We start from the raw sequence: 68392 nt of genomic DNA, 5'->3' as shown, positions 1-68392 counted from the left end.
CTATTGGGCTGAGGCTGGAGCGGAGGGTGGTAGAGGTGAACCCTATTACAACCTGGGCCTGCCGTCTCCCAAAACCTCCAGAGTTGCACTACTGGCAACCAACCACCGTTGGCTGATTCAAACGAACCGCTCAAAGAACCGCTCCTCAGGTCACCACTCCTACGATGCAGACTCTGCCTGACCACAGGTCTGGATCCCTTAATAGAGCGAGGAGCACCGCCCTAAATATCGGTCTGAAAGCGATCCAACACAAGCAAAGCCAAACATCTGTGCCCTGCCCTTCCTCAGGTGGCCCGCAAGCTGGTGATCCTGGAGGGGGAGCTGGAGAGGGCAGAGGAGCGGGCTGAAGTCTCAGAACTGTAAGTGCTTCTTTTTCTCCTCCTCCCCCCCCTCCCATCCCTCCTTGTCCTTCTCTGTGTCTGGTACACACCATCACTACGGGGTTCCTCATGGACCACGTTTCTAAGAAGGGCAGAAGTTTAAGGTACACTGGAGTTTCATTCAACAGCCAAGAGTTTCATTCAAAAGCTTTCGCCATGTCTTGGTGTGTCTTCAGCTATAAGTCCAGCCAAGGGGTTGCGCAACTACCTGAGGTAAAAGCTAAGCGCTAAGCAATGCTGTCTTCCCCCCCCCCCACCTTCTCTGCAGGAAATGCAGTGACCTGGAGGAGGAGCTGAAGAATGTGACCAACAACCTAAAATCCCTGGAAGCTTCGTCTGAGAAGGTGTGTGTGTGTGTGTGTGAGCGTGGGGCTTTCCGGCAGCCTCTGTTTGCGTGTGAACAGTAAGAGTGTCCAAGCGCCTTTGTTTGCCGTCCTCGTCGTGTTGCGATTCGGTGCCACGACCCAAGGAGGGTATGAAGAAATACCTCTCCGTCTGTTGGCTAACTGCCCAGCTGGGGGTTTAGTTCCAGGAGTGACTGTGGTAGTAAAAAAATGTAATAGTTCTACCAGCACGGGCATGTCTCTCGTTTTATTTCTCTCATCTCTCTTTCACTCTCTGTATCTATCTCTACCCTCTTTTCTTGTCCCATGCACACACTACACACACACACACACACTCATTCTTGCCCATCAGTTCCCGACGCCAGTCTGTCAACGTGACACCACGCTCTCTGTCACTGTCTCCTGCCCCGATTCAATCGTGCCCCTCTCATGGTTGGCATCGCAGTAGCGTGCTGCTGCATGCCGGTCCCACTCGGATAGTCCAGGTAAAGGCTGCCATTTACCAGCGAGGAAGGCGGACAAGAAGGAGATTTACCACTTACCTACTTCCTGTCGTTTGTCATTGTAGTTGTCCGTATGTGTATTGGGGGCCAATGTGTGTGCTTTCCTGACATTGTTTGTCCTGGGTTTCTTTCAGTACTCAGAAAAAGAGGATAAGTATGAGGAGGAGATCAAGGTTCTCAGTGACAAGCTGAAGGAGGTGAGCGTCCTCCAATCTCCTCAGTCCGAATCTTCACTGGCTCCTGCCCTGTAACTTGGGGCCCAGTATGGTTTCCTGTTCTGTAATGCTCTGCCCTGACCTCCCTATCCCTCTCCCTGCCTGGACTTTATCACTGCCAGACCTGCCCTCTCTCTCTCTCTCTCTTTCTCTGTTTGTCTATATCTATATCTCCCCCCCTCTCTCTGCCCCATACTGTTTCCCCCTCTCTTCTTTTGTCTCCCATTTATTCTCTCTCAATCTCTCCTTTCTCGGTTGCAGGCGGAAACTCGTGCTGAGTTTGCAGAGAGGACTGTGGCCAAACTGGAGAAGTCCATCGACGACCTGGAAGGTATGAGAAAAGGGTGTCACACAATGCTCTGTGGAATATCACAAGCTGTCAGGGAAAGGCCGGAGGCACACACATACTATTTTCCGTGCAGAGAAAGAAAGTTGCAACGTTTTAGTGTATATAGAGACACGGAGCATTCAGGGGCGTCGTGTTTCAAGCGGCTGGAAATACTTTCTGTGGCCACACTGCCAAACGCATGGAAACTTCGGAGACAAGCTAATAAAATAATATACTGTCCGGGGTCCCGAGAGTAAAGAAATATGCTAGCTCCGGTCCGTGTGAGGAACCAACGTCCATGCCTGCTGAGGACACCTTTATGGTGACTACAGAACTGAGAACAGAGTGTGCTTCAATCCTAGCAGGTCAGCATGTTAGTGGTGCCGCCACACACGGCTTTGTAGAGGAAATTCAAAGTACAACGTTTCTCACAGAAGAACAGATATTTGACCCTAGGTGCTTCTCTGCTCTTTATGTTCTTTGGCTGTCGTCTCGGTTTTGTTGTCTCTTTCAAAAAGCTGGACTCGAGCTGCATATCTCTCACTGTTGGCTATATCTTCCTCCTGTATCAACACAGCTGACCTGTCTTCTCTCTTCCCTTCCCTCTCCCCGGCCTCTCGCCCGTCTTCCTCCTCCTCCTCTCCCTCCTGCTGCTGCTGCTTCGCTTGCCCCCCCCCCCCCCACCCTCCTGCCTTCTCTTCCTGGCGACCTTTGACCCTCAGATGAACTGTACGCTCAGAAGCTCAAGTACAAGGCCATCAGCGAGGAGCTGGACCATGCCCTTAACGACATGACCTCCCTGTAGACGCACGCCTCCTCTGTTCGCTCCTTTCCCCCCTCTACCCACTGTACGTCTCGCCCTCTCTCTCTCTCTCTCTCTCACCTGCTCTCTCTCTCTCTTTCATCTGCTCTCTCTCTCTTTCTCTCTCTCTTACCTTTTTACCTCTGTCTGATATTCTCTGTGCCTTTTCATCCGTTTCCCCTTTGCAAAAAAATTATAAAAAATGACAGAACACATTAAAAGTTCTTCCTTTCATATCCACATTGCAGCTCTTTTTTTCCCTCCTTGCGTTTAAGCGATGGTTATTTGCCAAATCTCTTGTGCTTTTGTATAATGCATCCTCATTGGATGGAATGAACCACATATAAGGTGAGAAGTTTGGCCTGGATTTGTGCAGGGTTAACCACTTGTTTTGAAATAACATCACCCAATGACTTACCTCTTGTGCTTGTGGGTTTGTGTTCCATCATGATGTCATATGACAGCTCATAGGATTGCACATATGGAGCTGTTTGTCTTTGGGACTGTTTAACAAAGGACTTTGAATTAGACAAATGTATTTCACACGTGTGATTGAAACGAATGTAACCGTCACCAGTTTATGCATGAAAATACTTTTGTTTTGGCCTTGGAATGGTTGTGTGGTTGGGGTTTGCATATGGAACAACTTATGTTCAATTGAGAAATTGTGCAAAACAGTTGGAGCATCAATTGCCTTGCATTCATTTCTGCAAGATCTATTGTTTAACCAAACACTAGCCCGTAAAAGGATTGTTTACTATCCTTAGTGCATGGTTTTCATCCATTTGACCAATTGAGTTACTATAACCAAGTAATTCTGTCCTTTCATTTTCTAGAAAAATTATCAAGTGCCAAGGAAGAGAACCTGGGAATGCACCAAGTCCTGGACCAGACACTGCAGGAGCTGAACAGCTTATAAAGAACACCAATGACACACAGGGGGAAGAACGTCTCTCAACATTCCATAAATATTCAATTTCATTCCACGTTCTGAGCTGTAAAAGCCTAATTCCACGCGAATGGCAATTAACTTAATACTTTTACCTATATGTATTTTTTTCTTTTAAGGCACCTCTTTTCTCTCTCTTTCCTCTTACGAGAACATGGCACGTGGTTCCTCCACCTCTCTCGGATCTCTTTTATATGCTTACGTATGTTTACAGCATGTTCCTAGCATGTTCCTGTCTGGAACGTTCCGTTGCCTTCAGAACATCTTTAGGGAGAATGGACTGTGCCCAAGTTTACATACTGTACACCTCTCTGAGCCATTAGTCTGTGTTTTATGTGTCGTCAAACTTGTAGCGTGGCTCCTGAGCACCACCTTGTGGTTGGCAGGTGAACAGTTCATGGGAAGTAAAAACCAGGTGAACCGTCACTTAAAGTCTGTTAAAGCCCCAAAGTGAGTCAGGCCTGCTTGTGTGTGTGTGTGTGTGTAAACATGGTCACCAAGACAACCTATGCCCCTAAATGTCAAACATGTCAACATGCTAATAGCAATATTCAAATATAAACCCAGATAAGAACCACTGGAGACTCAGTCAAGTTTGTGACAAACCATGGATACTTATTGTATATAGTAGAATGTTAGTTATGGTTGAAGATAAGCTGTGTTGCCCTAGTCTTACACCACTTTACAGGAGGACACTCCAAAAGCCAAGAATACACACACACTCACACACCAAAATGTCATGCCTTTACGTGAAGGTGACCAACGCTAATTGTTTTTTACTGACGGAAGTCAAAGTCTAGCATTCGAGTCAGTTCCATTGTTTTATTCCAGCTTTATTTCCAGCTTTCAATCTAATAAATTTTTACAAAATACAATTACAGAACAGTCTTTTGTGTGCAACGTTACTGATTTGTGACTGCTTCTTAAAAGAACACATTATATGAAAAGTGTGTAGAAGCGTTTTAAGATGTTGCACATGCCGATTAAAACCAGACTCTTTTCAATCTCAAGTTCAATTCTATTGATCTTGTTTGGTACTTATATTGGCTAAACAACCCTTATAGCTGGAACCCATCCAAGCTGCAGGAGAGAAACTCTGAAGCAGAGTTTCTCCCTGACATCACCTAAATGAGGGAAAGGTTAGATTCCTGGCCCTGAATCACCAGGCCGGCCCATCAATCTCCGGTCCTCACCGAGAACGTCTGAAGCTACTACCAGCTCTGGCGCATCAACGGGGCTTCTTCCTGAAGGAACAACCTGAGGAGAAAGTCAAGAAAAAACGAGAACACATTTATTTAGCATTCAGAGAACACACCGGAGAGCATGTAGCATTCATTTAGCATGTCGAAGAGCGAGGGCGTGGAGGTATCAATGACAAAAAGGAAAAGGACCAGCTGGCGCTGTGATAACACAGTTTACAGTTTATACCAGGGTGTGGTACTCACCCTCGGTGAGGCGGCATTTCCCCCCGCTGGGTTGGCACAGGACGATAGAGCACCCCCCGCAGGGCACAACACTCTGGGCATGGCTGAACACGGTGGTGATCTTGTAGCAGCCTGGGAAGCATGGAGGACGGTGTAGAACGGGAAGGGGGGGGGGGCAGAAAGAGGGCGCAGGACGATCACAATTAAGAGAAATCAGTTCTCATCGTGTTCTTTCATACTAGCGTCTTAGCGTGGCTCCTTTAAATGGTGACGGCTGGACAATAGAATGTTAAATGATACTATGTCTGCATATAACCGTCTACCCTCAACTACACCACAGGGGTCCACGCGCATCTGGACTTCACCTGAGTATATTTCTCACCAGTAAATATTGACAGGGAGATGGTAAATGATGCTCTGTATCAATATATCCATACAAGATTTGTCGTGGGTTAGTTGGTTTGCATTCTCACCTGGGCATTTGACATCCATGAAGAAGGAGTTGGGACTCTGAACCAACCTCTTCTTCTTGTGCCTTCGCCTCTCAGTCCCCAAATCAGGATGAATTAGGTCCTTAGCCAGCTACAGCGGGGGTCAATAATTCATTGGATCAAAACAAGTCTCTAATAGCACATTCTATCGGACCTAGTCCATTTGATGTGTGCTGTTTGATTTTTACTACATAATTTTATATATGGATCAATGATTCCCTCTACTGTCTGATAAGGGAACAGCAAAAGGCTGGGATAAGGGGCATGCCCGGACAAGTATCCGACGAACGATTATCAGCCTATATCCAAACGTTGTTCTTGTTGTATTTAATGAAGCAACCTGCAAAAACTCTCCGTGCCAGTGTGTGTTAGAGCATGAGTGTTTGTGTGTGTTGTTCAAAGTTGTCAAATAAAATATTTTAAAACAAATAACCAGAATCAACTTATAACTGTAATTTAGATAGCTGTAATAGCCTACATGTAAACTGTAATTTGTAATTAAATAAAGATAATAAATATATCTTATTATTACTTTTTAAATATCATTACCACTTACCGGCATTGTTTGTCTCCCAAAAATACGGTATTTGGCGATAAACTTCACTGTGTAAAGTAACTGCTCGTTAACTTTCACTTCCAGTTGCGGGTTCTGTCTCGGCGACTGCGTGCAAAGGGGCGAATGGAAGTAGAACATCAGCTGGGGTTGTTTTTTGTTGTTGATTGACAGCCGCCTAGACCAGCGTCAGTGCTGAGCTTCCGTTGTCACGACGACGGCAAAAGTTGACATTTTGCACATCCAATCACCGGTCCCACAAACTGACACCCGGTAACGCAGTGCTCTGCGGCTGCCGGGCGGGATATCCCATAGGGATATCCGCATAAGCTATTAGGTGCATTCGACTTCATGCACGACATGCAGCGCCGGCGCCGCCTACAGTCGGTTGCAGCTGGCTGACTTGAAGCAGTGAAGAAAAGGACAATGGCTGTGAAGAGAAAAGAGCTGGCGTTCGTAGTTCCAGGCTTAATACAAAGGTTTCCAGCCGTGAGGCTACAAACATGCGCGAAGATGACAAGACCCCATCAAACATATTCCAAGCACAAAGAGATCTTTGGGATGCTGACAAAGTTGGCGTCTCATCTAATGGTGATCCTGCTTTCTACTGTTGCTTCGCTTCAGCGCATAGACAACCCAGCAATGTGCATCAAAAGAGAACATCGTACAGTAGCATCATTTTCCAGCCGTGACAATGGGCCTGCTTACAATCTGTCATTTAGATGCTGGGAAAGTCAAAGATGTGGGTGATGTTGAGGTTGGAGTGGACACGATCAGTGGGTGTGTGAGAAAAAGATCAAATGTAAGAGTGTGTACAATCTCTCTCTCACACACACACACAGCAACCAAAACAAACAGTGTTAGCAACCACTTTTGATGAGCTTTTCTCGAACTTCAAGGCTCATTAAGGGTTCAGATTCTAGCAGTCCAACATCTTCTGGTAGACTGCATTCTCTAAAGAGGTTTTGTGTTTTCTTCCTATAACCTATGCTGGGTCAATTGAGTAGCGTGAAACTCCGGTCATGATCATTGAAATGAGCACGAGTTTCATTGCCTGGTGAATCTATTTGCATAGATACATTAGTTTTTCCGAATCGCTAAAACTCTAAACCCCATTTTCTGAATCAAATGTTTGGTGGCCTAAACCCATTTGTCGACACTTTTGGCAGATACAAAGGTAAATCTCCTGTATGCGGAGTGTTTTCAAGGCTGGATCCAGCACACCAGAGGGTTTTATCCTGTTCTTTGTTCTTTGTTCTTTGTTGACAGTACTACTGTGAGTTGTGATGGTTACGGTAATATTTTCTTTATTGCTAAATGCATTTACTGTGTATACATACATACATTTGTCTTACATTACATTTACATGTCATCTATGAAAATGTATCAAATGCTGAACTTTGTGAGGTAGGCTCTATAAGCGCTTGCGCACACACACACAAGCAATTTGATGTGACATGTTTAACAATGGGTGGGACACCTTTTGATCTGTTTTTTTTTCACACAGTCAACACTTAGGTCCTGCCTCTCTTCTGCTCTGGCTGAGGGTTAGGTTTTGTCATAGACACAGTCCTCTCTCCTCAAGGCTGAACGTTTGAGCTCACTGCTGGCAGAGATCAGACTGTGGACACTGACTTGCCAGCAGAAGTGGGTGGGCAGCTGGTGGAACTCGTGCTCCATCTGCTGAAGTTCTGACTGCGCTGCCTCATGGCATCCGTCTACCCTTACAGACCCACCTAGCGCCACACTGTCAAGAGGCTTCTGGGTCGCTGGATGGGTCTGACTGCCAAAAAACATACAAATAAAATGCAATGTATAAAAACAAAGTGTGGAATGATTAAAAATATATATATATATATATAAATATTAGTGCTGTCAAATGATTAAAATATTTAATCGCGATTAATCGCATTAATGTCATAGTTAACTCGCGATTAATCACAATTAATCGCACATTTTTATCTATTCTAAATGTCCCTGATTTCTTTTTGTCCCAATCTTTTTTCAAATTTTAATGCTCTTATCAACATAGAAAAGTGGTTCGGATTGCTTTGTGCAAAATTTTTATTTATTTAAAACAACATTGCAATCGCCTGGCTTTGACGAGGGGGCAGAGAATTCGCATCAGCTGTGTGCTTGGCCATCAAGTGGTATTTCAGACTGGACGTGCTGCGATGATAGCTCAGTTTACAACGACAAAACACACAGATCACTGGTCTTGTCAATAGAACCATTTGGCAACTTCTTAAAAGCAAACTTTCCATTCAGAATCTTATTGGCATCCATTTCGGCATCTCGCGCTCGTCATCCACTCAAAACGTAACGTTAGCCTACTACCAGAGAATGTCTAATATCCGTAAACGGGCTCTGCTACTACTCTTTAGCCAGCTCGCAAGCCAAACGAGTGTTTGGCGTGCCTGTTGTTTTGTTTCCGGTCTAGCTAGATCCGGTGTGGTGTTGTAGTTTTTCTAACGTCGGTAGTTGTTGCAACAGCACGTGAAAAAAACTACAAAGTTTGCTAGGCCAAAAAGAGCGTTAATCACGCGATAAAATAATTGACGCCGTTAATTTGGGTTTGCGTTAACGCCGTTAATAACGCGTTAAACTGACAGCACTAATAAATATAAATAATCCATTCAATATTTGACTTGAAAACTATTCAAGTTGGGTGCTGCTGATTATAAAATGTGCTGATTGTTCTGCAATATACATTTGTGAATCATATCCAATCAAATACAGTGCTGGTGACTTATGGCTCATAATGTTTGTCATGAGTCTCATTTGATATTGCACAATTTGACAAACTGTGAAAACATAATTTAGATATGTTACAGTATTAAAAAATCACATTACCTGACGGCTGTGAGTGAGGTCAGAGAACTGCTTCAAACCGATACACCTCATACTATTCCACCAGTGTTCAACTGTATAGAAATAGGATTTCCCAGAGGAATTCCCACATCCATTCCTAATTGGAAAGCAGGTCTTCTTGGCATTTCATTAAAGAAGGCAGGTTAGTATGCAATCGAGCTAAGCTGGCTCAGGCTCCAGCCCCCACATAAAAGTCAAGGGTAGCAAAGAGCTACGAGGCAAATCATTTTCTGCTCCCACTGTGGAGTCAGGCTTTGGGTCTCTTACTCTCATGTGTGCTCTCTCGTTTTTTCTCCCTCCCTTTCTTTCAGACGTGTAAACAGGGATGCCACCGACACCGACACCGACAGATCAGTGCCATTGATACACAACTGATGTACAACTGTGTCCCGTCTCCTGAACGATTTACAATCTGGAGGTCTTGATGATGGTGGGTTGGGGATCCGTGGTGTGTTTGGGATACAAATCAGGCGCGTGGCAACAAGACACCGTGTGAGAGTGTGTTCAACATGGCGGGGATATCCCAAGGTGCACTACAATGACAGACAGTGGCCGCTTTCTGGGCAAAATGTTGGTTCATGAGTGGCTAATCCAAGCACAACAGTGGCCTGTCGGTGTGTGAGCGCAACCCTCTCCTGACCCGGAGATGTTGTGTTTACCAGATAGGCCCCACTAACACCTCCAGCCTCAGAACACAGTCATCATGACGTATACTCCCCCAGGTTGAAAGCCTATTGGCTCGTCGGTTTAACCTTGTTTAGAGTTGGAACGGGGATGAATATTGTTATGTTTCCACACTTAACAAATGAATAAATCATGCAGGAGAATATAGTTTATGAACTCTTTACTGATACTTTTGTTATAGACAGGATCACTCACAAGCATCACTGAAAACGGTATAGCGGCTCCCGGACGCCCGCAAATGCTATACAATCTCCCGTAATTCAGGGATTTTGTATTTAGAGTGACGGCGGTGGACAGCTCCCACAAACAGCTTCTTAAGAAGCTTCTTTGGCGGGATCTTAAGAAGGCAGTTAAGAACGCGGCTGGAACACCCCTATCCTAACTCTATGCCCCTATCTTAGCGCTCCTTCTTAGCCGAACCCTTCTTAAGAGCCTTCTTAAGTCCTTAAGAACGATCGAATCTGGGAAACGCGGCCAATGTATGTTTTGTATAGCAAAACAGAGAGTGCGGCTGGTTTGTTATGTGTGGAAACTGCAAGTGCAGCTCGGATCTAAGACGGATTCGAGACCGCAGATAGGGTGCGGCTTGTCTGGGTTGTTATAGCCTATGTGTGGAAACTGCAAGTGCAGCTCGGATTTAAGACAGATTCTAGAGACCGCAGATAAAGTGCGGCTTGTCTGGGTTGTCATGCATTGAAAGCACATCAATTCCAGTTATCTGGCATCAGTGTTGGCTACAGATCTAAGAAGAGCTGATTTGTTGATATCCAAAGAAGTTCCAACACTTCTTTGCTCAACGTTATGCAGACTCGAGGTCAGTGTGGATACCTCCACACAAAAACATGAATTATGTATTTATTATCAGCCTTTATGTTTATGACTGTGGAGTTTTTCGCCTTGCTGTCAGCCTTGCTGTCAGCTTCGTAACTCTCAGCTCCTCCTCCTGTTTTCTATTGGTCCACACATGGACACAGGAAGGAATTGGAACAAGAAACTAGCATTTGCACGAAAACGAAAGTAAAAATTGATGCCAGTCTACGTCGAATCGAATAGCATACATAAAAAGTAAAATAGAAAAAATAAAAATAATCCATATGGGAAGTTCAGTATAAAATGAAGAATCAGAGGTGAGTAGTTCTACATTAGTTCTGACTGTTCCTGAGTCCAGGAATAGTCAGTCGCAAATTAATTGTTCTGTAGCTTATGTGTGTTAAGTAAACAGTGTTCAATTGTTTGTGTAACGATTGTCAAAGTCCTTAAAGTAATCTTGGACTCATGATGTTTGTTCATAGATCGGTACTGTCTCTGGAATGAGTTTCTCTGGAGAGAGAAAGGACAACACTGCCTCTGAAATGAGTCTATCTGGACCAAGAGAAAAGAGAGGCACTGCCTCAAAAAAACGTTTATCTGGGGAAACTGAGAACACAGCCAAAAGGTACAGAAAAATGATCAAGTTAATGTGTGTGGGTGTTTATCCATCTGGATACTTGTCAATATGATCTTATCAGTTGCATTTTTATGCAACCCCGGGTATGTTTGTGTAAAGTTTGTCATGGAGTAGGAATCATTGATTGATTGGGAAATACACCTGTCGCTCATAAACGTAAAAATATTTACAATGTTTCTATAATCAGCAGTCCCTTTATTGATCACCACATGAATTTCCCCTTGTGTGATAATAAAGTTGACCTTGGCTTTCATTGCATAATATTAATATTTAAATTAGGCCTACTTAGTTATGTTTTTACAGTGATATATTGGGAGGATTGGGGGGGTCTTTGTTGGTATGTATAGTGGTTAGTATATCGATATTAGGACATCAATAACTTTAAATATAGGGCATAATAATCATGTATGTTCCATCTGCAATTTCTAAAATAATGGCCTGTTATAGTGTGAAAACAAGAAAGGGATTACATGTTTTGTCTTCTGTTTTCCTATTTTCATCCATTCAGGCTGGATGACTGTAACCTCTCAGAACGGTGCTGTGAAGCGCTAGCCTCAATGCTCCCCTTCTCAGATCTTAGAGAAATGGACTTGAGTAACAAAAACTTGGGGGATTCAGGCATGAAGCTGCTGTGTGCTGGATTGGGGAGTCCACACTGCAAACTGGAGACACTGAGGTCTGTAAACACAGCATATACTAACTCACATAAAAGGTACGCAGTCCTACTTTTAACACTATTGAGTGGTCATTGTATGTTAGCAGAATCATTGTATGTTGGAATCTGAAGAGGGAATTAATTGCAAAAAACTGGAACATGCACTTGCATTCTCTACTCTTAGGTGGAGTCAGTCTGTTTAACATCATCATTACCTCCACTCAGGGTAGGCAGTCATTCTTCAATAATACTACCAGAGGTTTTGTAAATCTTCTTGAACTCGTCATCGTTACAGGCTGTCAGGCTGTCTGGTCACAGAGGAAGGCTGTGGTTCTCTGGCCTCACCTCTGGGATCATATCACTCCGCCCTGAGGGAACTGGACCTGAGTAACAACAAACTGGGGGATTATGGCATGCTGCTGCTCTCTGCTGGACTGGGGAGTCCTCACTGCAAACTGGAGACACTGAGGTCTGTAAACACACCACATATTAAGTCACATAAAAGGTACCCAGTCCTACTTTTAACTAGGGATGCACCAAATCCAGATTTTTGGGGTTCGGCCGAATACCGAATCCACTGGTTAAGATTCGGCCGAAACTGAATACCGAATCCTACTCCCATCCTCAGTCCATGAACACAGTAAACATATTAATGAAGGAAACAACGTCCACGGCAGTGTTTTTTTGTTGTCTTTTTTTTTTCTGTAAAAATGAATAGGCAACATTATGCCAGGAAGACAAGTGGGGAAAACGATTTTGACAATTACCATATGCCTATATTTACCCTATCTTAAGATCCAATCAATATCCAAAATATTAACCTTTTCGATTTCTTGAATTTCTTTTGGATGTTTTTTACGCAAATGTTTTAACAGCGGAGATGTTGTGGATTGTTTAGGGTCCTTGCCACCACGAGACAAATCGGTATTGCATATTGAACATGTAGCTTGACTTGAATCGCCTTCTTTTTACTGAAAGTACTGTCAAACAACAATTTTCCGGTTCACAAGTTCCATTTTCACTTTATCTCAGCTTACTGCATTGAACGGTCCACCTACGTAAACACCTTCCCGTAATCAATGGCGGCATCATTATGTCGATCAGCGTAGCGCGCGTAGTGCAAGCGTAGGGTTCGGGTTCAGTAGAAAACAATTCTAAGGTTCGGCCGAAACTGAACCCCGTCAATAAGCCCAATATTCGGCCGAATCCGAAACCGAATCCTGGATTTGGTGCATCCCTACTTTTAACACTATTGAGTGGTCATTGTATTTTAGCAGAATCTGAAGAGGGAATTAATTGCAAAGAACTGGAACATGCACTTGCATTCTCTACTCTTAGGTGGAGTCAGTCTGTTTAACATCATCATTACTTCCACTCAGGGTAGGCAGTCATTCTTCAATAAAACTACCAGAGGTTTTGTCAATCTTCTTGAATTTGTCATTGTTACAGGCTGTCAGGCTGTCTGGTCACAGAGGAAGGCTGTGGTTCTCTGGCCTCACCTTTGAGATCATATCCCTCCCCCCTAAGAGAACTGGACCTGAGTAACAACAACCTGGGGGATTTAGGCATGCTGTTGCTGTCTGGTGGACTGGGGAGTCCTCACTGCAAACTGGAGACACTGAGGTCTGTAAACACACCATATACTAACTCACATAAAAGGTACACGGTCCTACTTTTAACTAGGGATGCACCAAATCCAGATTTTTGGGGTTCGGCCGAATACAGAATCCACTGGTTAAGATTCGGCCGAAATTGAATACCGAATCCTACTCCCATCCTCAGTCCATGAACACAGTAAACATATTAATGAAGGAAACAACGTCCACAGCAGTGTTTTTGTTTTGCTTTTACTGTAAAAAGAGAATAGGCAACATTATGCCAGAAGACAAGTGGGGAAAACGATTTTGACAATTACCATATGCCTATGTTTACCCTATCTCAAGATCCAATCAATATCCAAAATATTAACCTTTTTGATTTCTTGAATTTCTTTCGGAGGTTTCATACGCAAATGTTTTAACAGCGGAGGTGTTGTGTATTGTTACGGGTCCTTGCCACCACGAGACAAATCGGTATTGCATATTGAACATTTAGCTCGACTTGAATTGCTTTCTTTTGACTGAAAGTACTGCCAAACCAAACTTTTTCTGCTCACGAGTTCCATTTTCACTTTATCTCAGCCTACTGCATTGAACGGTCGACCTACGTAAACACCTTCCCGTAATCAATGGCGGCATCATTATGTCGACCAGCGTAGGGTTTGGGTTCGGTGGAAAACAATTTGAAGGTTAGGCCGAAACCGAAACCTGTCAAAAAGCCCAATATTCGTCCGAATCCGAAACCAAATCCTTGATTCGGTACATCCCTACTTTTAACACTATTGAGTGGTCATTGTATTTTAGCCGAATCTGAAGAGGAAATTAATTGCAAATAACTGGAACATGCACTTGCATTCTCTACTCTTAGGTGGAGTCAGTCTGTTTAACATCATCATTACCTCCACTCAGGGTAGCCAGTCATTCTTCAATAAAACTACCAGAGGTTTTGTAAATCTTCTTGAATTTGTCATTGTTACAGGCTGTCAGGCTGTCTGGTCACAGAGGAAGGCTGTGGTTCTCTGGCCTCACCTCTGAGATCTTATCACTCCCCGCTGAGAGAACTGGACCTGAGTAACAACAACCTGGGGGATTATGGCATGAATCTGCTGACTGCTGGATTTGGGAGTCCTCACTGCAAACTGAAGACACTGAGGTCTGTAAACACAACATATGCGAACTCACATAAAAGAAACACAGTTCTACTTTTAACACTCTTAAGTGGTCATTGTATGTTAGCAGAATCTGAAGAGGAAATTAATTGCAAAGAACTGGAACATGCACTTGCATTCTCTACTCTTACATGGAGTCAGTCTGTTTAACATCATCATTACTTCCACTCAGGGTAGGCAGTCATTCTTCAATCATACTACCAGAGGTTTTGTAAATCCTCTTGAATTTGTCATTGTTACAGGCTGTCAGGCTGTCTGGTCACAGAGGAAGGCTGTGCTTCTCTGGCCTCAGCTCTGAGATCCAACCCTTCCCTCCTGAGGAAACTGGACCTGAGCTCCAATCATCCAGGTAACTCAGGTGTGAAGCTGCTCTCTGCTGGACTGGAGGATCCACACTGCAGTCTGGAGACACTCACGTAAGGGGAGATCACGTCAAAAACATGTTGCAATGACTAATGCCTTAATGATGGCGTGTTTATTACAGTCCTATGATGCCCATAGATTAAATGATTTCATTTTACTGTAAAATCTTCAGATTTATTGATTACTATAAGGATGTGAAGTTTATTTCAGATAATATGTCAAAAAGTGCTTGAGAACATTACCAACCCTGTCTTTAAATCTAAACACATTACAGCAACTGATGTGCTGGATGCCTGTGTGGTATTAGATCCGTTCCATTGTTCCTCTGCTTATCTCTACAGTTTAGATCCCAATGGAGAGTGCTGGATCAGACCTGGGCTTCAGAAATGTGAGTACTAACTTAGAAGAATAAAGCTTTTACTTCTCTTATGCTGTCCTGGATGGAAATATACTGTATGTTGAATGAAAGAACACCTTTAGAGACATGACTTTTAACACCAGATTTATTTCCTTCCAAGGAGAAGGGTGAGAGAGAGGGAGAGAGGGAAGTCGTGGAGAGAGGAGTGATGTGTGAGAGAGAGTAGGTGTTGGAGAATAGATGAGTGAGACGTCTTTTAAGTGGCAAGAAGAGGTTGGGAGAGATGATGAAATTGAGAGAATTGAAAAAGGGAAACATTCTGTTGTGAATGATGATTATTAATTCACTCTTGTTCTCTCCCATCAGATGTATGTGAGCTCACTTTGAACCTGAAGACTATACATAGAGCCCTCATCTGTCTGAGGACAACAGGACTGTGACATTTGGGAGTAGGAAGCGGAAGGTTTCTTTTTTCCCTGAAAGATTTGACTACTGGACACAGGTGCTTTGTAGCGAGAGTCTGCATGGGCGCCATTACTGGGAGGCAGAGTGGACAGGAGGATCGGTCTGCATAGCAGTTGCATATGACGAAATCAGCAGGAAAGGAAATCATAACGGCTCTCGGCTTGGATACAATGAAAAGTCTTGGTGTTTGGTCTGTGATTATTCTGAATACGAAGCCCGGCACAATAAGAGCTGTACCACAATTAATTCCCCCAACTCCAACAGAGTTAGAGTGTATCTGGACTGGCCAGCCGGCACTTTGTCCTTCTACAGTGTCTCTGATAAAACACTGACACACCTGCACACGTTCCACACCACGTTCACTGAGCCCCTCTATCCAGGGTTCCATGTTTGGAAGTATGACTCCTCAGTGTCCCTGTGTCACGTAGAATAGCCTACGTGACAGCTCCAGCAAGGTCACCTGGTAGCCTGCCAGAGTCACCTCTGAGACACAAGGAGAGGCCATCTCTGCCTCAGAGAAAGCAGCAGAGGCTGTCACCTCTGCCTCAGAGACAGCAGCAGAGACTGTCACCTCTGCCTCAGAGACAGCAGCAGAGGCTGTCACCTCTGCCTCAGAGACAGCAGCAGAGACTGTCACCTCTGCCTCAGAGACAGCAGCAGAGGCTGTCACCTCTGCCTCAAAGACAGCAGCAGAGGCTGTCACCTCTTATTTTTTTACTGTATATGTTTGCCTTCCACCATACAGCTCTTTTCTCAACCCAATTGAAGAACTTTTCTCTGTGTGGCAGTGAAAGGTCTATGACCGAAACCCACATACCAGGGTAAATCTCCTACAGTCAATGGAATTGGACTGTGGTGACATAGGTGTGGAGGGTTTTCAAGGCTGCATCCAGCACACCAGAGGGTTTTAGCCCGTTTTTCTTTGTTCTTTATTGACAGTAGTAAGTTGTGATGGTTACTGTAATATTTTCAAATCAAATCGAATGTACAATATTTGTATAGCACCTTTTTATTAAAAGCAATGTCACAGAGGGCTTCACATACGCTGATAGAACTGCCCCTCAGCCCCCAAGGAAGACGGAAAAACTCCCAGAAATACTCTAGAGGAAAAAAAATTGATGAAACCTTGGGAGGAGCAATCCAGTGAGTGACGGTTGGCAAAAGAGAAGTGCAGAACACTGCACTTCTGGCTGAACATAGTCATACATCAGGAAAGTGTCAATGGGTGTTGAAACACCAAAATCCAGTGTTTCAAAATCCAAAATCCATTATTGCTAGGTAAATGCATTTACAATGTATACATAAACAAATTTGTCTTTACATGTAACTACATGGCCTGGATGCTGTGTTCTCCATTTTTTTGTGTTGTGTCTAATGATTGCTCCATGTTTTATTGATTCGCGGTGTTTATGATCTGAACGCATTGTTTGATTTTGAGCACAAGTCCAAAAGTTTAGGGGCGAGTGTTTGATTTTGCCAGAAGAGTCAGAGGTTTTGGAAATTGAGTTTGAATATTTGGTTTTGTGTTTACAGTTTTGAGAAAATGGTTGACTGTTTGAAATGTGTTTTAGCAATCGTGAAAAACTGTAATGAAGCAAAGTGCAAAAAATCTCCGTGCCAGTGTGTACTAGAGCATGAGTGTTTGTGTGTGTTGTTCAAAGTTGTCAAATAAAATATTTAAAACAAATGACCAGAATCAACTGTAATTTAGATAGCTGTAATAGAGGGTTTTCACGGACGTCACATTCTGGGCAGTAACCTGGATGCCCGGCCATCTTGGAGGCAATCGATGTAAACATCTCAACGGAGTACAACGAAAAAAACGTAAATTCTTACTCTTTGGTACAACTGTAGCCATGTCTAACGACCGAAAAGGTCACCAAAACGTGTCCAAGATAATAACATGTAGGCTTATCTTATGAAACTAACTCAGATAGTGTACAGTGTACATAGCAAACTGGGGATCTTTGAAATGAAAAGAAAAACACGATTGAGTGTCACTTGGCTACACCTTGAGTATTGCAATGATATCATACAGGACTTGGTACTGCATCTCCCTCACCCATCCACACACCATCTGATTGTAGGCCTCCAAACCTTTGTAAGCTTTAAGGTCTTCCGCTGTATATGGGCTCGGCGAGAAAACCAGGTAGTTCACAATATCTGGATATCCGACTGAAGGCAGGGTCGTCACAGATCCAAGAAGAGGGAGCTAACTCACTGGTAGGGATCTGCACCGCCAATAAATCCAATTTTCTCAACATATCGACAGTTTTCTTGCGACCTTTTCGGTCGTTTACACATGGCTACAGTTGTACCAAAGAGTGTAGAATTTACGTTATTTTCGTTGTACTCCGTTGAGTTGTTTACATCGAGTGCCTCCAAGATGGCAGCGCATCCGGGTTACTGCCCAGAATGTGACGTCCGTGAAAACCCTCTATGAGGCTAGATGTAAACTGTAATTTGTAATAAAATAAATAAAATAAAGACATCTTAGTATTACGTTTTAAATATCATTACCACTTACCGGAATTGTTTGTCTCCCAAAAATGCGGGATTTGGCTATAAACTTGACTGTACACTGTAGCCTACAGTATCTGCTCGTTCGCTTTCAGTTCCAGTTGTGTTGTCTGTCTCGACTACGGCGTGCAAAGGGGCGGATGGAAGTAGAACATCAGCTGGGGTTTTTTTGTTGATTGACAGCTGCCTAGACAAGCGTCAGTACTGAACTTCCGTTGTCACGACGACGGTGAAAGTTGACATTTTGAACATCCAATCACCGGTCCCATAAACTGACACGTGGTGACGCTCTTTGGTGCTTTGCGGCTGCCGGGCGGGATATCCGCATTAGCTAATAACATGGCGAAGACTTACGACTACTTGTTTAAACTACTCCTGATCGGAGATTCAGGCGTCGGGAAGACATGTGTCTTATTCAGATTTTCAGAAGATGCCTTCAATTCAACGTTTATCTCTACTATAGGTATGTTGTGTGTGAATTGTGTATGTTGTTCGGGCTACAAAGTATGCCTTAGTATAATGGGTAGCTAGCTAGGTCGCTAGCAATTCGCAGTGCATCGCCCATCCTGTCATGCTAGTCAGTTAGCTTCCAGCCACCCAGCCTTAGTTTGGTTAGCATTCTGATCTGTCTGGCTCCAGACTTGAAGCAGCCTAACCGGCTTTTCTCCCTGCATCACACACGGTGTGAAGTTTTCGAGAACTTCACAGACTATAAAAACATCCAGAGCATCGGCAGCTAGCCGGATGTTGGTGTAATCTGTGTAGCTAGCCAACTTGTCCAATTACAACTTAACGTTGGTAATTGGACACGGTGTGACATACTTAGTCTCTCAACTAAAAAAGTGTTCTTGTTTCACAGGAATCGACTTCAAAATTAGAACGATAGAGCTAGATGGAAAGAAGATCAAGCTACAGATATGGTAAGGAAGCCTACCACTGTTGATCCATCCATCCACGCATCCGTTCATCAACTTTTTTCCCCCCTATCAATCATAATTAGTTGTGAATGAGCATGACAGACTGTCACTAAGATTAATGATGTTGTTTCTATGCAGGGACACAGCTGGTCAGGAGCGGTTCCGAACAATAACAACAGCCTACTATAGGGGAGCCATGGTCAGTCGCACACTATTTCCTTCATTTACACAGACTTGACAATTAGGAACTAAACTTTATGTACAATGATGGCCGTACGGGAAAAGGTCAACCGCCACTGTGTTGACATGTGAACGGGGTCCCTACCCACATTAATCTTGAATGACTCAGCCAAGCCTCTGTAACACCTTCATAAGGCCCTTTGTCTCCTACCAGATGGTGTTCAGATGTCTTGCTGTGGGCGGGTCGGAGCGTAATACATGAGAGATTTGTTAGGCATTCAAGTCATTATTTGTTTGAATTGAGTTTGTGAGAACTGGGCATCAGTGCATCCTTAAACGAGGCCGTTAACCCCAACATACCTCCATAGTCCTAACCCTTCCCTGTATTGTTGTAATGAGGGCAACAATGGAGGCCAAGTAATGTGTCAAGGAATGCACAGAGGCTGAACAGCCCTGTGTTAGATTACCAGGGCATCTTTGTTTGTTTAGCAGGCAAGGGTCACAGTTTTTTTTCCTGCTGTTAAAGTTGTTCCATGTTCAAAATGTAACCACGTACTCTGGGAATGATAAAACACTGTCCTTACAGCAGCCACTGTTGACGTCCCCTGAAAACTATGACAAGAACCACTAAGTTTTCTGGTTGGTGTGTGTGTGTGTGTGGCGAGCGTGCGTGTTTTCACATTCCTTGATATACCTGCGTTGGTCAGTATGATATGTTACGAGCCTGATCTGTGGATCTGGAGGTTCCCCTTGCCAGCATACTGTTAGATAAGTTCACCACCAGCACAGCTCCACCATTAGACCTTTACGATTCCTACCAGACACGGTTCTCGGCAACATCCTTTATCTTCGATGATGGTGTCTCGTGATTGGTCACTTCTGTGTCGTTGTTTCCCCCCCCCCCCCGCCTCCCCAGGGCATCATGTTAGTGTACGACATCACCAACGAGAAGTCGTTCGACAACATCAAGAACTGGATCAGGAACATCGAGGAGGTGGGTGACGGGGAAGCACGCGCACGCCGTACGTGCGCGCGCGTCCCTCACAGCGTCTACGGCGTTATGTACCGCAGCATCGGGGCCGTTGTGTGGGTTTTGAGCCGTGTGTCCCTCTGTGCAGCACGCCTCGGCCGACGTGGAGAAGATGGTGCTGGGCAACAAGTGCGACGTCAACGACAAACGCCAGGTGTCCAAAGACAGGGGCGAGAAGGTGGGCCGCCGTTTCCGTCGTTCGCGCCGGTTGTGGAACCGCTAGCGACCTGGCTGCCCTTGCCGAGGCACACTTTGTAGCGCCGAACGACTTCACACACAACATATGTATATACTAGGGAAAAACATGGACATCTGAAAATCGGAGTAAGACACAGGTCTTCGCGGGTTTCAGTACTGTGATACAGTTGAATTGCTTCCTGTTTGGCCGTGTTCTTATCACTTTCTTATCTCCGGCTGTCAGCTGGCGTTGGAGTACGGCATCAAATTCATGGAGACCAGTGCAAAGGCCAACATCAACGTGGAGAATGTGAGTTAGCTATCCCTTTTATACCAGGCCACTGTTGTTCCCGATACCTGTTTGACAGAGGGAGGGGACGTCTGACCCTAATCTGAGCTGGGCTCAGGTACAACAGCGGGAGGCTGGTTTGCCAGGTTGACTCTTGAAACAAGGCAAAGTAGAATCGCCAGTAATTCCGTGATAGGAAAAGTTCCGGAACCCAGTAATCACAATGTAGACTTCACTTTGGCTCTCTCAGAAAATATGACTTCTTGTCACGCACAGGCCTTCTTGACGCTTGCCAGAGACATCAAAGCCAAAATGGACAAGAAACTGGTGAGCACGATGAGCTACGCCTATAACTATAAAATCATTTTGTGTGTGTTACTATAAAAGGACTAGGGATTACACAAAATGAATTCCGAATGTATTGTGTTACATACTTATTTTGTCTGTGTCTCTCTCTCTCCCCCTAACAGGAGGGGAACAGCCCCCAGGGCAGTAGTCAGGGGGTGAAGATCACAGAACAGCCCAAGAAGAGCAGTTTCTTCCGCTGCTCCCTGCTGTGAGGTCTGCTCCTCCCCCTCCGCCTTAACTTGTCCCTTATTGGACAGAACTGGACTGGGCGTGCTCAGAGCTCTCCTCCTTTCTCCCCTCCCTCCCTCCTCCCTCTTTCACCCTGCCTTAGTTGATCCCACTCTCCCATGCCTTAGGAGGCAGGCGGTTGGTTCCTGTGCCTCACCATGGTGCCAAGGTCATGAGGGTGTTGGTGCTCTAATTGGTTTATTATCAGGTTAACAATCATCGGAATCAGTCAGGTGATTAAGTGGTCTAAGGAGGACCTGGTACATCCTGTTTCATCACGTTGTCCAGACCTCAGACCAGGTTGAACCCTGAAGGTCCCACCAAGGCGGTCCTCCTCCCACTGTCCCCCCCCCCTCTCACTCTGTCTTTCTGTCTGTCTCTCCTTCTCTCTCTCTCTGTCTCTCTCTCTATGTCTCTCGCCTTAGTTTGTTTTGTTATTGGTACTCAACTGCTTGTCAGTTCGGAGTCGCACTCATGCCAAGTGAACTTCTACTGTGAAGTCTGTACCTTCCGGCATTTTCCCCCTCCCACGCCAGGTTGAGTTCCAATTGTTCAGAGTTCCACTTATGTTCAATTGAAAATGTGTTTCCTTGGTGAACATCCTTACTTCAACATCTTGGATTAAAGCAGTTTTTCAAGAAACGGTTGCCAGTACGGGTTGAAGTTTTCCAAATCAAAGCCACTTTACACCTCCCTTGTTTGATGTTCTCGTTGCTGTGTCTTTTGAGATTGTGTGATGCAGTTCAGCGAGGCTAACCCCTGTTGTTGTTTAGAATATAAATATGGATGGCCAGCGTTATTACATATTTCCTCATGGGTTTTCCGTTTCATCTGATACAAAAACATTTTTGGGGGAGGGTTTCAATACACAGTGACATTCCATTTTGATAGTTTCATCTTTTATCCTTGTATGTGTTGCATTGTAGCTCTGAGGTCTGTAGGTTTTACACACCAGTATTATTGTCTTCAATAGGCCTTATTACCAACAGCATTCTACTGTTGTGCACTTGATTAAGCTGGTCAGGGTTTTGAGCTGTAAGTTACAATACAAGCACCAGGGGGCAACCGCATATGTCCAAGACCGGGAAGACGATTTTGAATAGGAGATCAGCTTACCAGATATAAGTATTACTTACATACAATTTGGTCGTGGCGCTAGAGTATTAATAATAATAGACAGCGCATCATACTGTTATACTTTGGTGTGGACCAAAAAACTTGCAACAGATCTACAGTAAAAAGCAATGAGTGAAATAGGTGTCTGGTTTAAAGATGCTCTTTTGTGGTCTTCGTTATGCACTTTCCTGTAGCCCTCTTTATTCCAGAACTAGTTGAGGGTGAACTTGATGCTATATTCCACATTACTCCAGACCAGACCACAATATTGAGATTTTCCTCATGCTGGTCTTCCTATTTGTATTTCCTGGTGGAGAATGATTCATTATTGTTGACCTATCGTTTTGTTTGCCTGGCCTTCCCTTCCCTATACTTTACTCTGAGCCCGCCCCTGTTCCATATCAACACATAGTGTCTTACCAAGGCCTGATTGAGGGTCATTCTTCTCAGTCGCGGCCGCCTGAACTATGCACCTGGAGACGAGAGAGCCTTCGGATCACAGCACATTCCACATGATGAAAAGACAAGCTTCTCTTTGAAAATAGAAATGTGCAAAGGGTCTCTATCCCTCTGTTTGGTTTCTCTTTTATGTTTCTCTTTTGACATTTTTCTTTCACGCCCATCATTCCTGATTTTTTTTATTTTTTATTTTAACGTCGCTTGTGAGTTTCTTCCTCAATGCAAGCGTCTATAGGAAAATTGCAAGCATAGAACACTTCACTGTATGACCTTTCTCTGAATTGACACAACTGTTTTCTCTAGTGGCCTTAAAAACCATCTGAAGCTCCAGAACTCTGTGCTCTTCCCATATCCACTCTTACAGGAAGGCTCACCATCATGGCTTTCTTGAAATCTGACAGATTTTCATGTGGCAGTATTGTTTTTGAATTGACCATAATCTGAAGGTTTTCCCCTCCCAATTATTACCATTATTTGTAAATCATTAAACGTTCATAAAGTTATTTCTTTGAACGTCATTAGCTTGTCCAAGTCATTATTTTGATTTCTTGTTAGTGGGTTGAATGGGAGATACATTTGCATTTTGGAATAACAAAATTGTAAATAATACGATAAAATTAAGATGATTGTACCATGCTTTTTAAAATCGTATTGAAATGTTCTACTTCGTTGTCGATATGTGATATCTGATGATTTATAATTAAAATGAGATTCTTTAAAACAGGCTTGGCAGCCCTGTATTCATTTCAGTACTATGATCAAATCGTAATGAGTTAATTTCAAAAAGGTTAACACACACACATACACTTTTTATATAGGCTATAGAGAGACGTAATGTTCGTCAGTCTTGAGTGTCCTATAATAGCACCTGTTGCTATACGTAACACGTTATTTGAGCTCGTTTTATGGTTTAGGGCTATGGGTCCTACTTCAGAATCGAAAGTCTAAGGCACAAGTTTACTGAAATGACAGAACTGAACCAACAGATTTGTTCCATTTCTGCTATTCTCCTTTGCGGACGTTATGAGCTAAACGTAGCGATAATATACAGTAAATTGGACGGAATTTCCCCGCCCTTTCGCCCGTGTGCAGTCATCAGGTAAAGGTGTGTGAAGTTACTGTTTTACATCGCTCGTCGCTCCTCACCAGGTAAGGTACTCTGGGTAGACTAGAGACATTTCAAGCCATAATGAAATAATGTTAGGGGAAATGGGATGATAATTTAAGTGTTTCTATCTCCTAATATATAAGTGGGCTAGACCAAATGAAAGGTTTTTGCCATTTTGTTAGCGCTTCCTTGTGTGAAAAAATATTTGCATAAAATAAGCTATCAATGTGTCACTTTGTTAACGGTATTTTTCAAAGTTTTCCTAATTTTTATTTGGAGTAATAATACGATTTGGTTGCCACATCATATGTTTATTTAATGTATTTTATGATATAAAATGTAGCTTTGTCATCAAGGTAGCCAAAACAAAGTGCAGGTCTTGTCGACTAAACACCATGGTGAAAGAACAGTAAATATTATGGGCATAAGTGGAACTTGAATTGTGAGAATGTGGAACCGTGTGAAGTGTGAAAAGCCTAGTTTGCCAAATATTTTAATAAGTTGAATTGAGAATCTTCGTACCTGCCTAACCGGTAAGCGTAGGCAGAGTGCGAATTATACAATGACAATGGGGGGGGGGGGTCAACTTTTTCTCCAGGGCGTGTATCGATCCCCCCGACCTGTTGTTTTTACCTCTTTTGGGGGGGTCTATGTGTGTTCCAGGCCAGACCAGTGATGCAGCAAACCCAGGAAGCAGCAGCAGCCATCGCCTGGTTCACAGAATTCCAACGACACAGTGTCATCAGGAATGGAATTGTTCCAGAATGGTTTCATGGAGTCATTTCCAGGAAGTAAGATTTCTCAGTCACTGTGTCACCGACTGCCATGATGTCATCAAGGCAACATTGCTATACAGGAATGACCTGATTTTTTTTATCACAGGGCTAGTCCAGAGCCAATGCATGTGTCTTGTTGTCATGTACTCAGCAAAGCTTCACCGCAGTGAATGGCTTCGGTGACGGTGAGAACAGAGCTCATTTGTTCATCTGACCACAGGGCTGCAGAGGAAATGCTCCAGTCCAAACCTCCAGGTTACTTCCTTGTGCGTGTCAGTGAGACCAGGATAGGATACACGCTCTCATACCGGTAGGTTTATACACGTAATATACACTCTCATACCGGTAGGTTTATACACGTATTATACACTCTCATACCGGTAGGTTTATACACGTGATATACACTCTCATACCGGTAGGTTTATACACGTAATATACACTCTCATACCGGTAGGTTTATACACGTAATATACACTCTCATACCGGTAGGTTTATACACGTAATATACACTCTCATACCGGTAGGTTTATACACGTAATATACACTCTCATACCAGTGAGTCTATGCTGTATGATACACGCTCTCATACTGGTGAGTTTATATGACATACACGCTCTCAAACTGGTGAGTCTGTAAGCTGTAAGATACACACGCTCATACCTGTACACACAAGACACACACTGTCTGTCTTTGACGTGACTTTGTCTGTCCCTTCAGAGCGGATGACCGCTGTCGACACTTCATTATCGAGGTGCTGCGCGACGGTCGATACAGCATCCTCGGGGAGGACACGCGGCATCAGTCTCTCCAAGACCTGGTAGACTTTCACCGCAGAGCTCCCATCATGCCTTTCAACGAAATTCTGACCGTCCCCTGTGGACAGGTGAGTCGTCGTTTTTTTCCCCAGTTTTTCCATGCCTACACCCCGTCATTTGATCCAGCGGGTGCGTCGACCTGGAAACATGACTCAGCACGACGTGCACGTTTCCTGTTTTTACAGTTATCGGAAGACAAGACTGACTACGCAGAACTGCTCTTCACGAAGAGAGCCCCCATGCAGCCAAGCCAGGCCCCGCCTCCCACCAACCCCCCCGCCCACAACAACCAAGCACACCTGAAGACGACAGAGGAGACCCCACCCGCCCTCCCAGTTCGACCAATCACAATGAAGGAGCAGGCCCCCTCTCCCATTCACTCCGACAAAGCACTTCCTGCTGTCCCAACCAGCACTCCACCCAGGCTCTACCCCTGCCTGGACCCAGAATTGTTCACATTCACGCTACAGTCCTCCACCCCGGTAAAGACAACCTTGGATCTCTAGACTATTCCAGTACTTTCTTTGTTGGGGTGCACAAGCTAAGAATATTATTGGTTCGTTTCCGGACAATGACATGTTGTCGACAAATCGATGAGCCCCCAAGATATGATGTACTGCAGGTGGATGACAGTTGGCGCATGTCTGACCTCACAATGTTTTTTTCTCTGTTTCAACACTTCAGGTGGAACCCTCCATTAGGCCAATCCCACTACCCAGGAAAATACTTGCCGTTGTCCCCACCGTGACCACGAGCATCCCTGCAGACCAGCCTCCTAAGCTTCCAGCCAGAGGCTGCTTAGCCCAGCGGGACCTGAGCCCCAGCCAGGCTTCCTGCCCGGCCCCCAACAGGTCTCCACGAACCCCCGTGGCCATCGGCTCCGAGAGAAGCCTCCCTCCACCCAACGTGCAGGCGAGCCACAGCGACTCCAACCCGAACCACGCCGGGCGGATCCAGGAAGGGAAGTCGGCAGTCATCAACAACATCAAGAGGAAGTTTCAGAAGAAGAGAACTTCCTCTCGGGATCACATGTACTCCGAGATCTGCGTCGAGGCGGAGGAGAGGCAGGGCCATGGGGGTACTCCAGGGGCCTTAGACAGGGTCGAACAGCAGGCCTCAGAGAACGAGTACCAGGAGCTGACAGGACAGCACTGTAGTGCCCCTCCGTTAAACAGCACCGTGGCCCTTTCCAGCCTCGTAGACGGACTACCTCCAGAGTACCTGCACCCTCCCCCATTCGCCCCTGGATACTAACCTGGGCTGCGTTTCCCGATAACGATGGATCGTAGCAACGATCGAGCAATAAACGAAACCGTCGATATTTCTCACGTGCGTTTCCAAAACATGCCCGTAAGGAGTAGGCTAATCTATGCGCTTTCAAGAGTTACGAATTTTCAAGAGACACTTTAGCTACGATTTCTTTGGGAACGGCCTGTAAAACTAAGATTCGTCCTGCGATGGATTCTACGATCAACTTAGGCTTACGTCGCTGTCGGGAAACGCAGCCCAGCACGCTAAGCCACAGAATGGAGAGACTCACGGGAGGGAGAGATGGGTGAAAGAATGGAGGGATGAGTGTAGAGAGAGAGAGTAAGGAAGGGAGGGGATGATGTTCCAGAGTCTATCTGTCTTAAGAGTAATTTTTGACTGAGATTTCAATATTTATCTTATATATTTCCCTGATGGCTTTTCAGCTGTGAGCTATTTATAATGTGAGAAAATGTCCATCCCTTTTCATTGAATGTATTTTCGTTTTTTGGCATGTGACCAGTCGAATTCATGTTTCAGTTTGTAGGCTACCTTAAATTGTTTGTTGGCAATTCTTTTGTAATAAATGAAAGTTTCTATACCTCAATAAAATATCAATCTTTTTAGAGAAATCCCCTCACATAAAGGACTACTTATACACGTGCAAACATTGCGGAGGGAGAGAGAAAGGGTCAAACTAGTTTGGATGATAAGGAAAATACAAAGTCCAAGCCATTTAGATAAAGTCGTTTCATTTCCTTATTCGAATGGACGTCACCCTCCACCATCAGTCCCCTGTCTCAAGCGCCCTCTTGTGTTTCAATCCTGAAACACACTCTGATCGACATTGACTAAAGTCATCGACAGTTCTATTCAGCGTATACTGTAGTTGCATCTACGCACATAAACTGTATACTGCAGGAGAGGTGGGTTGATGTGGCGTTGTAAAGTTGGCTTTTACAGCTGTTGAAGGCCGTTCTGTCACACTCTCACAGCAACACATCACTGCATGTGCATCTCAGCAGCCAGGAAGAGGTGAGCAGGCTGACACCAATAGGGAGATTCCTTCCATTTCTGTGTTGCAGCAGAGAAACATCTGAAACATGCAGGACAGTGGGTTCTGGAGACCAGGGTTGAAGACCACTGCTCTAATGGAAGTCACTTATTTATTAGCCTGTCATGAACATGTCATGAATTTACTTACATATACCACAAGGTGGTAGGATTGCCACAACAACAATCGTCCCAAATCCATAAAGACTTTAAATTATTTTTCTTTGCCCAGTATAATTTAGAATGTTGTCTTTTTTAATGTGATTGCTTATTACTTGATTCATTAGAGGGATCTCTACTTTACGTTTAGTCATTTAGCAGAAGTGCCTTGCCCAAGGACACAACGTCATTTGGCATGGCCGGGAATCGAACTGGCAACCTTCAGATTACTGGCCCAATTCCCTAACCGCTCAGCCACCTGACTCTAATGAAAGCTTAATGATGAGATTACCACCAGCACTTGACCTATGATCAATTATCAATTAACATTTCAATCCACACTCTGCCAGATAACAGGCAGGCAGGCAGACTGGCAAGTCCAAATAGATGTAAAAATCGAAAAATCACACTCAGTAAGATGAACGGTTCTTGCAGTACATGCCCATCCTATGTTGTGCTACGTAACAATAGGGTCTCTGTATGTGGGCTATTTCTCAGTAGCACTTCGATCTCAGTTTGCATTCCTGCCAGAAATATATTTGTCACAATGTATTTGTAGGTACGCCAAAGTCCTGGGTTTTCAACCCAGCAGCTTGCTAGTATCAGCATGTGAATGTGGTCCCCCGACAGACACTCACTCACTCACTCACTCACACTACCACACACACACATTCTTACACTCACTCACTCACTCACTCACTCACTCACTCACTCACTCACTCACTCACTCACTCACACACACTCACACATGCCCAGGTCCTGTCACTAGGGGGAAGATGGGGGCCTCCCAGAGCAAAGCATGTGTCCTCTACAAAGAAGACTCCAGGTCTCTCTCTTCTATTTATAGCATCGCTGTCAACCTGTCAACCTGCCAAGGTTTCTCAATGATCCTCAAGTCAATTTGTCCTCAAACAGGGCTGAGGTCAAAGGCTAATTATGGTCCTAATCTGAACCGCGGTCCAAGACCGGTTTACTCACACACCACCCAAGAAGAGAGACCAGAACTATAAATATGTTTTTTAATTTACATTCCAATACCATAAAACCAGCACAGTATATTAAGGATGCTACATCAAGTTAAACAGACGTTCATCGATGCATCTTTTCTTGTTCCTATAGGATATGCTTAAAACAGTTTTTTTTACAACACTTAACAATATATACATTTATAGGAGACAGTACATTTATAGGAGGAATACAAAATATGCTCTATAGTATCTCCACGTAGCAGATTATTAGGGGTGGGAATCTTTTGGTACCTCACGATTCGATTCCTGGGGTCACAATTCGATTTAACCTCCCCAAAAATATTTCGATTCAATATATGCTTACATGTGATTCCATTTTACTGCTTAGTGTTACTTGTTTCTATTTGACTGTGATTAAACTTACAATCATTTTTAAAAGCACGTTTAATTTGTAAATGGATCTGAATCGCTAGAAGACTGAATCGCAAATCAAATGTGAATCGATTTTTCCCCCACTCATACAGATTATAGTACCAGTCCCATACAGAATGACTGTACATTCAACACTTCATGGTGTTCTATGCAACACTTTTTGTTGTCATATGCAATACTTCCTGGAATACACCAAACACTTCCTGTTGTTAGTAGGTCCGTAGTAGCATCAATAAGGCCTGAGAAAACCTCAAACAATTACCACTGACAACATGCCATATAAACATCTAGCTACTTACATCTATCTTACATTTCGAGCTTTACATTTCAAACCCCTTTTTCTTCTCTCACAGTTGCGTTTGCCTGGCAACCTCCTCTGTCTCCCCTTCCCCGCTCAGGGTGGGGTTATCGTACGCCTCCAAACTCTTCATACTCCCGCCCTTCCCTCCCTCCTCGTCCTCGGCGCCGCGGCGGCAGCAGCAGCAGCAGCGCGCGCCGCAGAACGCCACGCAGGAAGTGACCACGCGGTCCCACGGCTCCATGGAGTGCAGCGGGAGGGGCAGGAAGTCCCAGGAGCGCAGCGCGGCGGGCAGGTAGCGCGGCCAGCGCGACTGCGCCACGTTGACGAGGACGACGACGAGGACGAAGAGGACGAAGGGCGCGCCCACGCCCACCAGGACCTGCCAGCCGGCCAGCGACAGGCCGAACACCGTCAGGGGCATGACGAGGAAGCAGAGGAAGAGGTAGAGGGCGGCGAACCAGCGGTACTGGGCCGTCAGGTTGCCCAGCGCCTTGGCCATGCGGATGGGCAGGCGCGTGATGGGGATGGGGTACCACAGCAGGATGCCGGCGATGTTAAAGAAGAAGTGGCACAGGGCAATCTGGAGGAGGGCAGGGACAACGGGCGGATCAGATAGCAGCTACTGGATGTGTACCCACACACGCGGGGGACACGCACACAGACACATACACACACACATGCACACACTCAAACCCGCGCTCTCACACACGCAGGGATACGCTGCGCTGGCTAGCGCCAGGGGAGGGCTGACCTGCAGGGAGTTGGCGAGCGTCTCTCCAGGGCTGGCCATGGCAGCCAGGATGGCTGTGGTGGTGGTGCCGATGTTGGAGCCCAGGGTCAGGGGGTAGGCTCTCTCTATGCTGATCACACCAATGCCTGGAGGAGGGCGGAGGGTGGGAGGGAGGGATGGGTTGGTGTGGATAGAAGAAGGGAAGATGGAGGGGACGGATAGAGGGATTGACAGACGGGGGGAGAATGGATGGATGGATGGAGGGAAGACAAAGGGAGCACATTTGTCATGGGACAGGGGTGGATGCGAGCGTGTGTTGCCGGCAGGTAAGCGAGGACGACAGAGGTACCCACCCACGAGGGGCGTGATGGCCGAGGTGAAGACGGAGCTGCTCTGGACGATGAAGGTCATCCCGGCGCCCACCATGATGGCGATGTAGCCCGTCACCCAGCCGAATGGAAACGGGAAGTCTGACACACAGGAACCATGACAACGGGCCACTGTCAGCACGGGTCGAGCAGCATAGCAACACAACGATGGGACCCAACGCCTGGAGGGAAACTATGACCACGTAGAAGCCCTGCGCACCGCTCCATCGTGTCTCATGATCAGGAGGGTGTATGTGTGTGTATGTGTGTGTATGTGTGTATGCGTGTGTGTGTCCCTCCCCCCCCACAGGATAGAACACCTGGGGTAGGGTTAAAGGTCGGGGTTGCTGTAGCTGTGTAGCTCATCAGACAGCAGGACTTGTTCAGCTGTGCTGACTATCAACCAAGACACCTGATCCACAGAGGGAGAGAGAGAGAGAGATAGAGAGGGAGAGCGAGAGACTAAGCGACCGAGAGGGAGAGCGAGAGCGAGAGAGAGAGCGGGAGAGAGAGAGGTAGCGGGGAGACCAGCTGACCTGTGTTGAGCACCTTCTTGATGACCAGGGCCACCTGACCCTTCAGCATGGAGTTGAGCAGCTTGACGATGAGTATGAGGCAGGAGCAGAGCGCCAGCAGGGACAGGCCCAGCAGGATCAGCCCCACCACCAGGTCCGGCAAGCTGCCGCTGGCGAACACGTGCCGGCCTGCAGCCCACAAACCACAAACCACACGCCAGTTTAGGTTGGTATCCGTGGGTTACGGGGACGACACCCGGAGAGTTGGTATCCACGGTTATGGGGACTACACTCCTTGGGGGGTTTTGGGGGGGGGGGGGGGGGGGCGTATCTGTGGTTACGGGGTTAGGGGTATTCGGCAAAGAGCGGTAAGGTAAGACGGCTTGCCGGGTCCCAGGTTCGTAGTGTCCATGGTTACGCGGGCCAGGCTTGCGGGCTCCCTGAACAACAAGCCTGAACAAACACCTGCTCGTGACTGAAACAGACCGAGCACAGGCTCACTAACATTCAAGTCTCAAACGTATTCAACCCCCCCCCCCCCCCCCGCAACCCTCCAGGATGGAAGGTGAGCACGAGGAATGCTAGCAGCACGACAGGCTCTACAGTGTCTCTGTTCTGGACGCTGATGACACAGCTGGTGACCCACAGCAGCTGACTGGAGCCCGTCCGGGTCATTGCCACGGAGACGACCTGTCAGCTTAGGTTTGGGTTGGCTGGATCCAGACCCAAGGTGTGGCGATACCGGATTTGATTGGCTCAGGGGCGGTGTGGGGGGCGGTGTGGGAGGAGGTGCTTGGGCTGAGTGGTATGAATGGAGCTTTTGAACAGGTGGAGGTGAGAGGAGAAGTAGAAGACAGGGGGAGTAGAGGAGAGATGGAGAAGAGGTGGAGGGGAGTAGAGGTGGATGTAGAGAGGTAGAGGAGAGGTAGAGGAGAGGGAAAGGTAGAGGGGAGGGAAAGGTAGAGGGAAGGCTAAACAAGGACATGGGTTCTGAATGGAAGTCATTCTTCTGGTTCCAGGAAGCTGGTCTGGGAGTGGGTGGGGGGGAGGGGTGGGGGAAGAGGAGGGAGACTGAAGCGTCCTCTCAGGTTACTCCGAAGTTTCGTGGATGAGGGGTCGTCCAGTTTGGAGGACAGTTCCAGATTGTCGTTTGTAGTGCTGTGTGTTTCTCGAAGTTTACATTTACATTTAGTCATTTAGCAGACGCTCTTATCCAGAGCGACTTACAGTAAGTACAGGGACATTCCCCCCGAGGCAAGTAGGGTTAGTTACTCTCCCGACTCCCTCACCGCTCAGCCATCTGACTCCCTCAGCTTGTGTGATCCTGTGTGTTTCTAGAGGACCCACTGTCTGCGTGGTCAGCCTGCTCGGCCATCGTGGCGTGCTGTACTCACATCTCTCCAGGTTGATGATGTCAGAGTTGTTCTTCTGGGTCCAGGTCAGGTTGCCCTCCACCCAGCAGGGGGCGCCAGCAGTGCAGTTAGCCAGGCCCGGGACAGTCACGTTCATCAGAGTCTGCCACAGATTCAGGAAGATAAATTAGTCTGCCATGACACAGAAGAAGAACTAGACCGAAGCTGGAAGTGAAAGCAGTCTGCCACAACTCTGGGGGAGGGGACTCAAACAATATGGTCATTTAAACAGACCAGTAATAAATTAACTAAATCTCACAAGCAATGAAACATCCGAGAGACAATAAATCCCTCAATTTAGACCAGGGGCGTAGCCAGAATTTTTTTTGGGGGGGGTAGGCCTAGAAAAATACGGATAGGCATCTTTTCAGTTGTTTATTTATTTATTTACTTTGCGATGTGCACCCGGTGCATAATTTTAGTTTTTGGGTAGGCCTCAGAACAAATTGGGTAGGCCTGTGCCTACCCAGGCCTACCCGTGGCTACGCCCCTGATTTAGACTATCTTTTGGCCCGGACACAGGAGAGATGAAACATTAACTGGGGGACAGCAGTGACAGATAACCACGCTGGTTATTATATCAGTTCTCCTGCCGTGAGAGCTCATAAATCAGCACGGAGATTCATTTGTTTAGAGACAGACAGGGGACCATCCGTGTGAGTGTGTGTGTGTGTGTGTGGATGTGTGTGTGTTTGTGTGGATGTGCATGTGTGGGTGTGCGTGCGTGTGTTCAGGCCGCAGGCCACCTGGGATCTCTGCTCACCGTGTTTATCTGAGTTTTGCACCAGATCTTAATCAGACTCTTGTTTCTAGCCAAGGGGTCTCCGGTGGCGATGTCGCTGATCACCGATTTGTCGAGCTGGGAGGGAACAAGAGAGGGACGTTTCAGACAGACAATCTTTCACAACTCCCCCCCACTACATTTGAAATAAAACGATAGATGAGTACATTTCTTTTTGGATTATAATGTAAATATTTAACTAGCGCTTTCCTTTTTTCCTTTCCCTATTAACTCTATGATCTAGATTACGCATCAACTGAGATACGAAGACACAGTCCAAAGGAACAACCTCTCAGCTACCAGACGCGGCGCAACAATAACAAATCTCAATCAACGATAACATCTCAGCGCCACTCCTACAGAGCGCGGGTCTCCGGGGGAGGTGCGTGTGAGAGCGTCCACCTGTATGATGGAGCTGGTGAGGGGCTCCGTGATGACTTTGAGCAGGTCGGGGGCGTCCTCTCCGCCCTGGATGTTGAAGGAGTCAATCATGAGCTTGGTGAGCTTGTACAGCATCCCCGACGCCACCTCCAGGGGCAGCAGCACCAGCACGGACAGCCAGTTGAAGAAGTCATGGACCGTGGCGCCGCCAAACGCCCTGGAGCCCACCCGGGGAAAGGGGATTAGGAAAGGGGACGATACTCGTCAATATGACTGTTTGTGGACTCGGATCAGGAGCAGGGTTTATAGAGGTCGTGCGAGGACAAGATTGAGGATGTGTCGGATTCGTAAGACAGGGTGATAGAGGATGTGTTGGGTTTGGGAGACTGGTGTAACTGCGTGATAGAGGATGTGTTGGGTTTGGGAGACTGCGTGGCGTGTGTAACTGCGTGGCAGAGGATGCGAGTACCTGCGGAACTCATTCCTGTCTCCCGCCTGCATCACAGCCACGATGGTGTTGGTGACAGACGTGCCGATGTTCGCTCCCATGATGACGGGGACGGCAGACTGCACCTCCAGCACTGGAATACAACACAGGAACTTCATATGCGTGTGTGCGTGCGTGTGTGTGTAGAGCCTGAGTGTGTGTGTGTGTGTAGTGTGTGTACTCCAGGCCGGACTCACATCCTGAGGACACCATGCTGACCACGATGGAGGAGGAGGTGGAAGAGCTCTGGACCAGCACGGTGACCAGCACCCCGATGACAAGGCCTGCCACGGGGTTAGACAGCACCGCGTTGTCTTGGAAGATATCCCCAGCCACCTTCCCTGTGGACACACACCCCAGGGGAAAGAGACCGTACCAAGATTGAATCTACACTATTACATGAGAGGTTTGAACATTTGACTGACATTTCTCTTTTTCCACACGTAAATTGGAAGTAAAATGTACCGATTTTGTACATTTATGGACTGCTAACTTTAATATATGTAAGTAAGTCGTACTTAAGTCTACTTTAAGTATCATCTTTTTTCCTTTGGGACACCCAAGATGTTTGAGCAAATCTGTCTCAGGAAGATGAGTATGATTCTAATGAGTCATCCAGGGAGTGTATATGAGTCGTTCATATCAGTATAAGCTCATATAACTCATACAGGTTATTTTAAGAAGATGTGTCACGAGTGATCAAAACACACAGCACAGCATGTGACATGGAACAGTGTTACTGTCGTTGAGACATTCTGTGGGTATGTCTCAGATGTTGGTTGAAACCCCACCCTGGCCTTTTCCTATCGCTTTACTCATGTGCTTTTTTAATAATAGACTGCATCGCTTGATTGTCTATCAGACAGAATGCCATTGTCTTGTCTTGAATGTGCTGTGCAAACGGAGATGTTGGATTCAGAGGATGGATGATTCATTGATTGGTTAGTTGATTGCTTGATTGATTGGCCTCACCTCCAACCAGCTGGAAGGCAGAGCTGAGCACGTCCAGAGAGCAGACGAACATGTAGAGGAATCCCACCAGCAACACCAGCTTCACCACGGCCGTGAGCACCCGCAACACCTTGCCCTTCGTGTCCAACTCTGCTCCGGGGACGGAGAGAGAGACAGAGAGAGGTTATTTGACTGCAGATCAAGAGGTCCCAGGTTCAAATCCCCCCTCTATCCCAGCCTATGCATCTTTGAATACAAATCATCTGCTAAACGTTTCTACATTTAGTCATTTAGCATACGCTTTTATCCAGAGCGACTGACAGTAAGTACAGGGACATTCTCCCCGAGGCAAGAAGGGTGAAGTGCCTTGCCTAAGGACACAACGTCATTTGGCACAGCCAGGAATCGAACCAACAACCTTCTGATCAATAGCCCGACTCCCTAACCGCTCAGCCATCTGACTACAATTTTAGGTATAAACAAATACGTTGGTTATACGTTTTGAATGCCGTTTTCTTTTGTGTGTTTATTTGAGGCGTTGGTCCAAGGCTGACACGCTGTGCGGGCGGGGCCAGACAGGTGGATGGTCTGCTCACCTGACCACTTCACCCCCGTGTCTTTCAGCTCTGGAAGGTCCCAGGGATCCTCTGCTCCTTCCGTCTCCTTCGACACCAGATCCACCGTGGAATACGCCGGAAGAACCGCCAACTGCATTGCTGTAGCACTGTCATCCTCTGAGGGGTTGAGGGATGCGAGTGGACACTTTTAAGGGGTGTGGTTTGCCTGTATTTGCACTATTTGTTAGAACTATGCACTTCTGACAATTTACTACAAGTAATTACAAATTAGAATAGTATTTTCAGTATAGCAGAGAATTAAGGATCAGACGTGCATGCTACTAAAACAACAGAAATCTGGTCCTTGGTTTGAGAGGTGAAATCAAGGATAGTAGATAGGGGATAGTCGAGAGGTTTGAATCCTCCTCACTTCTTTGTTTTGTAAACGTAAATGTCCCTAAATTATAATAATAAATGCCATTCACGTACCAAGTGTATGAGAGGAGTCCTCCCCAACTTCCGGGCGCGGTGCCATGACCTGTTCACGAGAAGGAGATAAGCAGGAAATATTGACTGACAGACTCCACAGCTCCTCTTTATGTGAATGCTTCTCAAGTTATTTGGACATCCTCCAACGCAAACTTCTCCTAAGACCATGCAGTCAGACCGTTTCGCAGTTCCCGTTTGCACTATCGTACTTGTCATCATGACTTTTTAAGAAAAACCTATTAGTAAAAACTGGCAAAACCTCCATGATTTACCTAAATAGATATGGGTACATTATCAACAAATGTCTACGCCACAGCCTGCAGCATCCCCCAAACAAATCAAAACAACAATTGGACCACTGATTAGGTTACACTTTTACGCACTTCAATGATCATTAGCACCGAGTCAGTTAAGATAGTTAGTTAAAATAGTGTTTTAATATTTTGAAGGGGAAAAAGGGTAACATAATGTTTTGGTCAGGCATTAACTCTTACCTGTTCTGTAGCGATATCATAGTGTAGTTTCAAGGATAAAGTTGACAGTTTACGCACCTGCAGTGTTGTGTCTGTCAGTCGATGCAGAATTCCTTAACTGGGAGGAGGGTAGTTCACCTGTGCTACCTGCATGAAGTCTAGTTGCAGTTTATATAGCTCTGTGCCGGTAAAATCCGATCGTCCCTGTTCAAAGTTCGTACAGGAACAGGCATCATTCGACCAGGAGCCTCAACAAAAAAAGTATAACACCTTGAATCTATAATGATGTGCACTCAAGATTCCACGTCAATTTAGAAACGTTTTGGACTATTTTGAATTTCGAGATTTTCGAAGGTCATTGGTTTTCAGAGGTACGTCGTCAACCCCCCCAAATAGTTAGGAATAATTTGGTTTTTCACAAACCAACATAAAAATCATGAATTGATAAGTTATCAAGAAATATGTATATGATGTCCTTATGCTTTAAAAAATGTTTTGTCTATACATTTTCACTGTATCGGTGAATAATCCTCAGTTTTCCATCACTTTCATTCCTTATTCACCATTCAAGCCTTCAGTGTATTGGTTGGAAACAGACTTGCAGAAGCTAGTAACTACTACAAGTTTATGATCATTGGTGCCCTCTTGTGGTTGCATGTGGAGCGTCATGCATTTCAGCGTTCAATACGGTTCACACGTATTTTGTGATAAGAGATCCTCGTTCCCTGTTTTTTTAAGTAATCTTAAAAAAACGACTAGTCCATAAAGCAGGGACAGCGGCCCATTGGTTCATTTTCCACACTGACACTGGGCTAGCCCAATCACATCTCTTAACATTCTTTACCCCTCCCCCTGTGTTTCTTGTGTCGATGCAGTGGCTCAGAGTCCGACCAATTGTGGTGGGCCGGTCTGAGCAAAAATGCCAAGACCATTTTTTTGGGTCCCAGTCCAGCCCTGCACAAAGGCATGCATACAAACACACAAAGTTAAGCTGACTCCAACACAGACACACGCAACCAAATACACATATACACCATATACTCTTATCAATATAGCTTCATGGAAAAAGATAAGGATATTCACTTTTTGACTGAGTAAACAATTCCGCATTTGGCCACAGTAAAGCAATTACAATGTTGTGTTAATGGGTTCACTGTGTTTATGACAAACTTAGCTTAAGAAAAACAGTTACAATGGATGCTGTGATTCACGAAGATATGGATGAACGCTGAATAAACAGAATCCAACCAATACAGTACCATACAGGTTAATGCTACACTAGTTGTCCAAGAGTACACACTTGGTCCTGTGTCAGTACATGTACAGGTGCTGATATTGGCATGTCATACTGAACACATAGATGCACGATTCCAACCCTGTCAGTGCTCAGTTGAGGTATCACATGGGCCTTTCTGTGTGGAGTGTGTATGATCTCCCCATGTTCTCATGGCCTTCCTTCGCTTTTCGATCCTATACATGAACACATGCAAAACAGATTGCTCTACAGCCCACAAAACAGACCATACCAGACATTCAGTCCACCTCACTGGTTAAATAAATGGTTTCAGAATCAGATATAGTGTTTAATCGCCAAGTAAATGGTCACAAATAAGGAAATTACTTTGGTGGGCAGGTGCATGTGCAATATACATCAAAAGACTGGCAGAGCTATAAAATATAGTATAAAATACGATAAAATAAAATAATCTAGAATAAAATCATATAAAAAATCAAATAAAACGTAATACTGAATGTGGTAAAGTGACAGGGTATATGAGGTAAAGTGTCAGTGTCAGTTCGGGGCCTTGTTAATAAGGCTAGTTGCGGAATGAAAGAAACTGTTCTTGTGGTGTGAGGTTTTGGTCCTGATGGACTGCAGCCTTCTGTTGGAGGGGAGTAGCTGGAACAGGGAGTGGCCAGGGTGGGAGGGGTCGGCCACAATCTTCTTCAGAGTCGGCCTCAAGGGCCTCGAGGTGTGCAGGTCCTCGAGGGAAGGCAGATACATTTATGAATCAGAAATCATTTTGGAATAAATCAAGAATGAAATAAGCTAATTAATTAGCCGTTGATAAAATGCAAGCCCTCCCAAAGAGCCTCAAAGATGCTGAGTTATTAACTATTAAGTTACAAAACCATACTTAATTATTAGTCCTGCTTATCTGAAATGGTTGTTAACGCCTTGTAGATAAAGCAACAAAACTTTATGCTTCTGTGTAGATATGTGGTGATCACGTTTACTGATGCAGGTATCTGGACCTCGGGGTCGGAATGTTGTGCGACAAGGCTTTCTCACTCACCCTTTGAAACCTGGGCAGGAAAAACATCTGCAGGCCTTTCATTGGGTTTGGAAGACCCATTCCTCCTCCTCCTCCTCCTCCCCAATATAACTCTGCCCTCCCCTCTCACCCCCCATACCCACCTCCTCTCTTCCCCTCTCACTGTACCCCACTCCTCCCCCCACCACACCCCCACCCTGCCCATTTTCTCATGAATGCTAAATGTGAAGTGAGTTAAAAAGTTATACATTAATAACATTGCATCATTCGCCTATCAGCCGAGAATAACCTAAACTAAGAATAGCAACTAAATGCAGGTAGAGCACAGCAAAGTGACTGGTGCTGGGTCAGATGGAATTTTATGCGCTTGACCTTTGACTTCTATGCTCAAGCAGGAATGCCACTCCTCCCTCCTTCGCCGCGTCCTTGTGGTCAGGATGTAGATGAAACCAGAACAGAACCAGTCACACCTTCCCAGTACATCTATGACACGTCACAAGGGGCTTTTCACTAAAAGCATAAAGAACCAGTATTTATACAGTATGTGATCCAGCAACAAAACAAAAAACGTTTAAATGTTAATATTTTGCATAACTCATGTGTTTGGGTTGGGTTAATTGACATATAGACATATTTGAAGGAACAGGAACAGGTTTTGCTTTTATTTATTTATTGACTTAGATCTTTTCATAAATGTTAATTAATAACCTTTAATTCTTTTTTTATTTTATTTGTATTACTATATGCTTTGTAGCACTCAGAGATTGTCTAAATATTAAGTGCATTGTAAATATTTTTTTTTATTATTATTACATAAATATCAAGAAAACAACATTTTCTTAGTTGTTCAATTATTAAGTTATGCCACTTAAGTAACTAACTAGAATTACACAACTAATTCTGAGGTCATTCGCTTTCGTGACCTCATCAGTCAGCCGAGGTTTCCCTCTTAACTGGTCCAAAGAAAGTTGCAAAGTGACTGACCCTGTCCACTGCAGGGGACATTCAGCTGGGTGTCTGTAGGATATCAACACTTCATGCCTTGTGATAGTTCCCAGAGACATCGGCAGATTCGATTCCCAGAGGCCATCTTGGTAGTGGAGAAGTGGCCTGGGACCTTGAATGTTTGCCCCGTCTACACACACAAACACACGCTGTTGAAGAGTCCTTCACACCTGTCACATCTACCACCCAGAGATGGTTTCCACGGTGATGGGACCGCACAGCTCACGGTTACTCATTGACCACGACTACACCCCTCGTTGTCCACGAGGAGAGCATCTCACTGCGCCGTGCCTCACCCGATCACAACCTTTACCCTCGAATCTGCCGCGAATGTCCCCCACGCACTACGGATTAAAAAAGGAGATAGGAGCAATCGATGATTTTCAACAACACAATGTGGACATTGGATCAAAGTATGTCTTGCCAAGGTCAGTAACCACGCAGATAAGCATCTCCGTATCCCAAGAATCTCCAAGAACCCGTATTGCGTCATCCATCTCAGAGTCGCTGGCGTGAAGCGACATTCTTGACGGGTCGGTTATGGCAGCAGAGTTAGAGTTAATGATTGTCGTCGGGGCCTTTCAGTCCATGGTGCTTATCTCCCGGGTCAGTGAGTTCAGCTCGACAGTAGTCTCTCAGGAGGAGGACCCTAGCTGGGCTGGGCCCAGAACTGGAAACTCTCAGCTGCTGGGAACTCGTCTTAACTAGTTCTGTGTGTCAGAGAGTGAGGTCGTGTCAAGGTCACTATCACACCCGGGGGAAGACGACTTTGGAAAACAGCACATCGGCAAGTCCGAGTTCAATTGCCAGTTTGGCAGTTTGTTCATATCAAAAGAGATAACATTTACAAGCAGTGTCACAGCATGTTTCTCTGACGCCCACAGATCAGCATCTTTAACTCGCCTAAGCCCTCAGAGAAGATGAGGAAAAACTCCTCAAACTCTCAAGAGTAGAAATATAGGCTAGAGAAACCTCCGGAGGAACAATTCAGCGAGGAATGCTCTCCTCCAGAAAGAGACATCTGGACCGAAGGTTGTTTCTGAGAGTGCTAGTTTATATTGGATGCGTATTGGTATGAATATACTGGCTTGATCAGAGATGAATGACATCAGAGACAGGCGCAGCATTTACTGGGGTGGAGTTTCTTGGCCACACCTATGGGAGTGTCCAGCATCTGAGCTATACTGAGCAGCAGAGGGCACCAACTACCACACAATATACTGGAATTCAAGCGAGTATACCAGATGTGAGCAGTTCGTAAGGATATGGAGCACAGACAAGGATGTTGATATACTACACACAATCACACCCACACAACCTTTTGCAGAAACACCACTTTTACTCATTTACACATGCACACACACACATTTGCAGACTCTACACTTCTACACAATCATACATACACAGACACACACAAAGAGCTATTCTCTTTCTGTCTAAGAAGTCTGCCATTTTCCAAGACCTTCACTTCCAATCTGTATCACATCCCGCAATGTGATGACGGTTTCCAAAATGTCTCAGTTTTGCTGTGACTACAGTTGTAGGATGAGAGATCTATATGTTGTGGTTTTAATGCAGATAAAACTTTATGCCGACAAGCCAAAGCTTTATTACGAGCAATTACAGTAGCCCCTTGGTCGACAGTCTCAGCACCAAGACAAATTATAAGGGACAAGGTTAAACGCGACATAAACAGAAGCTTAGGTCGTGATCATAGGATATGCCAGAAAACCGCTGACTTGTGGAGAACGTTTTAGAAATCAATATAATGGCTGAGAAACCTAAATAAACGAATCGCTTTAAAAACGTGGGAGGGGACTACTTTTCACATCGCCCCCGTTTGATCCAACTCAACGGCGAATGGTTGCAATTTTAAAGTCAAGGTTAGCCATCAACACCAATTTATCTGCTCCAAACGAGTTCCTCCCGCCTTTCGCCGACTCGCTTCTCAGCGCACGGCCACTGCAGGGTCGCACAAGCTGACACCGCGCGGGTAACGGCCTCGTCGGTGATTGATCGGTAACGCTGCCTTCAAAGCGCTCCGTATAGACCGGTAGTTATTTATTTCCCGAAGGGAAGATGAGAAATGAAGCCGTGACCTCTCAGAGCTGTGGCCATTTTCTTATCTCTAGACGGGAAGGAACGTGGATTGGAAAGAACGCTGACGGTAGAGTTTCAGTCTGCTGTAATATTCACCGTTTGGAGGAGCAATTATGGGCTTACCTGTGTGACCGGACATTTTAAATCACCGACTCTCAATCACATAACACGTATTCAGACAGGACTAGGCCAGGATTCACTGTGTGAATCATATCACATCATAAACAATAAGGGCATAGTTCGTAAACGGTTACATCATATAATGCACTATAATAATGACAAGATAGTTACCATATATGAGAAGATGTTTATTGAGAAATATTGCCCTGTTTAAAACGGTTCGCAATGGGATATCATCTTCCCACTGTCGGCATCCATCTTGCTGTTCAGTAGCGGAGCATGGTCTGGAGAGACAAGCACAGGTTTGTTCACGATCACATTCAGTAGAGTTGCAGAGTAATAAAGAATCACAACTCGGGAACATAAGTAACACCGCTAAAAAAACATCATAGGGGGGACTGAGAGAAATTGAGAGGTAGAGAGGGAAAGAGAGAGAAAGAGGGGAGAGAGAAAGGGCACAGAGAGCGAGAGAGAGAGGGTGAGAAAGATACAGGAGAGGAAGAGAGGAAGAAAGAGGGAGAGAGAGAGAGAGAAGGGTGAAAGAAATCTCATTTGTATTTATCAGCTTATTAGCGACCGTTGGAAGGGTCATGAGGTGAGGTGAAAGTTCACGGTGGCCGTGCGGGGTGACTCACGTCGCTGAGCCAGTCCGCGAAGGCGGAGGTGCGTGTGAAGACGGTGGGCTTCTTCACCTCGTTGCAGGTACGTGACGACACAAAGCTGGTGACTCCCTGGACATACCAAAGTCCATCCGAGCCCTTACAGTTCAGAGGGCCCCCGGAATCACCCTGGGGAGGAGGCGGGGGGGGGGGGGGGAGAGAGAGAGAGAGAGAGAGAGAGAGAGAGAGAGAGAGAGAGAGAGAGAGAGAGAAAGGAGATAGTGATGACCTTTGCTAGGACAGAATAGCCATGATAAGGTCTTCAGCTGGACTTTGTTTCTACACAATATAACTGAACACTAGCTATCCTATATTAACAATACTACACTAGCTGTATTTAGCACCCACCCACACACACACACTCATACACGCTAATACTGCTCCTAACTGCTAATAACTGTTCCTAGTGTGTGAAGTGAGAGACACTGATGGCATACTTGCTACAGTACATATTTAGTTCTAAGAACAGTGATATACTACATTAGCTACTTTCACAACTCTTGGTAGCTACCCATAGTACACTAACTACACATACCTACTAGCTACACCTTCAACGCTAGTTGTGTGTACTACACTAGGTACAGGTACAAGGTGTGGGTCATTTACTAGCTGTATATAGGGGTGTCAAACTCATTTTCGTTAAGGGGCCACATACTGCCCACTTTTGGGCCAGGCCAGGGCTGGCCTGGAGAGAGAGAGAGACGCGTTGTCCTCACATTGCATCCAGAGATCTCGTCTCCTCCAGCACAGATCATGGTGTTCTTCACGTTGATGCCCCACCAGTCGCTGCGGCTGCACACACTGTGTTCCACCACCGGGAGCAGAGCCTGCTGGAGACGGTCTGGCATGGGCCCGTGGGCTGGGGGGGCACACACACCTCACGGTTCACACACACACACAGCCTGACCACCCTAGACAATCACTGGATATAGCTCACTGGATTGCCCGGGTCTCAGGTTTGAATTCTCTTGTCTTTGTAAGTGGCATTGAATAAAACGCTACCGAGCTTAATGAACCCATTCGTATTTTGAAATAACAGCCGTGCGGTGTGCCTATGCGAGTTACAGCAAGGTCTAGCTTCTACCGACTGGCCCTCCTGGCTCAGGGAGGAGAGGATGTGTTCACCAGAGCAATGGCAGAGAGTAGGATATGAGCTAATAATAGAGAGGTGGATATGATGGAGTGATAGAGGAAAGGATATGAAGCCGTGATAGAGAGAAGGATGTGAGAGAGAGAGAGAGAGAGAGAGAGACAGAGACGTACTGTAGAGGTTTCCCCAGCCGGTGATGAAGCAGGGCGCCGCGTGGGCAGGGATCTCGCCCGCCTCCGGGAGACAAGCCACGCCCACCTGCTCTGTCATCACAGGGGCCTTGTCCAGTTTGAGCAGGGCCAGGTCGTTCCTGGGATTCCGCACAACAAACGAACACACTGCTTCATTCACGTCGGAGGGGGGGTGGGGAACAAAAGCGGCGAGATAGCTGCGGGTGCTGCGGTCTCACCCGCAGGCCACGCAGTCGATGTTCCAGCTGGGATGGACCACAATGCGGAGCAACTCCCTGGTCTGCTCTGAGCCCTCCTGCAGGGTCATGTCATGCTCCCCCATCACCACACGGTAGATGTCTCCAGGCCTGGGGGGCAAGGAAAGGGGGGGGGGGGGACGACAGTCACTGAGAACTTTTGAGTTGGCTGAGAACTCTTAGCCTAAGATCTCAGTCGTACAGTATCCTGTCTGTCTCCTCTGGGTCGCACCACTCCTGTCTGTCTACTGTGGGTCGTACCATTTCTGTCTAGGTCGGACCATTCTGTGTGTGTTCTGGCTCGTACCATATGCAGTGTCCAGCGGTTAAGACCCAGCGAGGGCCGACCAGAGTTCCTCCACAGGTGTGGTGGAACCTGCTGCCATGCTTCACCTGGAGGGAGATCTGAACACACACACCTCAGTAAACACCAGGGAAACAACCGAAATGTCTTCAGGTCGATCCAAAACTAAACACAGGCACTACAGATTTTTTAAAGCCCAGTGTTACTGTTGGGGTAGGACCCAAACGCGGGAGAGACCGGCAGGCAGAGTTCCAAACAAGGGTTTTATTTGTGAACAGGGAAACAGGCAGGATACTCAGAGTAACACAAGCAAGGACAAGGCAAAGACCGGACACAAAAACAGGAACTGAAATTCACAGAACTTAACAAGACACAGGTGGACACGATAACACTAACGAGAGCAGAACCCCACAGCAATCAACAAGACAGGTGAAGACAATGACACAGGAAAACACCAGGGCACAACCACACAAAACAACGGGGCACGGCTGTGGCCAGTGTCAATTCTATATGTGTTTGGATTGAAACTGCTATGAAATAAAGGGGCTCACACAACGTGATGAAATATTCAGGTTACAAATGTAATGTCAACATGCAACCTGTCACCTAAATTGAAAACACTTTATAACAATGACTATATATACGATGAAACTGTATAACAATGGGAGAATATATTGAATTAAAGAGAATGAAGGAGGGTGGTGGAAGGAGACGGAGGGGGGTGGAGGGGGAGCAGGCTTGCTGACCTGCCAGGGCCAGCTATGAGGCGTGGCGTCCACTCCGTTCACCACCCTGCTAGTGGACGGTTCCACGGCTGGCTTCCCACATCCGTGCGCTGGAACACACACCGCATGGACACGCTAAAAACACACACACGGATGCACACGCTAAAAACATGCCAAGTGCATGCGCGCACAAATAAAACAGGCATGGACATGCCCAAAAAAACGCAGGCATGCACACACAACAAAACCTAAGTCTCACAGACATGCTAAAAACATACATCCGGTTTGTGTAGCAGGTGTCTCTCCAGGTGTGTAACCAGGTGTGTAACCAGGTGCGTAACCTGGTGTGTAACCAGAAGTGTAACCAGGTGTGTAACCAGGTGTGTAACCAGGAGTGAGTAGCTCCACTCACCATGTGCAGCCAGCAGTAACAGCAGGGACAGTCTGTGCAGCATGTTGCCAGTAGGGGTTTGCAGCTCTGCTCTTCGAAACACACCTTTTATACTTTTATGTCTGCCTGCCTGAGTTATTAGTCTGCCTGTCCGTCTGTCTCCATGCCCGTCTGTCTGTTGGGCTCCATGCCTGTCTATTGTACCTGCCTGTCTCCATGTCATACCTCCCTCTCTGTCACCCGCTCATCTTATCAGCCCTGCTGCAACGGGCCTGAGAAGAACTTCCTGTACACCAGATGCTCCCCCGACCGCCCCCCAACAGCCCCCCCCAGCCCAGCCTTCAGGAGGTGCGGGTAGATGAGGAGGAGATGGGAGAGGGTGAGGTGGTGGGGGAGGGTGGGTGGGGATATCTACCTTTGGCAATAAAGAACGCTGACTGTACATAACTGAACAGAACAGACTGTTCTCGGGGAAGAAAGGAGACAGAGAGAGCGAAAAACTCCCGCGAATGAAAGCCAGCGATGGTGAGAGACAGAGAACAGGGAGAGAGAGAGAGAGAGAGAGGAGAGGAGAGAAAGAGAGGGAAGGAGAGAGAGAGAGATTGAGTGTTGGGCTTAGTGTCGTCAGCTGTTAGCATGCAGCTGACGGCGAGAAGTACATTTTCTTCCCCTGACCGCGGAACTCGATATGCTTGGGTTGCATTCAAGAGAAACAGTCCTATAACAACTTTCTCCTCCTTTAATAAATAAAAGGAGGGACGCGGAGACTGGGGCCCCACTCCTGCTCAGCCTGGAGCCCATTCTTCACGCCTCTCTCTCCCAGACAGACTCCCATGCTCCCTGGGGGAGAACCAGGAACTCCCCAGGAAGAGACAGCACACATCCATAAATCCCCCCCTGAAAGAAGCAACGCGAATCGACGTTAGCCCCACCGGCTAAAGGGATTGTCTTGTTTTCTTCCACTGTGTTATAATAATTCTCCATGCCCGTGAATTGGAGTGCTGATTTATGAGACATGTAGCGTGTTTACATTACATGCTCGTGAGGGATGGGTTCTAGTTATGCTGATCATCAGAAGGGGTAGGAACCAGCGAGCTAGACAGTACTTTCCTCTGCACTTGAGTAGGATCCTGGCTTATGATTCATGATGGCTTCCTCATGAGTTTTTGCTTGTGTGTGTGTTTGCATGCACATGGGGTTGCGTGAATGTGTGGCGATCTGTGGAGGTTTATTATTACTTATTTCTATTCTATTTGAGCTTATCATAGATGCAGTCTATGTTCTTAGTACTTACATGTTATGTTATGCCATGTGTCGCTTGTATTGTCTTGTCCCAAGAATTTCAGTGCCCAGTCTGACCTTCTGTTGTTTTGTGCACCAGACAATAAAAACTTGAAACTTGCGTGCTTGAGAATGTGGGAACATCTTTGTGTGCGAATGTGAACACACCTGTGTGTGTGTGTGTGTGTGTGTTACAGAGAGAGACTGATTCAGATTGTTCCTGTCCGTTCTCCTGACAGGCGTGCACGGCGTCTCTACGAAGCCAGAGTTTGGGAGATTTCTCAGACTTCAGACAGACCAGTAGCAGTTTCTGTCCAGCCGCAAAATGCGGGCGCCATATCAGGTTAAATGTATCCATCTCCTTGAGAAGTTCTTATATTCTCCATTAAAACAACCTTCAGCGATGCTTCGTAAATCAAGCGCTCTCAAGGAGGGTAACGGCTCGTCGTTCTTCCCTGTCCTCTCAGGTTTTAGGACAGCCATGAATCATCTGGCATGAGCCTGCAGCGTTTACGACCAGGTATATCTGCAAAGGGGTTTCATACGTGTCAGGAACCCGGCGTCTCGAGCGTGAAGACAGTGGGAACGTAGGCAAATGGAGAGGTTTTTCACACATAAATCACGTTTAACTGGGCTGTCAGGGGAACTGGGGAACATCCGGTCCTCTGTCACTGGGTGAAGAATCTGAGTCATTAATATAAGGCCTGAAAATAGTCAATAATTAATGTGTGCCAGCGGCAGGCTGTAATTAGTTCATAAAATAACACAGTTTCACTCAAGGGAGAGATTTGTGGGTGTGTGTCTGGGGGGGTGGGTGTGTGTGTTTGTGGATGTGTGTGGGTGTGTGTGTGTGTGTGTGTGGGTGGGTGTGGGTGTGTCGGCCTCACACACGGAATCCCTCCAAGATGACTGATTGGAATTGTATTTGACAAGAGAGACTATAAGGACAGTGGAGATCCTATTTGCCCAGGTCGAGTTCATGTGCGTGTGCACGTGTCACGTGGACTCCCTCACGGCGCGGAATTAATGAGTACATCTTAGCCGTCAGACAGACTGCGTGTTCCTTTTAATTCGTACACACAGTTACATGTGATTGGGTTCACCATGATGGATGAGTTTGGCCAGCCAAGGGATGAGGGGAGGGCTTCCCACATCATCCACAAACTCGACGCCGTCTCTTCTCTCCCTCCTCGTCCCCTCCGGAGCCACGTGTCCATCTGCAGTCAAATCATCTCCAACCTTCCTTGTGTTTTGTCTCATCTTAGAATCAATTACACTGTATAGTGTACTATTAATTAAACAATCCTTCCTCTCCTCTTTCACCTCATCCTCTCCTTCTGGGGGTCTCCTTCTCTCTCTCTCTCTCTCTCTCTCTCTCTCTCTCTCTCTCTCTCTGTCTCTCTCTCTGTCTCTCTCTGTCTCTCTCTGTCTCTCTCTCTGTCTCTCTCTCTGTCTGTCTCTCTCTCTCTGTCTCTCTCTCTGTCTCTCTCTGTCTCTCTCTGTCTCTGTGTCTGTGTCTCTCTGTCTCTCTTGGTCTCTCGGTCTGTTCCTCTCTCTCTCTTTCCCCTCTGTCTCTCTGGAGCAAGGCCACCTGGTTACTGTGAGGCTAAATTGGAACGAGCAGATCTGAAGACTCTGGCTTCAGAGGGAAGTCTGTGTAATAAGGGCTAAACGCTAGCGAGCTTACCGGTGGCTAATCATTGTATCATTGGCTGTCCTCTCCAATCAGGAAGCTCGAGGCTTAACACTAACCTAGCGACGAGGAAATGTAACATGCTACCAGGAGAGATCTTCTGAGGGACAGAGAGAGAGGGAGAAAGAGGGGAGGGAGAAAGAGACACAAAGAGAGAGATCCTAAGAGAGACAGCCCACGGAAACAACTCCAGAGGCACCAAGCGGAGGGAGACGAGTCCGGTGACGGAGGGGCGAGGAGCGACGGGACCCCCGCAGTGCTGGAGCGCTGAGGCCACCACGGAGGGAGAAAGATGGGACAGGTTGTTGACACTGGTGTTGGGCGGGGGGGGGCGGGGGCGGGGGCATCGATCGGTCTGGGAGGGTGACAGGGTGTCAGGGTGGCCTTGCCCGGGTCTCTCTCTCTCGGTCTGCAGGGCTGCAGTCCAGCAGCTGCAGAGTGATCCATGGACCCGACTCCTCCCGGAGCCCATAACCTGCAGGTGAGTTATGAACGTCCGCACACACATTAAACACACGGACGGACGGAGGGCCGGCCGCCAGGAGAGCCCACAGGAAGCTGCACGTGTGATGAACGGCCTCAAGAGCGGCCAGGCTTCCTGCTGCTGCCCTCCACCCAGCCCTCTCTCTCTCTCATCCATCCATCCCTCCTCCCCTCCCCTCTGTCTCTCCGCCCATCCCTCTCTCATCCATCCCTCCTTCCCTCCCTCCATTCTGTCGTCCCCCCCCCCCCCCCGTCTCTCATCCCTCTCTCATCCATCCATCCTCTTCCTCCGGGGGCGAAGGTCCTTGAGTGAACAAGCGGAAAACCAGGATGAAATACTGTTCAGTCCACTCTCGGTCTCTCTCTCTCTCTATCTCTGTATGTCTATCTCTTCCTCTCTTTCTCTCTGTCTTACTGCTTCTGTGCCCCTCTCTGCCTCTCTCTGCCTGTCTCTGTCTCTATCTATCTGTCTCTGCCTCTCTCTGTTCCTTTCGGCCTCTCTCTGTATCTGTCTGTATCCTCTCTTACTTCTCCTCCCTCTACCCCTCCACCTCTGCACATTGCATGCCGTTCGCTCACTCGCTTTTGCCCTTTGCTTCTCACCATCTCGGCCTCTCTCCGCCTCCGCCTCTCTGCTTCTTAGTCTCTCTCTCTCTCTCTCTCTCTCTCTCTCTCTCTCTCTCTCTCTCTCTCTCTCTCTCTCTCTCTCTCTCACACCTCCCCCCCCCCTCCAGCCTCCCTCCCTCCCTCCTCCCCCCTCCCTCCATCTCCCTGTGTCGTGTCTCCCCGGACTAGGAGGAGAACTCAGACTCCAGGTGTGACTGCCTCCCCGCCCTAATCCGCTGTGTCAACAAACCAGACACATCCCCGCGCCCGGCTCACCATTACACTTCGCTCCATGTGATTCATCCAGCAGACACCGTTACCCAGAGCCACATGCAATTAGTGCGTGCGGAATGTCCAGCCGACGATTCAAGTTCACGGCTCTGACAGTGTTCGCGCTGGACGGAGTCAAGGAACGGTCTGTATCTACCAGGCGCGGTGTCGAGTAGCCACATCTCAGCAAGCAGGGGGTACAACAACAACGTATCGACGACAGTGCATTTAGAACTTCTCAACTTGCGCATCGCTCCGCGCGGAGCAGCAGAAACAACGTTGCATCTCAAGTGCAACGTCAAACGTGTGTTTTGATTGCCCCGTTGGTCTTGGCTAGAGCAAGGCCGGCGCTCTGCTAGCACATGGAGGTTGTAAATGTGTTTATGCGCTCCGAGTCCCTTCTCGCCAATGCAACGTCTGATTACAGTTCCCACAAATGGACAGCTGACCAAACACTACGCACACCCCAGCTGGGATAAGGAGGGTTTGGCTAATCTCTGTGTATGTGTGTGTGTGTGTGTGTGTGTGTAGGCACGTGTGTGTGAGATAGTGTGTTCTCCTTCGTCTGTGTGAACAGCATATCTATGCGGCAGAGTTTGTTCCTGGGGTCGGCGTCTTGCCCAGGGCGACGCAAACGTGGCTATGGTTTGACCTTTTCTTTCGGCCGGTGGCGTGCGAGCTCTCTCGCCGCCGCTCCTCTCTCTTCGTCGGCGCTTCGTCTGTGCGTGACCGGATCTCTGGGCGCATAGCCTCCTAATGCCGAGGTATGCATGCAGGGTGTGTGTGTGCGTGTGTGTGCAAGAGAGAGAGAGCGAGCAGATGCGACTTGAGCCTCTGTCTCAGACACACACACAGGCCGACGCACACGCTTCCAGAACGTGTGTGTGTGTGTGTGTGTGTGCGTCCATGTGTGAAGGGTCGGTGATAGGACTGTTGGAACTGCTCCCGCTCACCTCACACTCTCTCGGTGACACCTGCAACACCCCGTCCAACACCCAGGCAAATTGGCAGGCAGCTCCGGGGTGATATAGAGCCAGGAGAAGGGGCTCCTTAAATCACTCTCCGCAGAGCTAATACAGCCCCATTAGGAGAGGGGGCTAGGGGGAGGAGGGGGGGGGAGGCTTAGGGGAGAGGGATGGGGGGCTAGGGGGAGGAGGGGGGGGAGGCTAAGGGGAGAGGGAGGGGGGGCTAGGGGGAGGAGGGGGGGAGGCTAAGGGGAGAGGGAGGGGGGGCTAGGGGGAGGGGGGGAGGCTAAGGGGAGAGGGAGGGGGGGCTAGGGGGAGGAGGGGGCAGGTCACACTAACACCCCGCACTGCTCCAACAATGATTCATTTAAACGTTTTACCACAATGTCACCGACACTCCTCGCTCGCCGCCAAGTGCCCCCCCCCCCCCCCCCCCGGTCAGAACCATGTGAACCGATCCCGGGGAAAGCGGAGCGCGCCGGGTAAACACGGAGCGACCCGCTAATCACAACCTGCTGGGATCCCGAGTCGTAGGAGGAGAGGGACGATTTCCTCGACGGCGAAAGAGGTACGACGGAGCCTTCTGGAAGGCGAGGGGTGTGAAACCGGAGCTGACCTCGGCGTTGTTTGGGCCCGAAGTTGGAGGGGTGTGTTAATGAAAGTGACACACACTCGGGGCCTGTCTGGAACCTGAGTCTTAAACAAACACATACAAATCACGTGTCTGGTGGGTCCTGGGGGGGCTCACAGTGGCTTCTGTCACGGCCTCGCTGCCAGCTCCCGCCTGTCCAGGTAAATACACCTGCATATTTATAGGTTTTATGTAAACGTTACATAAACGTTGTCACGAATGCGCTGACATGCAGTTGGAGAAAGCGGAGTGGAATAGCCTGCTGGAGGAGAGGGGACCACAAAGAGCTCAGTGTGCAGGGAGGGGAGACGCGCACGCACGCCCGCACGCAGACACATCCATGCGCGCACACACACACACACACACACACAGAAAAGGAACGGTACGCACCCACGAGGACACACAAAGACACGCGCGACCGCGCGCATCAAGTGAAAACACACAGGCACGCCTAACCCTACACACTCGTTTCCAGTAAACACACACACACACACACAGAGTAAAACGTGTCTCAAACTGCCAAATACAGACACATACATTCATCCCAGCGCTTTGTGAACTTTTCTCTATCACACACGTATACGTTGGACCAAAGTGCTTTGAGAACTTCTTTCTCGGGCCAGAGGACGATCTGCCTCCTGCCTGGTACCTTCCAGTCGAGGTCTCTGATAGCATCTCCAGTTTCACAGGTGGATGTGTTTATGTTCTGGAGGAGGAAAGGACTTACCGCGTCAGGGGTCAGAAGTGTGGAGCATGCCGTTTCTCCAAACACAGTGAGTGCGTGTGTGTGCGTGTGTGTGTGTGAGAGTGTGTGTTTCAGCGCCCATGTGCTAGTGATTTAGCCCTTCTCCTTTGTGTGGTGTGTGTGTAAGTGTGTGTGTGTGCGCGTGTGTGTGTGTGTGGTGGTGGTGGGGGGGTGAGCGTGTGTGTGATCGTGTGTGTGTGTGTGTCGGGGTGACAAGGCCTGATGTTTGGACTGCCTGGTGCCGACTCCACCGGTGTCAGAGCGAGAGAGATGATTGGTTGTGATAGCAAGCGAGCTGATTGGTTGGGATACCAGTCGGTGTTGATGAAAAGAAAGACGGCAGGCCAGTGATTGGCTGATGTCCCTGTGGAGGTTTTACACTAAGCAGAAGGCTGCGGTCTCTTCGGACAGAGCCTGGGTCACTCAGAGGACAGACATGAATCCCCTCACAGATGGGCAGACACACAGATAGTTAGATAAATAGCTAGACAGACAGACAGATAGACAGATTGTTAGACAGACAGACAGACAGACAGCTCCTCTCAGAAGACACATTCCTCTGAAGGTCATCAGGCTTCTGAGGGAGGAGGAGCAGAGCTCCATTAATCCCCTAAACATCCCAATCGTGTTCCTCTAGGTGTCTGAGTAAGGCAGCGTCACGCTGTGTGTGTGTGTCTGTGTGTGTCTGTGTGTGTCTGTGTGTGTCTGTGTGTGTCTGTGTGTGTCTGTGTGTGTGTGTCTGTGTGTGTCTGTGTGTGTGTGTGTGTGTGTGTGTCTGAGACCGGGGGGAGACAGGCTGCAGCTATGCAGACGGCTGCAGGAGGCATCAATCTGGGCCGAGTAGAGGAGGTGCGAACAGAACGGACTTCACGAAAGCGGCTGACGTACCTTCTGGAGTATTCAGGCCTCTCACACACTCTCCGGGAGACTCGCACACTCTCCACGCCGCACACACGCGCTCCACGCCACTCACAGATATTCCACAAGACTCACACTCTCGGGGAGACAAGCACTCCTGTGGGGCTCAAACACACACTCGTCGACAAACACTTGTTCTTATACTTATTAAAACGTATTTGTTAAAACTGAAAATCAATGGTGGCAGTGGTCGTAATTATCGTCATGGTAGCATTAGTAACATTGATATTAGTCGTGTTAATATATAGTCGTTTTAGTGGTAGTAATAAGTGAGTAGTCAATGTGAGTTCAGTAGGTGCAGAAAATGAGTTCACACCAAACTCCTCCAGCAGGGGGCACTGTCTCAAAGGGCATGGTCCAGGAGCTCTCTGGTAAAAGGACCTCTCTGGTTTACACCTCTAAAACGCTCCAAAGCTTTGTGTTTCTTTTTTCTGTTCTATCAGCTGTCACCACTTAATCAGCGGATCTATCTCATACACAGAAACTGAGAGAAACAGATGGAAAAAAAAGGTAGAAAAAAGATGATGGCTCAATGGTTTGAGCATTGAAATATACATCAAGATGTCAAAGGTCCAAATCATCTGTACGTTGGATAAGAGCTTCTGCTAAACGAGCACATTGGAGGAAAGTTCCCTTGCCCACGGCTGGCTGGGGTCAAAACGGTAAACGACCGAGGTTGTGTTTCATTTGAAGACTCCCGGCCTGGGTGATAGTGTGTGGATGAGGCCCATCATACAGTCGTCCAGCCAGAGGGAGAGCTCCTCTCGTCCTCTCAGAGTTCCCCCCGTGCCTTGTCGAGGCCCCGGGGTTATGCACTGCCCTCGCTTAAGCCACCACGAGCGCTGAGAGGACAGTCCTTCATTTGCGGAGACGGGACACTCCGGCCATGAATCGTGGCCGATTATTTATGGGCTCGGAGTTGAAACTGGGTTTTCATTTTCTGTTTTTTACTGCGTGTGTAACGAGAGAAGGAGAAGGTGGTAAAGAGGGGAGGAGGAGGGGGAGGAAGGAGAGGGAGCGAGGGAGGGAGGGAGGGAGAGGGAGAGGGAGAGGAGAGAGAGAGAGAGAGAGAGAGAGAGAGAGAGAGAGAGAGAGAGAGAGAGAGAGAGAGAGAGAGAGAGAGAGAGAGAGAGAGAGAGAGAGAGAGAGAGAGAGAGAGGAGAGAGAGAGAGAGAGAGAGAGAGAGAGAGAGAGAGAGAGAGAGAGAGAGAGAGAGAGAGGGAGGGAGGGAGGGAGGAAGGAAGGAGAGGAAGAATGAGAGGGAGAGAGAGAGGAAGGAGAGCAAGGAGATGGAGGAAGAGAGGGAGAAAGAGACTTAGTACCTCCTATGCTTCTGCTGTTTGTTCTCATGTTTTAACCTGGTTTTAGTTTTAGTTCTGGTTCTGGTTTGAGTTCAGCACCTCTCCGCCCTCGCACCCATCTGCCTCGGGGTCCACCCCCTCTCAACCCCGCTGACCCCCCCCCAACTCACCCCTCTCTCACCCCTGACCCCCTCCCTCACCTCTACTCTCTACCACGTTTCTCACCCCCACTCGGTCACCCACCCCCCCTCCCCAACTCACACCTCGGCCCCTCTCCCCCCTATCTCCCCCCACCTCGAGGGACGAGCAGAGATCAGACCGACCGAAGGACCCGCCGTCTCAACATCTCAACGACCCGAGATCAGGCGACCGCCTGAGAGCTGACCAGTCGTCTGATGACCTCACGTGACAGTTGTCCTCTCACTCTCTCTCGGCATCGTCCAGGTTCTCCTGGGAACCCTGGCAGACCTCCGAGACACCTCGAGCGCTGGTCTCCAACCCTGGTCCCCCCCAGGGCCCACACTGTCCTATAGAGTTCCTGTTGTTTCCCTGCTCCGACACACCTGATTCAAATGAATGGTCGGTGCAAAGCTCTGCGGAGGCCTGACAACAGGCGTTCATCAGAATCAGGTGTGTTGGAGCAGGGAACCATTGAAAACATACAGGACAGTGGGCCCCGAGGACCAGGGTTGAAGACCACTGGTCTCCCCGGGTCACCTGGCTCTGCTTAGACGAGCAGAATCAATTAGAAAGGGGGATGTTTTCATCGCTTTATTTGTGAGCAGGTCTGTGTGCAAGATAAAGGAGCCAGGAACACAATTATGCGTACCCTCTCTCCTCCACCCAGCCACCCCCCCCCCTCCCCCCCCACTGTCCCTCTCTCCTCTCCACACCCCTCTCTCCTCTCGTTCTGGCCTCATGCTCTTTCAATCATCTTCTTCTAAGGCCGGAAATCCAATTGATAGTTTCTGTAAATAGCATGAAGGGTGGAAATGTTCTGGTTTGATGTCATCTCCTTCCTAGCGGACCCTCTCTTGCTGCACCGGTCTGGGAAAGGTTTAACGCAGATTAAGCAGACTGATAATACCTAGGTCCACCCACGGAGAGTTCAGTTTGGATCAAACACATCTCCTAAAAGCAGACCATAATATGTTTATTGCGCCACGACGTGGCCATAGCAACTGAGCCACTTTAAGATTGTTTGGTGTTCTCTTCCTGCTCTCATCCCTCTCTCATCCCCCTCTTCCTGCTCTCATCCCCCTCTTCCTGCTCTCACCCCTCTCTCATCCCCCTCTTCCTGCTCTCACCCCTCTCTCATCCCCCTCTTCCTGCTCTCATCCCTCTCTCATCCCCCTCTTCCTGCTCTCATCCCTCTCTCATCCCCCTCTTCCTGCTCTCATCCCTCTCTCATCCCCCTCTTCCTGCTCTCACCCCTCTCTCATCCCCCTCTTCCTGCTCTCACCCCTCTCTCATCCCCCTCTTCCTGCTCTCATCCCTCTCTCATCCCCCTCTTCCTGCTCTCACCCCTCTCTCATCCCCCTCTTCCGGCTCTCATCCCTCTCTCATCCCCCTCTTCCTGCTCTCATCCCTCTCTCATCCCCCTCTTCCTGCTCTCATCCCTCTCTCATCCCCCTCTTCCTGCTCTCATCCCTCTCTCATCCCCCTCTTCCTGCTCTCACCCCTCTCTCATTCCCCTCTTCCTGCTCTCATCCCTCTCTCATCCCCCTCTTCCTGCTGCACCTCTCTGTTTTGTGTGTGCTGTATGTGCGAGTCTGGTTTTCTGTGTGTGGTTTTGTATGTGTGTGTGAAACTGCATGAGTGAGTGTGTGTGTGTTCTTGTGTGTGTGTGAGGGTAACCCATACCTAAATTGCACCGAGGATTGTTTCCAGGAGGCAGTAATGAAACACAGATCATGTCATCACAGAGTAAACTAATATAGAGGGACAAACATCGACTCGGCAGAGCAATCTTACCTGACGACAAGTGACAGGCGCACATTAGACGCTTTTCATTGGGTTAACATCTTGCTCCTGAGAAGGGCGGGGTCACATGTAATCGCCCCAATGGTTCTTCATGGAAGCCATTACGTGCCCTGGCCGCTGCCCTCTCTGGACCCTGACAGGGGCTAGAGGTCAAGGGTCAACCAAGCCCCATTAGCAGCCTCATTAGAGGTCCCCAGTTTACCTCCCCTGCTCACTGTGTGTGTACAATATGTGTGCATGTTTGTGTGTACAAGTTAGATGTGTGTGCAGTGTGTGTGTGTGTGTGCGTACAGTATGTGTGTTGCAGACTATTAGCAGCTAACAGGGCCTTCACCTCTTCATTACAGTCAGCAGTCCTGCAATCAGGTTTCCATAGCAGCTGAATCCACTTTGGATCCAGCATATCCCAAAGATCTCAGCCCCCCTTTAGCCCCCACGCTAGCGTCTGTTAGCCCCCCATGCTAGCACCCAGTAGCTCCCATGCTAACCCCTGTTAGCCACACACGCTAGCCCCCATTAACCCCTCATGCCAGCGCCCGTGGCTTCCCATGCTATTGCTCTCCGTTTTCGCTAGCTCGAGTCAGCAGCGCAGGGCTTACAAAAGAACGACAGACCTTCACGAGCTAATCTCCCGACAAAACACAATAAGTGTTTGAGTCAAATGTTTCAGGTTTAAGTTGCAGCTGTCAGCTAAATATAGGAGTGGAGTCTGATCTTTTAAGCCGTCCTGATAATTCACCCTCAATGACAGGGCTCTGTGAGGTGTCTGCTGTCCCGGGCCTTGTTGATGTAGGAAGCTGACACTCTCAGACAGGAGGGGGGGGGGGGGGGTGTGAAGGGGTGGGGGGTGAGAGAGTGAGGGGGGTGTGGGGGGTGAGGGCCAGGGGTAAGGCTACCAGGCTTGGATGACCACACTTGTCATCGGGGGACTTAGGCACACACACATCCAGACAAACACATTAGCTCTCTCTCACACACAAACACACACACACACACACAGACTCACACACTTATAGGCAAAACCCACACATGAACAAAAGCATTAAACTCTCACACACACACACACTCATAGACGAAGCCCAACACACACACAAAACCACACACACACACGTACACAAAACCACACACGTAGACAAAACACAAACACACACACATCTTTATGGGTCTTAATGGCCCTTCTTTCAGGGCCTTTTTAATTGTCCGTCCATCGTCTCCATGCTCGCTGCGTCACACCCAGTAAAGCCACATGAGAGAGGGGGCAGGAGGTGAGGGGTGAGGGGGGCCACAGTGCGGGTGAGGACCCCAGTCTGGAGACAATGCAGCGCTCCCCCAAGACTCCCCCAGACCCCCCCTCCCCCCCGCCCCCCCCCTGAAAGGCATTCTTCTGCTATCAGTGTTCTGAAGGGAACGGACGATCACTGGGGACCATTGTGAGGTGAATGACTCATTCGTACTCAAGGAACAACTTTAAAGATCCCAGGGTTTTTTTTACATACTGGCAGAAAACCCCTTGTGTGTCTCTGTATGTGTGTGATTGTGTGTAAGTATTTCTGTGTGTGTGTGTGCACCTAACTGTAAGTTATTCTGTGTCTATGTGTGCGTGTGTACGTCGGTGTGTGTTTGTGTATGTACGTCGGTGTGAGTCTGTGTGCGCATGCGTCCATGTGTGTGTGCGCGTCCGTGTGTGTGTGCATAGTGTAGGCACAGTCCTTAAGTTGACCGAGCACAACCCCTTTAAAGAGCAGGGTAAACCTAGATCCTATCCCTTAAACCAACAGCCCTATCCAAACACCCCACAGGTCTCAATCTGATAGCATTCACAGCACCCCATACCATGTCATTTCTGTCAAATAGTTGAAAGAAGCAATCAACATACACTTCAAGCAGGAAAGCAGATCTCATTTGGCTCATATTTTGGAGCGCTGGCTATTTACACGCGTAGCTACGTATCTTAATTGGAGGGAACGTGTTTTAAGCTGGTTGTCAGCGGCAGCCATAACATTCTGGCTCTCGGTGAGATGGTGGGACTGATAACCTGGGTCTCAGGGCCCCGCCCCTCTTGGTCTCTAATAGGTAGACCACCAGGAAGCTGCTCATGACCTCATCGTGACCTTGGAATGACCTCGCCATAACTCGCTCCACCCAGCTGAGGTGACCTTGTGACCTTGCGACACCTCTGCTCTCCCAGCACACGCAACTCTGTTGTTCTCTCTCTCTCTCTCTCTCTCTCTCTCTCTCTCTCTCTCTCTCTCTCTCTCTCTCTCTCTCTGTCTCTCTCTCTCTCTCTCTCCCTCTCTCTCTCTCTCTCTCTCTCTCTCTCTCTCTCTCTCTCTCTCTCTCTCTCTCTCTCTCTCTCTCTCTCTGTTTATTACTGTAGTCATTCTACCGGTCTGTAAATGTCATGTACATGTAAATGTTCTACCGGCTGTCTGTCTGTTTGAGCTTGTCAGTGTAACAACATGCAGTCCTGCCTCTACTGGGTCATCCATGTAACCCACCCCACCCAAACCCCTCATCCAAACCCAGCCTCTCATCCAAACCCAACCCCTCATCGCCACCCAGCCTCTCATCCCCACCCAACCCTTCAGACTGTGAGAGGCTGTGAGAAGTTGTGAGGCTGTTGGAGACTGTGAGAGACTGTTAGACGCTGCGAGAGACTGGCAGAGGCTGTGTGAGGCCGTTAGAGGCTGTGAGAGGCTGGTAGAGGCTGCGTGAGGCCGTGCCATGTGTGTGTTGGTTCTGGGTGAAGCACCATTGCTGGACCAGACGGCAGCTCCTCAGCTGAAGGCAGGTCGCTGACGCAGACATAACTCAGACAGTTGGACGCTCTCCTCTCATATAAATCTGCTCCGCTTTACGAGGCCCTGGTTGGCTGCAGTCCGCCGCCCGCTCGCCAAGACCGACCAATCACACGCCTCGAGGGAGCATCGCAGCTCTTCTCCGTCTCAGAGACAAGACACAACTATTTATTTAGACGTTGCGCTTTTTTTACCCGACTGTACACATTTCCAAAACAAAGTCACTCCTTTTATTTGTATTTGTACATTTCGTTTACTTTACATTTGAGTGAATCTGGTCAGGGGAGTGGCAATTAGAGCAGAGAGGCACTGTGTGGACCCTCAGTCCCAGGTTTACCCTCAGCCCCACCGGCCCCAGTTCACTCCCCCTGCCAGGGTAATTTATGAGGGTGTTTAAAGAACCAGAGGCACAGGCCTCAAGCCTCCAGCCCCCAACTTACAGCCCCCAGCCCCCAACCTCTAGCTTTCCTGCTTCCAGCCCCCAGCTTCCAGGGCCAAGCCTCTAGCCCCCAACCTCCAGCCTCCAGGCAGGGAGTCCCAAGTGGGAGTTTAAAACACCTCACCTTACCACATCTCTCCTCCGTTCTCTCTCTCTCTCTCTCTGTGCCCCTTGCTGCCTCATTCCCTCTCTCTCTGTCTTACTTTTCCTCTCTCTCTCAAACTCTTTCTATATCCCCGCCTAAACCCTCTCTCCCCCCTTCCTTGCTCATCCACCCCCCCCCCCCCATCTCCTTCCACCCCCCCCTCTCAGTCTTTGGTAGGTCAGTGTGTGAGTCATGTTCAATGGTAGGTGTTTTCCTCCGCAGACCTGGCTGGCGTGTGAGGTCTGTGTAGGATGTCACGCTGCTTAAGACTGGCTGTCTGAGAGGGATGTATAACTAGCGTGTGAGGTCTGGATGTGACGCTTCTTAAGACGGGGGCCCCGGCCCCATCTGGAGGGCTGGAGAGGAGGCCCTGGGAGGCTGAGTGCCGAACCCTACCCTACCTTCAGCCCCAGCCTCAGCCCCAACCCCAGCCTCAACCTCAGCCCTCTCCCCAGCCCCACCGCCACCCCAGCCCCAGCACACGGGGCCTCTGAATGAACAGCGAGGGGTCAAAGGGGTGAAAGCCTCCAAGAGGAGCCGTGTGGAGCGCTGGCTGGGTCTGCCCGCCTCCCACACACACACCCACAGACACACACACACTCACAGACACACACCCAAAGCACACACCCAAAGCACAGCCAGGAGAATCCTCCAATTTCCCGCCCCCCCGTCTGATAGTTAATGGCACATTTAAATATCCGATCAATGCTTTACATTTCAGAAGGCGTCCCACTGTTTGGGTAGCAACAGCGCTCCAGTCCAATACGACCCTTGCAGAGAGGAAAATAGAGAACCGATAAAAACCAGAGTGAAACAAAAAAGTCACTAAAGAATCAAAAAAAAAAAAAAAAACACACAAAAAAACCACCAGTGTTGTTTCTCCTCAGAGAAGTGTTTTACTGGCCGGCCTTTCACTAAAGCGTGTCGGTAGCCGTGTTGGTTTTAGCTGTTGAGGAGCCTCCATGGGCCCGGTCAGTGTCCCTGTCCGGAGCCCACCTCCCTCTCTCCCAGGAGGGCAGTGAGGACCTCATAAAAGCGCTCGTAAAGCCCCCCACAAACAGAGCCGGCTCTGCCCCTCGGGGGCCGGACGGCAGCCAGGCCTGGAGGGGCGCTGACCCCAGGGCCTGCGCGGTGAGCTGGGTTCACCACACAACACTAGAGGACACAGCCACGCTGGTTAGAGCATTTGACTGCAGATCCCAGAGGTCGTGGGTTCAAATCCACGCCCTGTATGTCGCTTTGGATGAAAGCGAGGGATGAATGGTTGAGTAGCCCTGCATGTACGCCAGGACCTGGTCTGCGTAGTTGGTTGACAATACAATACAACACATAAGTTACCATGGACACTGTGTTACCGTGGACACAATGTTGGGTATAGCTCAGGGTGCCTAAAAGCCTATGCTATACATATTATTATAACTTTACAACATACTCATTAGAAACCACTCTGGGCTCTGAGTTAACTCTATGCTCCCTCAGTGGTTATAGCATTTGTCTGCACATCAAGAGATTTGAATTTCCACCCGGATGTTTTTTTGGATAGAGACATCTGCTGAAAGAACACATGATTATCATAACTATACAACATTGCCAGCAGAGGCAGAACCTGATCTGATTGCCGCATTTTACTGTTGATTGTATAGGTACAGTCTTGCACCTTTTGGGGTTTATGTTGTTTTAATTTGTAACTTGTATAACTGCATGCTCTTATGGGTCTTCCCTTTGGCACTTGTTTAGTTTTTCACTATGTATGCTTCATGTTTTGGCTGCTTGCAATGTTTGGGATTACCTCGTTGTTATGATCAGTGACCTATGCTCTTTTGTAAGCTCTCTCTTGGAAGTCGCTTTGGATAAATGCTAAATGTATAAATGTAAATTAGGACATGAGCACGCCTTAACACTAATAATAGAATGATGGTCTCCTATCATCTTTAAGAAGAAGACTAGACCAGACTGATCCGGCTTCCAAATCTGGTCTGGTGGGGCGCCTTGGTAGCCCACTGGGTAAGAGTGCACACGAAGGGTCCTGGGTTTGAATCCAGTGCAGGCCCTTTCCAGGATGTCCTCTCTCTCTCTCTCTCTCTCTCTCTCTCTCTCTCTCTCTCTCTCTCTCTCTCTCTCTCTCGCTCTCCCTGTACTCCTGTCTCTCCAACTGCCCCATCAATAAGAAAAAAACAGCCCCCCAAAAATATCGCCCAAAAACAATTCAATCCGGTCCTGCTTTAAAAGGGGGGTTTAGTAACAGTGCGAGGTGGGGGAGACCCAGAACCATGACAGCCTTTATGCCCCTGGCACTAAGAACACAACTCCCATCCGAGATCCGCAGCAAAAGAAGGCCTTTACACCCTCCGATTCCCACCGGAACCCCATAGAAATACAGCCCTGAAAGCCCGGACCAGCCTAAAGGAGAGAAACATCCCTCATTTTCCTACACAAGAAATATGTTCAATTAAGAATTGGCCCCCGCTCCCCCCTCCCCCCCACACCAAAAAAAGGGGATCCCAATCAAATGGCCACAGAACAAAGGAGGTCAGGGTTTTTTGTTTTGTTTTGAGGCGTTGAATGGAGGCACAGGGACACAGGGAGGAGGACTGAGAAGCCTTTAACGGCCCACAATGCACTGCATTTAAATAAACAGGGTTACGTCCTCTTCCTTTGGGCCCAGTGAAGTTCCTCAGAGCTCATGGTAATGCTGGTCTGAATGGACCTAAGGGCGTCCAAACTCCCGCCTTTTCACTTCGTGTGAAAGAATGTAACATTAAAAACACCCCCCTCCACACACACACAAACCCTCAAAACAGACACATAGTGAGTTCCAAACATTTTCCACCCTGGTTACAGCTTTTAATCATTAGAGGGACAGTTGCCAAGTTAGCCGGTCTTCCTGTTTGCAGATGTCAATATATTTGTGCAGAAAGTTAATGAATGTTGGGTTTTTTTCGCCCTGAGGTGACAGGAAATGGAAGGAATAACAATACCAATCAATAGGTCAGACTGGACTCAGGCTGGAGTGTGCTGTCTCTCCCAAGGTCAGATGTCTGCTGTGGGTCTGGCCTGCTTCTCCGTGGCTGATGATGCGTCATCTGTGTGTTCTGTTTGTGGTCTCTCTCTCCTCCTGGTCTCTCTCTCCTCCTGGTCTCTCTCTCCTCCTGGTCTCTCTCTCCTCCTGGACTCTCTCTCCTCCTGGTCTCCTCCGGTCCTCTCTTTCTCCTCTTAGTCTCTCTTACTCCTCCTGGTCTCTCTTTCTCCTCCTGGTATCTCTCTCTCCTCCTGGTCTCTCTCTGTCCTTCTGGTCTCTCTCTCTCCTCCTGGTCTGTCCTCATTCTGTTCTCTCCTCAAAGTCTCTCTCCTGGTCCCCCCTTCCTCATGGTCTCTTCTGGTCTCCTTGGCTGATGACATTTGATCTGTGTGTTTTGCTCCAGATTAACGACCCATTAACCAGCACAGAGCAGATACTGTTCTCATGTGTGTCTCCATGGCATGGACCAGCACATGGACGAGTGAAATTAAGTGTTTTCTCGTTAAATGTGTGTTTCTGTTTTTTCGTTCTTTGAAGTGGTGAGCGAAAAAAAAGAAGCAAAATCATCGTGAAATAAATATTTTTCTTTAATTGGTTGCCTGAAGTGAAGGTTAAAACTGAGGGGAAAATCTGTGGCTGTTTTAAGTGGTTGGTCCCAGTGGAACGCTCTGGCACTAGCAGTCCTGACAAAGCTGTGGAGAGAGAGAGAGAGTCACGCCTGACTGGAACACACACACGTGTACGCACACGCACACACACACACACGCAGACACACACACAACCTTTGCTCGCTTTATATTATTCTCCCTCACACACACATGTACGTACATACATACACATACACACATACACACACCCTGACTTTGCTCTCTCTCTTTATATGCGTTCTGTGGCCCTGTGTGTATGACATCTCCGTGTTTAACTTTCTCTCGCTCTCCACCTCCTTCCAACTCTCTCCACCTCTCTCCCGCTCACACACAGAGACACTCAAGGGAGAGCAGCTCATACGAGCGTTGTAAATGTGGATTATGAAAAGGAAAAGGCAGAGAAAGGGAGAGAGAGAGGGGATAGAGAAAGTGAGAGAGAGAGGTGGAAAAAGAGAGGAAGGACGATTGTGAGAGTGAGAAGGAGGGAGGGTGAGAGAGAGAGTGAGAGGGAGAGAGGGAGGGAGGGAGGGAGAGAGAGAGAGAGAGAGAGAGAGAGAGAGAGAGAGAGAGAGAGAGAGAGAGAGAGAGCGAGAGGCAGGTGTTCACTGCTCTCAGCGCTCTGCTAACGTCAGCTCTCAGACATTAGAACTGTTTAAGCTTTTCATTTTAAAAGAGTCCAGGGGCCAGTAGAGCCAGGGGCTGGTGGGTCCTCTCAAAGTACCGCGCTGGTTCTCCATCCACAACGTGCGGCTCTGGACCATCTCCACGGAACCTCCCGCCCTCTCGCCTAAGTAAACAGTTCTCCTCCAAGTCGAGGTGAGGATGGGGGAGAGGAGGGGAGAGGAGGGGTGAGGGTAGCTGAGGGGAGGAGTGGAAGGGAGGGGGACACTGCCCAGTGCTGGTCTCTTTGTGGCCCCCGCTGCTCAAACACCGGCTCAATTAGCAGCTGTTAACCACCTCTTTCTCTCTCCTCTCTTTCTCCTTTCTCTCCTTTCTCTCCCTCTCTCCCTCTATCTCCCAGGATGGGATCTTTTTCTGCTTCAGTATAAATGATTCAAGCTCCTCATTAGTGATATCTGATATGACTGCAGTGGAAAACCCTGAGAGGCGAGAGAGAGTGAAAGAGAGAGATGAGGGGGGAAGGAAAGACAGCGAGAGGGAGGGAAAGAGAGTGAGAGAGAGAGGGGAGAGAGAGAGAGAGAGAGAGAGAGAGAGAGAGAGAGAGAGAGAGAGAGAGAGAGAGGGGGGGGAAAGGAAAGATACTTGGACTGTGGTTGGAGAGTAAGGTGAGAAGAGGAAAAGGATGACGAGGGTGGAGTGGCGTGGTGGATGGTTGCGGTACGATGGAGGGAGCTAGCCGTAGCAACAGTGAAGAAAGAGAACAGTTGTTTTGTCTGTGTCAGTATATTCTGTACGAGGGTTCCCTTTGATGCACACAGGCCCTCCCTGGCTGAAAGAAAGGGACACCAAAATATCATTTTATTGTATTAAACGAGAGCCAAATATATTGTCCTTGTATTTATCTTTTTATACACAGTTGGAAGTGTACCTACAGTAAAATGTACAGATTTTGTGATTTCACATACTTATCAACAATATATGTAGACTACTTGTGTCTGTACTTATATAGGATACCCTTTCATGAAAAGCATGGGAGAGGAGGCATTGGAACCCGCAGCCTTTAGACCTTCAAACAGATGATCTAAGGTCTGTCCATCCGTCTTGGTTGTCCTCCATGACAGTGTGTTTCCTCACCTTCGTCATGTTGAGGAGATCCGGGGAGAACTGGCTGAATCATGGTCAGGGAGGTCGACTGAGTCACAGGAAAACATCAACCTTTATTTGTTTACCTGCTGTAAATCTCCGCAACACTTGTCTAAATAAAGCAGGGTAAACTTAGCCTTCCTGCATATGCAACACAGGCTTGGGTTTTCATGTGTGTGTTTGCATGTGTGTGCGCGCGCGCGTGTGTGCGTGTTTTTGTAATGTGTGTGTGTGTGTGCATGTGTGCGAGTGTGTCTCTGCATGTGTGTTTGTAATGTGTGTGTGTGTGTTCTGACCACTCACAGAGCAGGTGTTCAGGCTTATAAACACAACTACCGCTGCTTAATGATTTACTCTCGACCAATGAACAACAACAGATGTGCTGGCAGGGCCTCTGATTGGCTTGGACATGCAGCTGCTGTGATTGGCTCTGATAGTCTATCAGTTCCTTAACCTGAGACGCACTAGAAACAAACACTGGTGTTCCAACACACATAGAGCATTGTATACACAGACAAATACACACACACACAAACACACACACACATGCATCCACATACACACACACGGAAAAACGTGTGCGTAGACTATCTATCTACCTCTAACGCTTGTACGGCTAAGTCTGCATGGATAGACTAACACAGACACATCTAACTCCCATTGAGTGTGCACACGCTCACAAACGTGCACGCCCGCACACAGTGAGAACACCCACCACGATCACCTCATTAAAGCCGTGTGTGCCCTTCCCCATCCTAGATGCTGTTCATACCTGCAGGTGCTCGTCATCATCATCATCATCATCAGCAGCAGTTGCTGTGAAGGACGCAGAGGCCTTCCCACCCACGCACGCACAAACACACAAACCCACACACACACACACACGTATTCGCACACCCACACCCCCCCATCACCACACACGCGCCTGTCCTGACGATCCTCAGGAAATAAACAAAGTGATGATGGTGATTAGCCCTGGCGTGCCTGTCGACATGTGACTGGTGAGAAGGTGACACCGCACACCCACCAGCAGGTCTTCTGTGAGGCCAGAGACCACGCCAGGGCCGGGGGGGAGACGCCCACGCAGCTCCTGACGTCAACCTCGCCCTCCCCCCCCCCACCCCCCCCGACCTCAACCACAACTTCTTGGCGTCCTCTGGTGAGTAGATTTAACCCTCTTGTATTCTGATGTTCAAGGATTTGAACTACTTCCTGTCGTCCTATCGGGGGCAGGGTTCGACTGCTTCCTGTCGTCCTATTGGGAGCAGGGCTCGACTACTTCCTGTCATCCTATCGGGGGCAGGGCTCAACTGCCTCCTGTCGTCCTATCGGGGGCAGGGCTCGGCTGCTTCCTGTCGTCCTATCGGGGGCAGGGCTCGGCTGCTTCCTGTCATCCTATCGGGGGCAGGGCTCGGCTGCTTCCTGTCGTCCTATCGGGGGCAGGGCTCGACTGCTTCCTGTCGTCCCGTCGGGACAAGGCTCCCGCCGTTTCTCCGTCTCCAGGCCCGGGGAAGCGCTCCCGTTTCCACGGACTGGCAGACGTGACAGAACGTTCCAGAAGGAGCCAGTGTTGGAGGTTTATATGGAACGAGCCAGCCGGGAGAACGCCAAAGGAGGCGAGGCGGGTGGAGATGTTATCGAGAGTGTGCAGAGTGAACGATTTCCCCCTACATTTGACTTGACAAAGAAAAGCAATTAACCAGACAGGAGGAGACTAGCACTTCCAATTACAGAGCTTTTGACTGGCTGAGCAAGTCACGGCACAAAAGAATACATTAGACAGGGAAATAGAGGGATCGGAGGAGCAATACGGGTGAGCCCAAACCAATATGACAGCTATTTAAAGCTTTGTGAATGGAACAGCTCGAAGACTGGGTTCCTTGTTTGCAGTCAGCCCAGTAGGACTGGTTTACAGAAACCAGGTCTGGGACAAGGAAGTACTAGATAGGGTATAGCTCAGTGGTCAGAGCACTTGATTGCCGATCAAGAGATTGCTGGTTCAAATCCCCCCTGTACTTTACGTCTGCAAAAACTTGGGAAAACATAATTATGTCTCACAAATTAATATAAGCTACAGACAGCACAGACTCAGCTCATGGAACCAGCATCAACCAGTATCGACTTTAGATAAAAGCATGGGAACAAAAGAATAAACCCTAACGTCATGGGGCATCCTACAGGTGGACACTGACTCGTGCTGTGCCTGCCTAGCCCCGCCTCCTCCAGGGCCCGCCTCCACCAGGCCCCGCCTCCACCAGGCCCCGCCTCCTCCAGGCCCCGCCTCCTGCTCTCCAGGAGGATGTGTCACCTCAGCAGCCTGGTGGTGGAGGAAAGTTAAGAGAGCAGTTAAAGTGTCCTAAAAAGAGGCCTTAACGTTACATTGACTTTAAACACTTCCCCTTTTGAACCGCTGTAAAACGGGTGTGTGTGCGTTGGGGTTTTGTAAATGTGTGTGAGTGTGTCTGTAAATGTGTGTGTGTGTGTGTCTAAAGCAGTGATAGGTTGGAATATAAGTTGCCCCACTGTCTGCAGCTCAGCCTTTTCATGTCAAACAACCTAGAATGTCCTAAAATGTTCTCCAGAATACCCATGAGAGGGAAGAAGGAAAACCCTCTCCTCTTTCCAAAACAGCTTCAAACCTGCGGATCCACACTAGTCTGGCTCCATCACTCTGGGCTCTGTAACTGGTCTTCATCCATCACTCTGGGTTCTGTGACTGGTCGGGCTCCCTGCTGTGGTC

The 68392-nt window shown here is 47.9% G+C and overlaps 7 protein-coding genes and 1 long non-coding RNA gene across 14 annotated transcripts in view; 4 read left to right on the top strand and 4 right to left on the bottom strand.

Annotated features, from left to right (window-relative positions):
• The window catches only part of tpm4a (tropomyosin 4a), a 16890-nt gene extending 12494 nt beyond the window's left edge, over window positions 1–4396 (top strand). For 2 of the 3 annotated variants that reach the window (XM_084676255.1, XM_084676257.1), the window contains 5 exons: window positions 289–359; window positions 649–724; window positions 1362–1424; window positions 1704–1773; window positions 3409–4396. In XM_084676255.1, coding sequence (XP_084532381.1) covers window positions 289–359; window positions 649–724; window positions 1362–1424; window positions 1704–1773; window positions 3409–3491 — 363 coding nt within the window. In that variant the 3' untranslated portion in view covers window positions 3492–4396. Of the gene's footprint in view, window positions 1–288; window positions 360–648; window positions 725–1361; window positions 1425–1703; window positions 1774–2492; window positions 2809–3408 lie in introns of those variants that run through there. The other variant, XM_084676256.1, reaches the window with a different exon arrangement.
• LOC146254648 (small ribosomal subunit protein eS27-like) lies at window positions 4324–6151 on the bottom strand. The gene is made up of 4 exons (XM_084676258.1): window positions 5993–6151; window positions 5419–5527; window positions 4967–5077; window positions 4324–4778 (listed from the first exon to the last, which is right to left on the bottom strand). Exons 1-4 carry the CDS (start codon window positions 6128–6130, stop codon window positions 4750–4752), a joined length of 387 nt encoding a protein of 128 aa, XP_084532384.1. The 5' UTR covers window positions 6131–6151; the 3' UTR covers window positions 4324–4749.
• Window positions 6152–10531: 4380 nt separating this feature from the next.
• On the top strand, window positions 10532–15708 carry LOC146254647 (uncharacterized). Of its 5 annotated transcripts, XR_014731450.1 has the most exons (10): window positions 10532–10671; window positions 10837–10979; window positions 11500–11703; window positions 11942–12115; window positions 13096–13269; window positions 14224–14397; window positions 14656–14829; window positions 15118–15164; window positions 15295–15356; window positions 15501–15630. XR_014731450.1 is itself a non-coding variant. In XM_084675696.1 (9 exons), exons 2-9 carry the CDS (start codon window positions 10855–10857, stop codon window positions 15572–15574), a joined length of 1110 nt encoding a protein of 369 aa, XP_084531822.1. In that variant the 5' UTR covers window positions 10532–10671; window positions 10837–10854; the 3' UTR covers window positions 15575–15708. The 5 variants fall into 5 exon arrangements, 3 of the variants coding, with proteins under 3 accessions (XP_084531822.1, XP_084531821.1, XP_084531823.1); XR_014731449.1 differs by having other exon boundaries at window positions 15118–15356; XM_084675696.1 differs by lacking the exon at window positions 15295–15356 and having other exon boundaries at window positions 11500–11667; window positions 15501–15708.
• Window positions 11599–18242, bottom strand: LOC146254646 (uncharacterized). Its single transcript, XR_014731451.1, has 3 exons — window positions 18127–18242; window positions 11862–14815; window positions 11599–11669 (listed from the first exon to the last, which is right to left on the bottom strand). It is a non-coding gene; the product is annotated as an uncharacterized LOC146254646 (long non-coding RNA).
• Window positions 18243–18340: 98 nt separating this feature from the next.
• On the top strand, window positions 18341–23587 carry LOC146254645 (ras-related protein Rab-8A). The gene is made up of 8 exons (XM_084675698.1): window positions 18341–18582; window positions 18979–19039; window positions 19175–19235; window positions 20133–20210; window positions 20335–20424; window positions 20668–20733; window positions 20989–21039; window positions 21183–23587. The coding sequence occupies exons 1-8, from the start codon at window positions 18459–18461 to the stop codon at window positions 21270–21272; spliced, it is 621 nt and encodes a 206-aa protein (XP_084531824.1). The 5' UTR covers window positions 18341–18458; the 3' UTR covers window positions 21273–23587.
• Window positions 23588–23824: 237 nt separating this feature from the next.
• hsh2d (hematopoietic SH2 domain containing) lies at window positions 23825–27409 on the top strand. The gene is made up of 5 exons (XM_084676125.1): window positions 23825–24762; window positions 24968–25057; window positions 25465–25630; window positions 25748–26044; window positions 26247–27409. The coding sequence occupies exons 1-5, from the start codon at window positions 24647–24649 to the stop codon at window positions 26814–26816; spliced, it is 1239 nt and encodes a 412-aa protein (XP_084532251.1). The 5' UTR covers window positions 23825–24646; the 3' UTR covers window positions 26817–27409.
• A 2360-nt stretch (window positions 27410–29769) lies between these two features.
• On the bottom strand, window positions 29770–36440 carry LOC146254643 (sodium-dependent phosphate transport protein 2B-like). Its single transcript, XM_084675739.1, has 12 exons — window positions 36395–36440; window positions 35945–36082; window positions 35370–35498; window positions 34595–34738; window positions 34380–34491; window positions 33932–34127; window positions 33512–33607; window positions 32731–32851; window positions 31358–31525; window positions 30807–30923; window positions 30475–30599; window positions 29770–30303 (listed from the first exon to the last, which is right to left on the bottom strand). The coding sequence occupies exons 1-12, from the start codon at window positions 36438–36440 to the stop codon at window positions 29770–29772; spliced, it is 1926 nt and encodes a 641-aa protein (XP_084531865.1).
• Window positions 36441–42535: 6095 nt separating this feature from the next.
• LOC146254642 (proproteinase E-like) lies at window positions 42536–46031 on the bottom strand. The gene is made up of 8 exons (XM_084675760.1): window positions 45986–46031; window positions 45595–45683; window positions 44852–44949; window positions 44527–44655; window positions 44291–44427; window positions 43744–43886; window positions 43004–43156; window positions 42536–42652 (listed from the first exon to the last, which is right to left on the bottom strand). Exons 1-8 carry the CDS (start codon window positions 46026–46028, stop codon window positions 42635–42637), a joined length of 810 nt encoding a protein of 269 aa, XP_084531886.1. The 5' UTR covers window positions 46029–46031; the 3' UTR covers window positions 42536–42634.
• Window positions 46032–68392: the final 22361 nt, after the last annotated feature.

This window comes from Hypomesus nipponensis, chromosome 16 (genome assembly GCF_054491055.1).
Source record: "Hypomesus nipponensis isolate SF chromosome 16, ASM5449105v1, whole genome shotgun sequence".
Classification (NCBI taxonomy): Eukaryota; Metazoa; Chordata; class Actinopteri; order Osmeriformes; family Osmeridae; genus Hypomesus; species Hypomesus nipponensis.
Note: the sequence above shows the minus strand (reverse complement) of the source record. Positions and strands in the feature narration are given on the sequence as shown.

Coding starts and splice junctions, on each gene's coding strand:
- LOC146254648 (XM_084676258.1), bottom strand. CDS start 6,130: ATGTTCTACTTCCATTCGCCCCTTTGCACGCAGTCGCCGAGACAGAAC. Junction 5,078..5,418: donor CATGGATGTCAAATGCCCAG/GTGAGAATGCAA, acceptor CATGCTTCCCAG/GCTGCTACAAGATCACCACC. Junction 4,779..4,966: donor GAAATGCCGCCTCACCGAGG/GTGAGTACCACA, acceptor CTTTCTCCTCAG/GTTGTTCCTTCAGGAAGAAG.
- LOC146254647 (XM_084675695.1), top strand. CDS start 10,855: ATGAGTTTCTCTGGAGAGAGAAAGGACAACACTGCCTCTGAAATGAGT. Junction 11,704..11,941: donor TATACTAACTCACATAAAAG/GTACGCAGTCCT, acceptor TCATCGTTACAG/GCTGTCAGGCTGTCTGGTCA. Junction 14,830..15,117: donor TGCAGTCTGGAGACACTCAC/GTAAGGGGAGAT, acceptor TTATCTCTACAG/TTTAGATCCCAATGGAGAGT.
- LOC146254645 (XM_084675698.1), top strand. CDS start 18,459: ATGGCGAAGACTTACGACTACTTGTTTAAACTACTCCTGATCGGAGAT. Junction 19,040..19,174: donor AAGATCAAGCTACAGATATG/GTAAGGAAGCCT, acceptor GTTTCTATGCAG/GGACACAGCTGGTCAGGAGC. Junction 19,236..20,132: donor CCTACTATAGGGGAGCCATG/GTCAGTCGCACA, acceptor CCGCCTCCCCAG/GGCATCATGTTAGTGTACGA.
- hsh2d (XM_084676125.1), top strand. CDS start 24,647: ATGCAGCAAACCCAGGAAGCAGCAGCAGCCATCGCCTGGTTCACAGAA. Junction 24,763..24,967: donor CATGGAGTCATTTCCAGGAA/GTAAGATTTCTC, acceptor ATCTGACCACAG/GGCTGCAGAGGAAATGCTCC. Junction 25,058..25,464: donor GGATACACGCTCTCATACCG/GTAGGTTTATAC, acceptor CTGTCCCTTCAG/AGCGGATGACCGCTGTCGAC.
- LOC146254643 (XM_084675739.1), bottom strand. CDS start 36,440: ATGGCACCGCGCCCGGAAGTTGGGGAGGACTCCTCTCATACACTTG. Junction 34,492..34,594: donor CAGCATGGTGTCCTCAGGAT/GTGAGTCCGGCC, acceptor GTTGTATTCCAG/TGCTGGAGGTGCAGTCTGCC. Junction 31,526..32,730: donor CATCATCAACCTGGAGAGAT/GTGAGTACAGCA, acceptor TGTGGGCTGCAG/GCCGGCACGTGTTCGCCAGC.
- LOC146254642 (XM_084675760.1), bottom strand. CDS start 46,028: ATGCTGCACAGACTGTCCCTGCTGTTACTGCTGGCTGCACATG. Junction 45,684..45,985: donor GTTACTGCTGGCTGCACATG/GTGAGTGGAGCT, acceptor TGTGTGTTCCAG/CGCACGGATGTGGGAAGCCA. Junction 43,887..44,290: donor CGGCTGGGGAAACCTCTACA/GTACGTCTCTGT, acceptor GTGCCCCCCCAG/CCCACGGGCCCATGCCAGAC.